This window comes from Pieris brassicae, chromosome 12, assembly GCF_905147105.1.
Source record: "Pieris brassicae chromosome 12, ilPieBrab1.1, whole genome shotgun sequence".
NCBI lineage: Eukaryota > Metazoa > Arthropoda > Insecta > Lepidoptera > Pieridae > Pieris > Pieris brassicae.
Window position 1 is genome coordinate 3,622,979 of NC_059676.1, and position 72,089 is coordinate 3,695,067.

Sequence of the window (72,089 nt, forward strand, 5' to 3'; positions counted from 1 at the left end):
TAGCTGTACGAATAATATAAAAACCCACATACATAGTTATCGTATATTATATATTCTCATTTATTCTCTTTTCTTTGGTAATCTAAGAAGCGACAGAGATGGTAGGTATGATTTTGTAACGAAATATTGCCCTCAGCGAGATACCATTAGAAGAAAAAAATATGTAACGACATATTTTCTTACTTATCATAATCCATGACGTGGAAGCCCTAGAAGTAGATTACCATCGTAATAAAAGTTAATTTCATAAAATTTTCAATATCATTTCGCTGGAGTGTATAATATTAACACTCAAAGTATTCAATCTGAAAACCCTTTTAATGAGGCTGTTAATATTTATAACTTTAAAAGTAGGAATTCGGATTATTATTATATTATTCTGTCTGTTAAAATTGTATCTTATATGGAAGCTCAGTGCCAAGATTTTTCGACAAAAGAATATTTCGAAATATGCAGTTATTATATGGGTATATATTATTATATAAACATATTTAAAAAAAAAACAATTGTAGTTTCTTGATTACATGTGGACTTCTTATCCTGGAAATTTCAATTTTCCAATTCACTCACTATCTTACCAAACGCAGCGTTTGGTCTGATGCCGTGTCTAACCACCACATTGACAAGGCTGACAACTTCGTTCTTCACTCACTCCAGTGAGCTTCCGTTCTGCCCTTTAGGCGACTGACCACCCAGAATGGCTCAAGCAGATGTCCGAATCTCACAGAAGCCCATTTCAGACAGTCTAGTTTTAAAGCTTATTAATAATATATATTCCTTCGTCGTAACGTTTATATATTTGATAATCTATGCCCAAATGCGGGACGGGACAAACAATCCAAAGAATTCCAAAAATGTTAGCATCGCAAATAATCCTTGTAATTTTACGTAACATGTATATGTCGTTTAAGAACAAAACAGCTAGTTTAAAGGTATTTTTAAACGCACTTTTAGATCAAAATATTATTATAATTTTCTTTAATATTAGCATTAGCGATTTTCTGTCTACTCTAAATTTTTATGCACATAGTGATATGATAAAAATCCCTTTAAATTATCCCTATAATACGAGTATATATTGTCTTTCATAATTAGAATCTGCAATTACATATATTTCAAAAGACCTCACTGTTTATTACTTTAATATTAAATATACTAGCTCTATTTGCTATATAGAAACGCAAGCCTATTAAAATATAAATAAAAGGAATAATTTATCGTGCACGTTGATTGTAAAAAACGATAAGAATTTAGAAAGATAATCTTAGATATTCAATTTAGATTCAACCTACAATGCGCTTTTAATCCATCCACACTTAAGTGATTTTTAAGTGGCATCCGTAGTATCTCCTTCGAACTAAAATTGGTTCTTAAGTTACATTTTTAGATAGGTTGGCGAATTCACTTTGTTATTTGAAGTAGAGAAATTTTACAATTCAAGCTACAAAAGATTCTTCCATTCATCACAATGACAATAAAATTTGTAGTTCATTTAAATTCATATTAATAAATGTATTTCATAATATTCTTTATAATCAAGATCGGCCTAGAGACCCTTCCCTCTTCCCTCGATAATATTCCATTTTCAGGTTAAATCTAAAGACATAATAAAGAACAAACTTAATGATGAAATATGAATATAAAAAAAATACTTAAAAATTACCGTATATGTTTTAGTATAACAAAATCCGGAACAAGTATGTTTTACTAAAAGTATCAGCTTTACCGTGATAGTATGAACCTTAAAGGATTACATTACGATTCAAATACTATAAAAAAAATGAAGCTAAACGCTTTGAACATCACATTGTTGCATATTATTACTTCAATTTTACACGTCGTGCCCAGGACGGGTCTTTTGGCCGTATTACATTACTTTATATACTTTATATATTTATATTTTTATGTCTATTACCTTTTCATTCGTTCGACCAAAATGCAGAAACAGAGACAAGCAATGAAATCGTATGTAAAATGTTCTTATGAAAACCAAAACTGTTAGTTTTAGCTACGCGCACACTAGTTTATTTATTGACAGGTTTGGGGGACTTCAATGGAATTTATTAAAGGAATCGAAGCACACCACTAAGATTTTAATCCAGTTAAATAATAATCCTGCCCTAAATACCCTCAGCGTTAAATATCGATCATTACTGAAAGGTTTCACTCAATGCGGTTCGTTAGTCTGCGACTGTGACGTGTTATTTTTAGTTTAAGAGCTGTTGATTTACCATTTTGAATTAAAAGTACGAATTATTTAAGTAATTATTCCTCGATTAAATGTTCAAATACGTTAATTTGGAAGTATGATTATATGATCTTGCTGAACAATTCAATTGACAATGATAGTTAAGTTAAAAGAGTGGCGAAATGTTTCTTGCCAGTTCTTCGTTGTACTTGTAACATATATCAATAAAGTTATTTTGAGTTTGAGTTTGAGTTTGTTAACGCATTCGTTTCATAAGTCTGCTCTTGACATGTGTCATAACAAATTCGATCTAAGATATATCATACATACGAGCTACTACTCACCTAATAAAACGTAATTCCTAAGTAAAAGTATTTCATAATTAACATTAATATTAAATTATGTAGAGTTCGTTGAGAAATAGTTATGAAAACAAGTGTGTATAAATTATATATAAAATGTAAAACATAAAACAAAAACCTTACTGCCTCCAAGTACGAGTTATTCAGTTCGCTTTTTAAACATTAAATAAAACTTGTATTTTTGTACTACTTGCCTATCTTATGTAATTTAATACATTTTTTTTCTTTACTCACAGTGGTTGCCTGGAAGAGATCGATTAATTATGTTCAATTTTTTTTATTTTCTGTAGTGTAACGAAGTGTTAATAAATAAATAAAAAGAGGCTTAATGTAAGTAATATAATAAAATTAATATGTCAAATTTGATTAGTGGCTCTTAGACTTATATGCTCTCGTCGTATATTGGATCAGACAATATTTGATTAGCAGTTGGAGTGCAAACTGGTAAGGAACGTGTTTTCTGCTAACATTCGTGGCTTATTTTATCTGTAACAGGTAAAGCTAGACTTTATTTTTTATATTTATTATTTGTTAAATTTTAACCAAGACGTTTGTTATAAATTGTCTTAGTATGTATTATTTTTACATATAAATTGTAATGCATCATCATCATCATGCATGTCTCTGTATATACATAGTTAGGCGTTGTTTAGTGTACTAACTTTTTGCACTTTCCCCTTAGTATTTCTTTTTGGTTTGTTAGGGTTAAGGCCGCCCGTTGCCTACTTAATTTATGTTATCTATGGATATATACCAAATATGTTATGCAATAAAGTGTTAATAACAAACTTAGGCGACATAAGGTAATGAAGTGCCACTCTATTCTCAGTGAATTAAATATTCTGATGAAAAAGCTTAGATGCAAAACATTTTTAAGAATTGCTAAATTATTAATCGCTCATTTTAAATTTTTTGGGAGGTAAGAATGTGATATGAAATGCAAAATTGTGGCATGTCTCCTTTTAAAATAATTGGTCAACAGCTTCTCTAGTCCAATATGCGTACACGCGACGAGAAATAATTGCGACCAATCTCAATCAATTGCATCGTTCCGTCTTTCGTTTTACAATCTTTTGATTTTTCATACAATTTATCTCAGTGTTTTTCGTTTGTTACTTTCTTGAGAAAGTTGAACTCATGGTTCAACTGACACTTACTACCTTGGCTCTGAGACCCTAAATGTGAGGCTTTCGAAACCGTGCGACTGTAGAAATTAATACGTGGTCAATAAGTATTCTAACAATTTAAGCCATATTCGAAATGTGTAGTCTCGCAAAATCTGACTTACGACTGGAATAATTCTAGGAAAATAATATTATTCAGTCGATTGAACATATAAACTCGATAAATTATTATTTTTATTAATTAAAGTAATTAATACTAATTTCGTATTAAAATGGCACAGTTATGAAGAAAACAAAGAATTTTCCCGTGAAGAAAACATCCAAACCTCAAACTACAACCACCAAAGTTGACGAAAAGGTGCACCCAAAACAAGATTCCCTTGATGATGAAAACCAAGGATTTGGCGGATGGCTAAGGTAACTCTAAATAATATATAGAAAGTCTAATTTCGAAGCAATAACATATTTTTGTTGGTAATCATTTTTCTCCGTTGATAACGCTTCCTTTTACCGATTAAGGCTGACAGTACTAGATATGTTTTATAGTAAAAACACTAGAATAGAGCATTTTATGTATAACATCTAATAATAGAACACACTTTAAAACACCACATCTTCTAACATATATCGTTACCTTAATTCAAAATAACTTCAATTCAATTTAACTGTTAGCAAAGTTTAAAGCAATTTAGTAAAAATAGGGTAATTTGTGTTGCCAAATTTACCCCCTACACAAGCAAGGGATGTTTAACAGGCGCAAAGAGTAAACAGCAAAACAATTTTCGTATCAACAAAAAGGAGAACTGGCTACAGTCCAAAACAAGCCTGAAATCGAGTCGGAACTGACAAGACGCCTTAAGACTCCCTGCGATTCGGAAAGTTCTCACTTTGAACTAACTTAATTGCATTTAGCTTGGCGCTGGGTTTGTTATGCTTCCATTTCTATTTGGTTTTTTAAACACAATTGAGCAATAAACTGCGCAAATTTTGTATTACACAAATACAATTCGCACATTGAATCATGAATTTTCATCCTTAAGCAATCTTTCTAGCATAAAAGAATGTTCAGTGACTTGCCAACTGATAAAGACTGTTTCATGAAATAGATACATAAATGTATTTAGACTATGACCCGGTTACAGAGTGATATTAAGTAAATAAGGAATTAACAGTATAATGAATTCGTGATTATAATTTGTAATGCTTATCAGTAGATATAAATATAGATTGTAATAAAAAACATATAAATTATTAATTTCAGATCAGCTGATGGCTTGGAAAATATGAAATTGTTCGTTATTGCGAACAGTATAGTGATACTAACAACACTGGTATACCCACAATTGCGAGTTATTTTTGATATGATATCAGAAACAATATACGGTACGGATTCTGAGTATTAAACCAGGCTCTATTATACGACTAGAGGAATCCATTTGAAAATCATTAAATACTTAGAAGGAATTTTTCCGATAGAGAACTTTCTTCTTAGATATTTTAGAAGTATATTTCTAAGAACTTTTATTTTCGTTTGTTGTTTATGTTTTATTCAAAGATTGTACATCATGAAGCGGATGTGTTTATATTTCAACATAATTTACTGAATCAATGTATTTGAAAAACCTCGTATGTTATACGTAAATATTACGTATAAGTTCCGATCTAACAAATTGTAGCACTTGAGTTATATCACTAGTATAATAACTACTAACAGTAACAGTAACAATATATAATATCCATAATTTAATTGTTAATCATATTAGGAGGAAATAATCGATAAATCACGTATCCTCTACTATTAATTAAAAAAATTACTATCAATTATTGTACTTATGGTTAATCTATATTTAATAAATATAAACAAAATATCTATGTAATATCACCAAACTTTACCGCAATACTGAAGGCAACTGTTCCGAATGTCAGTTAAATTATAAACATAGTCCAAGCGAGCTAATTCAATAGATTCAATCCATTTTAACCGAGATCTGGCAATTATACTCGGCTAAGCCAAATTTGATTATTGGTAATATTTTACTAAAATTAACACTGGAACGATAAGATTTACTTTATTGATTTGATATCATTGTATACTCGCTAGATTAGTCGTAAGAATATAAGGGTAAGTTTATTTCTTAGACGAATACAATATAATACATAAACTCAATACAGTTTATTAACAGGCTTAATATAAGTTATATGCATTTCATATATACAATAGTAATAAAAATTTAAACAAGTAGTCGAACCACTTGACGTGATTGTTATTTACGCGAAGTAATATTTTACAATGTATTTTTAGTACTTTATCAGAATTATCAAAAGTAATAGTAACAATTATTCCGTTTTGGTTTGTAAGACTTTTATCTAAGGATTTTCGCTTTTTCTTTTAGCTTTGGCTGTGCTATCGTTTTTCATTGCCTAAGAAAATGTCCCCATTTCTAAGTAGGTAACCTATTTGCTAAACCTTAAAAGCCACTTTACAGAATCTAGCCTTAGTAATGTTTACTACAATAGTTTTGTAAACTTTACCTATATTCTTGCTAATTAGAGACGATGTTGGGGTTTTTGTTTCGTTTAATATTTTCTTTAATCGTTTTAGTTTGGTATTCATTTAGTGTATGGAATGTTATATCAGATTATTTTAATAAGGAATTTCGAAAATTACTAACAAATGAATCTGAAGATGTTGAAATTATGTTACACGACGAGTTATAACTGATATACTATATAGATATTTTTTTTCTATTTTGTCACTTTGTAAATAATGAAATTTTATAATAACCTAATATAAACCACCATCACTTAAATAACATTTTATTCATACATAACAGTTTATTTTAGGTCTATTATTGGGCTAAAGATATATAATGATTATAAATAAATTTTTAAAAGATTTGTAATTTTACTTCCTCGTCTTACTTTTTGAACATTTAATAAATGAACAAAATAATTGAATCAACGGTACTAACCTTTTTAGGTCTGGGTCTTTTTCTGTATCTGTTTCATAATCGTTTGTTAAACTAATAGGCAAGTAGGTGATAGGCCTCCTGTGCCTGACGCACGCTGTCGCCTTTTTGGGTCTAAGGCAAGCCGGTTTCCTCACGATGTTTTCCTTCACCGTTCGAGCGAATGTTAAATGCGCACATAGAAAGTCCATTGGTGCACAGCCTACGACCTCAGGGACGAGAGTCGCACGCTAAAGCCACTAGGCCAATACTGCTCTAGATGGTAAGACAGCCGGTGTATATATTGCAATGGTCACATCTTTACTATTTTGATTATAACTTCGACGTTATATTTTATAACTATAAATACTAGATATTCGTAAGTTATTCAGATCGATTTTGCCATAGACAGTCAATGTGTTATATAGGTATTGAACATGACCTGATGATGAAATAAGCGTCGATAGATTTATTTGGGAGTATTTCTTTTTACATCGGAAAAATTATGAACGTGGGACCTTAAGATCTGTGTATGAAAATGCTAACTTAAAGATATAAAGACTTACTGACAGTATGAAGTACACAATAAATAGGGTCGATGTTTTGGTAGAAAGTTGGAGGAAGTTTCAAGTGACGGTAAAATGGCGCAACAAATACTTACCAGCTTAAAAGGTCTTAGTGGTGAAAACTTTCCAATTTATAGTTTTTGTCACGATTTTACCAAAGAGCAAGTAAAACCGTTTAAGCCTTCGCATTTAAACTTACTTGAGATATTGCAGTCGCAAGTTGTGACTGTTAAGTTCTAAGGATCATAAATTTCACATTTATTAGAATTGTTCAAATAATGCCGATAAATTACCAGTAATGTTTAATTAATTAATATATCGTCGTATATAAAATAATATCTAAAATCTTTACTAACAACTAACATGAATGCACCATATTTATAAGTATGTAAAATTGAAGCATATGAGACAGAAAACTGTCGAATCGCCCCGGAAGGTCCTAGATGAGTTCGCTCAACGCTGGGAGCTTCACCCGGACGTGCGGCGTTAAATTTTCGAAACCAATGCTGGGACGCCATCTCCAAGAAGGTTTTCCGATGCCTCCCGCCCCATCTGATATAGCCCTTACTAATGCCCATATTCAATTTTCTCCTTAAAAACTGCACCTCCCCGGCGCAGTGGAAAGAGCCCATTTTAACTGGTATCCAGATACAGGGACAGGCCCAAACCCATAAGTTGCCGTATCAGCCTTCTCAATACGCTGAGCAAGCTGTACGAGAAGGTAGCCATAAAGCATCTTCTACACTTTGCCACCACGTCGTTAGGGGAATGTTTTCGGAAATGGGGCTTCCAAATAAATCCTGAGAAGAGCATCGTAGTTTTCTCAATCTCAGGAAAAATTCTGACTCACAAAAAAAGGTAAATCCTACACGAGCAATCCTGTGGCAAAAGACCGTTAAATATTAAATATTTCGGTAAGCACATAGCCACCGATCGCAAGAAGTCCTCTTTTGTCCTCTCTCGCCTCTACTTCCTCCTGAATAAAAGGAGTCACATGTCCCTTACACGGTAACATTATACAAGACCTATTGTACCGACCGTTCATGACCTACGCTAGCTTAGTCTTCGCGCATTGTGCCCCATCCCAGCTTAGTAACATTTACTGTAATTCCATCATCCATTATTTTAAAATTATATTTAAAGGATGTAGATATACTTTATGAATTTATTTACATAACTGGAATTTTCGTATGTATCGTGATCAGCGAGAGACTGGAGTGAAAGGTCTTACGTGAATAGTGTAATAAATGAACGCTAAATATGTTTTTTTTTTTCATTAGTTCTTGTGATTAAGTTCACATTTGTCTATTAATTTTGATTGTGTTTAATTCGACAGATTATACATGATGCTATATCAATAAGGTTTATCTTAACTTCTAGATGAAGCTACTAAAACATGTTGTGATGTGTATATGAGGTACGAGACCCTTCCAAAGAAGTCTACCTTCTGGGTAGGGTAGCAGTATGATTTTCACAAAATTGTAATACGCGATGACTTAGCGAAACCACAAACGCTCTTACATATCTTAATCGCAAATAAACCATTGACACTAATCGACTCACTGTACAGAGCATTTTGACATCTAGAAACCTGCCGAGAACCGATTGGAATCGATACTAAAGGTCCTATTTAGCTGGCGAAGAGCCAATGCACACAGCTTAGCTAACCTTTAATTATTTTACTATTTTCCACTCAGTAACGATGACTAATTGTTGTACGTTTAGCTTTCTTTTTTATTAGTGACGTAATACGTGCTTTTTTTGTTTGAAGCAGTCAAAATCCTCTGGGTTGTACATTTTGTATTGTTGATTATTTGACAGTTATAGAAAAATCTATTACTTTCATCAATTACGACTTGTGTTTTGATTGTTAACCTGGTCGTTATACGTTATACGTTAATAACGTACTTCAGTACAGATAAATTATAATTCGTATATGAATATCATGGCATTATATCATCATTATTTTTTTTTTAATTGAAAGTACACATACAAAAGTATTTCCCATGTTTCATTATTATTGTATTTTATCACCATAACATCAAGGCTAAAAAATAATAAGCCCGATTTAAGAGCTATAAAATACTGTATTTTCAATCATAACCGTTTCATACAAGCTTTAGGCACATTTGTAACAATGCAAGCAAACAATAGCGTTTCCAACAATCCGGACCGCCGAATATTAACATTCTCCACACCCAAACAGGCCAATCACTGCACTGCACAATATCTGTGATCTACAATACAGAGAGTACAATATACCATACATTATACTAAATGTAAACATTATTTTAATATCCTGTGAAAAGCTGTTTTTAATATCAGTACTGGTCATGAGGTTTCGGGTTGGAATTTCGATTGGAACGTAAACGTCTTTTTGTTAACAATTTATATCAAAGCAAGGCGTTAGTGACGGACACTACTATAGGTACGTAAGATTTATTGTTCTACGCATTATAACGTACTATTCTGGTCGTATCGCATATATAGAACGAATTGGGTGCAAAAAAATATAAAATGCTATAATATCTACTGCGTAAATAAAACCTTGAAAAGGTTTGTAATGTTTAAATTTTTTCCCGATTAATCTACCTTAATCACTCATTTTAAATCATGATAATTGCGATACAATGTTGTGTTTGCTTTTTTACAGGCGTTGAAACTTGAAAGATTTTGTTCTGAGCAATGAATATATATTATAAATAAATTTAATGTACGCATTGCATCATTCTGATTGTATTTAGGAAATTGAAGTTTAATTTAAGCAGCTTATCTAATGCAGAGTAAAGTTTTACTATTATTTATTACATAAAAATAAAAGTTAGATGTGGATGTATAAATTCAATCAACTTATCGGAACTAATTAAAACAATTATCAAAATAGTAAAACGTCAATACAATATACAATTACCTATGAAATGTTAAATGAACGTAGAACGGACCAGAGGAACCTACCCTTGACGCTTAGGAGTATTAAAAATATTCCACCTCTGTGAATTATCAGCCTAAGCGGTCAACCGAACTGTCAAGCATCGCTAGTGTTAATATGCAAATATGACCCCATTGTCTGCTCTAAATAATGGCTACTTTACTGTATGGCATCCTCAGTGATTGAGTTCAACGCAATCAAGTCTGCTTCCAAGATTGGATCGACTCAATTTGGTCAATATAGCCCATTGGCTATGCAATAGTCATTACATTATCCTGAGATTTTTATATTGATATTTATTACCACAGAGGTTTATGCCACCTATTGAAATCTCAATGTCAACACTATAAGGTTACATCGTTAGGGTGGGTTATGATGTTCAGTCCGTTTTTATTTTCAAAGCATATGGCTAATTATATACATCTGCAATTGCTAATTTTAAGGGCAAGTTGGCAAGCAGCCTGGGCTTTTAAATGTCATAGGAATCTATCCAGGACTGGACAAATGCTACGTAGATTACCGTGTCTGATAGGCAGTAAAAAATAACGATAAACACGATGTTCTAGTATCATCATTGTAGTTCTAGTTTTATAAGTATAAGAAAGTTAGAGGAACCAGGTGGTACGGTACAAACTTTGTTGTGACCATGTCTGTAATACAGTTAACTATTACTTAAAAGTAATTTTAAGATTAAAGATAAACAGTAGGGTGGGACAAACACTAACAATTTCAATGTTTTCATTGTGTTTTACCTTAAAAATTATGCTTTGCCAACTATACGAACTATATAGGATTCATAGATCATACTTAACGTTAGTTCTGCATAGTTTTATTATACACTCAAATATTTTATAGAAAGAATAGAAAGTAATATACAATTTATTCCCTCGTGTACCAAATAATACATGTTTCTAAAACAAAGCATTTAAGTGAAAAGTACCTAACTTTTCTATCAAGTACACACAAGACAGGTAATGTCAAGGACAATTCGAAACTTTAGCTTTACAAAGGAATTCTTGAATATCTGCCTAAATTACACGAGACATTTCTCACAGCAGTCACCATTTTGAAAATAACGAGAAAATTAAATTTATATTAAAATAAAATTCCTTTTAAAATGAATAATAGTTTTCTTAACAATATATTTAGAATTGATGATAAATACTTGAATGTCCCGTAGATACATAAAAAACATAAGGTGTTTATATTGTTTGCAAGTCAATTAAAAAACTGTAAGTTTTCGGGAAACTTATTAACAAACAGTGCCTTAGTTGTTGTGATTATGATATGATATGATTGATGATATGATATGATTTAAGATCAAGCTTCCCATACGTACATTAACAGGGCCGATACTCCCTGATCACGATCTCAATAATGCATTTTTACCGCGCGATTCTAAAGTTGCGACAACAGCGTTACGGATATAGAGAGAACTGCATCGAACTTGCATACAAAAACGATTGAATTGGTGTAGTTGTCGCTATTGAACAGAGAGACGATCAGATATACATAGTAACGATCAATATATTTTAATACCTACGTCAAACTAGAGATTCGTCTTTAGGTCTTTTATTTATTATATATCAATTATTAAATTAGTATTGGTTTTAGAAAAGAGCGATCAAGTACCTACCCTACCTACCATAATGGAATGATTGGTATGATTTTGTTTTTACCTCAGGTAATATTATAACTGTCAAATTCAAATAGTCCGGATGCCTAATAACCATTTTAAAGCCATATCTTAAGCCTGCCTGGTTACAAAGGCAGATTGGAAAAGTTTTTTCCTTCTGAGAGTCCAATTAAACTTGTTAGAAGCAATTTCCTTTGGTGTATGCTTGCGCCTTGCCGAGTGCATATACCTTGCGGTTTTCATCGCGTAATCATTTCGGTTAACACTAACAACACAGCAAAATACTTGCATAACAAGACAAAACAGTAATTTAACTTGTACAGCAGTCTTTTGTTTTTAGAAATTGGAAAAGTGGAACTGCGATTTTCGTTTTTTGAATTCTATCCAATCAAAAGAATATTTATTTTAGTCATTTGACTTCTAGTATCTTAACAATGGAGTAAGCTTGGAAGAATACTGTTATTTACAATCTTAAGTATTTAATCAAAATAACACGCACACATTTTTATTATATTCATTAATACGTTTTAAAACTTGTGTTAAGCTCTCAAGGAAAAATATTACTTGCTATAGTTTTTATTGGTGAAATTATTTGAAAATGAAAAGTGGCTTTAGCGTACGACCCTCATCCCTGAGGTTCCGCGTTCGAATCACGGTGCAGTAAGTTTCCTATGCGCGCATTAAGAAACCGGCATGTCTCAAAACAAAATACAGCACATAATCAAATGTGTCAGCCAAGTCCCATTTAGGGTTGTAGCGCCACTGGAATATTATTAGTTTTTAAAATATATTCTGTGTTTTCCCTGTAAATAAGTAAAAATACAACTCAAAAGAAACCATGTAAACATAATAATCAAAACTAAATGAAACTTCATGGTAACATTTTATGAGTTTTACAGCGCAGAAAAAGGTAAAGATTAAATTTCTCTATATAAAATATGAACCCTCATTTTTATGCACAGTTACCTCAACGGTCAAGTTATTGCTTGATTAAGTGCGTCTTTTTACCAAACATTGAGCATCTAAAAGGTTATGCATAAAATTGACATTTGAAATTCCGACGAGGCAAAATTATAGATCTAATATTTTGAAGGGAAACTTTTTAGTAGCCGTCGCTTGGAATTTCGGTGAGTTGCTAGCTTTCAATTCGGGTAGTACTTTTATTTCTCAGAAAACCGTTTAGAAGTATTCAATTGAAATAAATATGAAATGACTTACTTTCATCTTTGTATTCGTTTAGTACATTTATAAGATCTCGTTTCCCAAAACGTAATTGGAAAATGCGCTTGGAAATATTCAGCTGTAATATAAAGTGTTACTATTTGTTAATACAAGATTAGTTTTCAATAGCCAATAAGTAAGTTAGTTAAGGAATATATAGACGCTCGACATGCCTTTTCTTTCATCGTATAAGTTAATACACATAGATAAAAACAACACTAGGCTGCTATTTCGCTTTTCCGCACTCTTGCATTCTCTTTCCCAGCTGTCAAAATAATGTTTATTAAAAAGAAAAAACCAACCATGAAGTTTCTATTTAAAAAAAATCATAGAAGATATCATGAATCATAGAATCATGCAAATATTTCTAAAAAGAAGTACTAATTTGTTTCAATATCAGATTTAATGATTTGATTCAATGAGTTAGGTTAGGTTTCATTGCATTTCATCTCATTCAATTTCATTTCATATCAATTAAAAAATTCTACTGATGACTTGGCTTTATGTATGCCTACCTAGAATGGGTGAAGAAAAAAAATCTGCTTATATTATTTTACGGTTGGCGCCTTTGTTCAAAAAAGTTCTTGCGAGTTCAGTTGTTTGTTGCACAAAATGAGAAATTTCGACGATCTTTTATTTGAATTAACACCACCGAAAGTAAGTAGCACACATCGTCGGAGAACATTTTACTGGAAAAGTCAAAAAGTCGCTACATATCTACGCATGACGAATTGATTGCGTGGAGAGAAAATAATAAAGCAAATAGTTTTATTAAATTGGTTAATTTTTGTATTAAAAATAGTGCTGTATTAAAAATAGTTGTTCAGTACACGTGCGGAACCGTCTTCACTTGTGATGTAATATACTATATCTCTCTACACATCGTCGCATTTGATGGAACCATTCTTTGGACGCATTTTTTAGTTCTTGGGAATAAATTAAAGTCACAGGACGTCAGGTCAGGACTGTATGGCGGATGATTCATTATATATTCTCGACACCTGCCATAGTCAAATATTCACCAGTTCATGCGAAGGTGTTTCTGGTCGTCGGTTTAAGATTGGCAATCCATCTGGTACAAAGCTTCCTGACGACTAAATGTTCGTGTAATATTTTTTGAACTTGACTCATACCAATGCCTAGGCTTGCCCGTATCTGCTCATAGCTCACTCTCTTATCTTTCTCTATCATGGGTTGCACAGCACTGATGTTATCTACAGTAGTCGCTGTTAAAGGATGTCCCTCAAAAAATTAAAAATCATCATTAAAATTTCTACGTCCACGCTTAACCTCGTTAAACCAATTGTAAATAGTGGTACGAGATGGGGCTTCATTAAGATCGCAGCCTATCATAGCTTTGTTGTTGAGTAAGCCTACAACAAAATTTATAATAAATTCACCGAAAATTTTCACGCGTTACGTTAATTTGCCGACAATTCACAAAAACAAATGAATGCAGTATACTTATCTTACTATACATTAGGTTACCAAAGAGTTCCTAAAATTCAAAAAAGTTTTCATTAGCAAAGTTTCTAACTGGCCAGTTCTAAATATTTTCAGTGTTACAAACGTATCACAAAACCCGCAATTCAGTCACTGCCTCTTTGTCCATAGGAAAGAAATCATTACCATCAACTATCCTGGATGGCGTAAAAACATTGCCCGTGTTAAATTATCGTGTTAAAGTAGAACAGTAGACACAAACACGCACTGTGTACACGTCAAACGCAACGTAAGCCGAGGTTTTAATCACCCAGTGTTGAACGGTTTGCTTTTGGTTTACATCGCTTTATACACTAGATTGAAATACCGATCTGCCTTCAAGTAACAAAGCGATATGAGATAGATAGACAGATTTTTGTTAGATATTTTATTAAACATATTAATAGAATTTTTTATTCTGTCATTACGGCATATAAACAGCTTTATATGATAAAATTTATTTTTAAGATGCTGTTGAAATAAAAATGTTATAGTGGTACAATATTTTTAGTGGCACGTTAATATAAGATAAATCGTTGTGTAATAAATACAAAAGTTATAGAATAAATATATTAGCAACAAATACGTAACGAAAAAGTGATTGTTTTAAAACAATGTTTTTAAATAATAGGGTGATTTTTTCAGTTACAATAGCACACAGAAACAGCGTACTTGAACATGTAAAATGTAAATGTCAAGGCGCAAAGCGTGAGCAGCCACACATAGAAATTGGGCGCTTCTAAAGAGTAGAAACGTTTTTTTCTGTATGAAAAAAACGTTGAGAATTGTATAAACACAACGTCAAGAATATTAGAGTATGTGTATTCAATGCGTCAATATTATATTAAATTAATTAAACGTTATGGTTAATTATTTTTTTAATACAAATTAACTGCGAGCTCTGGAACTATTGTAAATTTTCTAGTGAACTATTTATATGTTTACGTCAAACAATAAAAATACGGTACTCGAATATAGCTAATATATTCATCAATTAATTAAGCTGTCACAGTCAGACGTCTCGGATTAATGAGGTTTCGACATGACGTTTAACGCTGAAATTACTTCAGTATAAAGTAATGTATTAATCAAGGTTTGATTAGTATTCAGAACTAAGTTTATATGCATAACCATGACTCAGGTGTCTAACCGCAATTGGCTCTGCTACCAATAGTGATTCCTGTTTAAATTTATTCGTCATTTGTTTTTAATGTTCTCTTAAGTGAACTAACAGAAAAATTAAGTATGATAATTTTTTGTAGTCATAAATATTTATATAATATTCTAAGATATATACATAAATTTATTATTATTGAGTGTTATTGTCTGTCTAAATATTAATCTGTAATTAGTGTAGGTATAACTATGGGGACACACGTGTATATTGTCTACGTTTAAGCGGTTCTAAACAGTTTTGTTAAGGCCTGTGTTTCAAGCAAAATTTTTTGGGTATAGTTATGTCGTAAATTTTGCATAATTGTTGTGTTTCGGTCATTGAAATAAAAATATTAAGAACCAAAAATGTCTAAAACTGAACATAATATATTCATATTTCCCAATATACAATTCCGATCATAAGAATGTATAAGAAAGTTAAATTTATGATACGTTACATTTGTTTCGAACATGACTTGGATATAATATTTCAGCGCATATTTCCTTGAACGATAATCGTTTTCTCGTCAGTTTTCCCGTTTATTTTTTTAGCGTGCTCTCCCTTGGCTAATCGGTACAAAAATACTTTGCTACAATGTTAATATTACGTTTTTTTAAAGATTTTGAACATCGTACATATAACGTCTACTATACGACGTACGATAGTATCTATCCTTGTATGTTTGATTATTTTATTTGGTAGATCGAAAAGATGGGTTTGAGATAATATTGACCATTTCTTTGAGTTATAGTACAGCACGTTTGATGTACGATAGTATCTTGTACGTAAGTTGTATGTTTGATTATAATAATTTGTCGAACGAAAAGACTTGCGAGTCTTTGGTAAGACTTGGGTTTGGTGCTAATATTGAGCATTTGCAAACAAACAAAACGCACCATCGTGATGCATTTCATTTTGCTGTTTATAAAAGAATTCATATTTTATATACTGCCGATATCGTTATTTTTTAGAATATAGCGTTTCTTCTATCAAAATATTTATCCGAATTTGGTTCTAATAATTCATTCTGTAAATTAATTTACACTTAGTTAAATCTTTGAATTAAACAAAAGCGAAATTACTTGTATATTCTAGTACACTATCCTAGACTATAATGTTCTCAGACCGGTAAAGAAAATCAATATTCGAGCCGTACAATAGGCTACTATGTCCATAACAAGAAGTTTGAAGGAATTTCACGTCCCGGGATTTCTATGAAGAAAACTTTTATTGACTGTTAGGTCCCGTGGGAACAGAGCGGTAAATATTTAGTGTGGTGTACAAGAGGGATGATATGTGACAAGGAAGACTTTTTCACGTGATTAGGAAATTGATTGATTTCGCTTCGTCTAATTTATGCGAGTATTATCCATTTAAATATTCAGTTAACGGACGTAAATACCTACGAAGTTAGACATATTAATTAAATATTAAACTTTGGCGTTTTTAATAAATGTCTATCTTGGGGCAAGGGCATAACCTTTTCAGGTGTTAGGTTTGTTGATTCTTGGTAAAACAGTGATTGATTCTATTTGTTTAAAAAACTGAAATCGCCTAAACGAATAAAACAGTCCGTAACACAAAACTTTTTAAATCACTAAGGACAAAGCTAATAACGTAATGGCGAAAATAATCCAATTTCATGAGAGAAAAAATGCTTTAAAGTAATGAACGTATTTTCGTAATAGCATTCTGTTAATGCGGTTCTTACAATTCTAAATTATTTTTGATTTATTGACGACAGTGTTTATGGTTTGTGGGAGATCCATTTACAAGTTCATTAGAAAAGTTGCAACCTTTAAATAGGCTTAGTGGCAAATAAAAATTCAAATTAAATATATAATAATATCAATTCTAAATCTATCTTAAATAAATGGGCGTAAAATAGACAAAAAGACAGGGACTTTTTTGTTTTACAAAATCCTTGTAAGCTTCAATGATTACACCATGCTCCAGAAATTGGAGCCATATTATCAAATAAAATAAAATTTTAAATAATTAACCATTAAGAAGTGCATTCGTCGTGCGTGAGTACAAAGCGTAAGTTTTACTTTAATATATTGAATGTGTGTTTTGTTTGAAAAATCAATCAATGTTTGTGAAATCTTTTGTTTTTTCATTATAAATTCAAACCACGAGATTAATATATCTACAATCCTATGCATAAATTACTTATTATCTGATTAAGCAATTAATTTATGCGCCACTAATAATGATGTGTGGGTCACATTAGCATTAAACAACAAATGACATGTTCCATTCAAACGATAACTGTTTGTAATTAATCATGAATACGTTGTACATGCCAATGTTATCAATCATTTGATATTTTTCATACATAAATTTTTGAAAAACTTATAATTTGGCCGAGAATTTAATAAATAATATACCGTTACGAATAAAATATTTTTTGTAGTTCATAGAAAGTTACGATGTGTCAAACGATACGATGAAAACATAATTGTATGTGCTTACATAATAACATTATTATGACGACAGAGCGCAGGGAACTGGTCGTACTGGAAATTTAGTGCCGAGGGTTCCAGTAGTTCCAGTTCGTAGTTGACGTTGACAGGCTGAAATTACGATATATAACATCAATATAGTGGTACAAGTTTGTAAAATATTAAACACCGAATGGAATATATGTTTATCGTACAGAAATATATCAGATTAAGAAATAAATATATTATTTTTAACATTACCATACATACTTTGACTATTCCTATTTTTCTAGTTACTACGAACTATTTCAATCAGTCTGCCAAGAAGTAATAAAAACTGTTAAGTTATTCAAAAAACACAAAGAGGATTACAATTGAAAAACGTATAAAAATGATATCCCCACAGATCGGACCTTTCAAGAGCAGCAAACTAAAGCTTAAACATAGAAAGTCATTATCTTCGGTCTCAAGCACTATAAACTCCGATGAGCTTCGATTCTTTATAATATAAAGGGAAAAAAGATTTCAGAATAACGAGAAAGACCAAACGGAACGGAAATCCCCGTTCGATCCGATCGACCATGATTTTAAGGTTCTACCGATCGTATTAATCTTTATTGTTGGTCCATCTCAAAAAATAAGGGATTAGAGCATTTTAATAAGCGCGAAAGCTTTTGTGAACGCTTTAAGTGTATTCGAAACGGTTGTTTAATTTTTCCACTTATAATAATCCCGTACATTCAAATGCATTTTAAAATTCTAAAAAGATCGTAATGTTCTGAAGCATGAAGAAGTTTAGAAGTCATACAACATAGAATTTACATTATGTGTTTCATAATTAAACTTTGTATTAAAGTTAGATAGGAACTTCTGGTTGGATTACAAATTATGAAATTAAAATGAAACATTATAATTACCCATACAATACTCAGAGGTGTAATTGAGAAGAGAACAGGGATTAGTTGAAGCAGGAATGTATCATGAGTGCAGACGAACGTTGGTGCAAAGCTACGCAGGCGCGCCTTCTACCCAAATCGCAGTGACGGCTCTCCCATCACTACGGACGCTCGTAACGCATCCCTCAAGGCGGCGTCTCACTAGCTGGTTACGATGAAATATAAAACCTATTTGATCTTTACGCGTTAATTCGTTTCAAATTCAAAAATCTTTCCAAAAAAGTGTATCGCGCATAATTGTTAAGTTTTAGAATTATTGTGTGTGTTCAAACTAGTGCTTAGTGATAAAACTTTGTGATTCATTTGAACATTGCAAAAGTTGAGTGTCAAAACAATTGAGATTGTTTTCGGAGCAGGTTTTTTAAATGGTAAGTTAGTTAACAATTTGCAGCTTTTGTTTGTTTTTTTAGAAGTTTATGGGATAATAAACGACGCGAAAAAGAGTTTTACGACTACCGTTTACAACGTTTTCAGTGACATGCAATCGTAAAACGTTTTCATCTCGCAAAATAGCACTACGCCGAGCCCGTTATGCTTAATAGCTATAAACCTCCCTTAATAAAGAATTTAATTAGTTAAAGTATGTGATCATCATACTTTACGTGCAAATAACCTTTCTGTTTAATGACCTTAGACTGTAGGTCTAAACACCTCTATATAACAAGTAGCTACAATACTTTTATAAAGCATCCTTCTTCAAAAATAAAAATTAGCGAGTTACAAAAATATACCCATATGACAGCTCCACAGAACATTTAAATTAAGAACAATAGATTTAGTAGGCTCTGGTAAATACCACTTGTGTTTTAAAATTTATATTAGTTATTGAGTGATAAAACTGAAAAAAACACAGATTTTTTCACTTTAAGGCCTGGCTTTGTGGTAGGTGTGGCCTTTTATTCCAAAAACAACTAATTATTACAGAGCAACGCGATGACGGTATAATTAAAACAAAGGTTAACCTATTTTCAAGGATTAAATACTATCACTTTTTGTTCTTATTAATCCCTCTGCCAAATAATTTAAATCATAAGTATGGACAAAGGCGAAATGACTTTTGATCTCAAGATCATTTGTGGTCGGTCGGTCGGCATTTACGTGCAAACGTGTCGTCATAAATGTTCTAAAATATGAGTACGGATAAACCGTTGTTTAAAGATACTGCATATTTACATCGCTTTTCTTCTTTAAAGACTAATCAATAGGTTTGAATTTCTGGTCTGTTTCATTAAAGCAAGTAATATGTTTAAATAACTTAAATAGAAAATATTTCATTGCAACTTTGATGGTCCTTTGGAATAGAACGTAGGGAAAAATTACAAATTATCTTAGTCCCTGGTCTATCTACCAGGTCAGCCCAGAGCTGTTGCTTCTTTCTCCCAACGTATAGGTATCGCAATACAGAGAGAAAATGCTGCTACTTTTAGTTTTACTTTCTTTCTTTTTAAATTTAGTTTTATAAGTTATTAATAAATAATATGTGTAAGAATAAACAATAATTTGGAAGGCAACGGTCTTGTTATTAATAGCTAATTAGCCGTCCATTCCTGTACCAACCAACCAACGTGTGAAATTAATTATAAACTAGAATTTGTAATATATTATAAATTACTAGATGATCCGGAAAATTTGTTTTGCCTTGTAAATAATTTCTAAAGAATTTCTAGGGTAGAAAAAAAAATATGATAGAAGGTGAAAATTTAGGGTTGTATGTATTCTTTTATGCCACATAAAAACAAATATTTTCTTGGGGTGGACACCCCTTATGTGGACATCACTTAGGGGTTTGAAAGATTCCGATTCTCATACTTACCTACTGAACATGCATAAAAAATTTCATAAGAATCGGTCCAGCCGTTTCGGAGAAGTATGGGAGCGAACATTGTGACACGAGAATTTAAAAACGCATATTAGATAAATAACGTAACCATAAAAGAACTTTTAAAACGTGGTACAAATAATATAACATAACTAAAAAAAAACCAAGTATAGATAGTACAACAGGCCCATTTTAAATTGCTTATGGCTAAACGCATAACGGAACTATTATTTTTTATCAACAAAAAAAATTGAGTGTATGTATTTTAATAAATTATTACGACATTATGGGACATTTACAATAATACCTCTTTATTTATAATGTACCAAAAATAGACATTAAGTGCTATTGATGATTTCCTTGTCAGTGTCTTTGATATAAGTAACCGGGACTAATAATTCTTTAGATCTTTTGAGAGTGTGGTCTAATCAACTTAGATTTTTATTTCGTAATCCAGCTAAGAAAAATTTATAGCATAACAAACCATAATACTAAAAATATAGCCACATAAGGAAAACAGAATATTTACATATAAAGAGGTTGAAAAATTTAGAAAAGGGAACGAAGATTAAAAATCATTCAATTAATTTAACTAAGAGATACCTAATTTGGCTGTTGTGTGATGGAGTAAAAGAGTACGTGAAGGTGTATACGTGGAGTTTGCTCATGATGCAGGTGATTTATGTATTTTATTATATTTGTTTCGGTTGAGGTATAAATTAAATTATACAGAACTTTACTTACAATACTTTCTATTATCTTCATGAACAAGAAAAACATTGCTATAACAGGGACACCTTAATAATATTGTTTGCTTTGTAATTAGGTTAAGTACGAACTAATTGAGGGGCCGACCAACACAAACGGTTGGTTACAAGATTGATGTGTTAAATATATTAGTTGAGAATAGTCAACAGTCGGGGTTATGTGGCGGTCGGGTGTAGGTAAAGATAACGTACGTATATAACATAAAACAACTTCTTAGTCAACATAATTTATTTAAACAGAATGGGAATTACAAAAGATTGAATTAATTTAATAACTTGCTCGTATGCCTAGTTATATATTTTTTACTTTTGAAGTGAAACTTCTTAATCGGCGTTGTAAAAAAAATTACCGTCACATTTTACGGTTACGCGGCACGTTTTTCCGTTACGCGCCATCTTTTCACTGTCCCTGTCACGGTTGATTCGAAGAGATTCGAAGCTACAAATGCGAACAAATATATAATAACAATAACAATCATAGTAATTCTATTACAGTAAATAAATTCTGTAATAATATTAGTAGTAATAAGGTAAAACGAAGTAATTGTATTCATGTTTATCATAATAAAAACCTTTTGTTAAATATTAAAAGCCATTAATAAGAAAAATACATAATAACGATATCAATGATAGTAATAATTCAGTTAATGAAATAATTGTGTTATTTTTTGTACTTGTGTATCGCACACACTGTCCGTAATTGAAAGAAAAAGAGCCGCAGTGTTTTATGTTTCAACATTCACTTAATATTTATAAATTCTTTCATTCAATGCAATATAAAAGTTTAACTCACGCATAACATTCTAATATCGCCAGATATTCACAAAATGACAAAAATATGTAAACCGATACAGAAAATCAGAAATACCTGCAATGAATATGAAATTCCAGGCAGAACCCGAGTGACAATGAAGGTGGATCAATATTTATGAGATGAAACTTGCACTTCAATACGAAATTCGTGAATTGTTAGAACATCGAATGAAATTGAAGTTATGTTGACGACGTAATGTGGAAGTGAGAATTACGAACTATTTTTCGTTGTCATGTTAATACTACAAGTTTGAAAGTGTATACTTTACTGAATTAAATTAAAAGAGTTTTTATGTTATATAAGGCGGCATCCATATGTAAAATCATGCTTAGTTTCGCGTTCCTCAGACCAACACGAACTATGAAAAAAACCCAGTTTTGTATCGCGCAGACAAATAATGACCACTATTTAAGGGTTGACTTGATTAAGCTGTCGCGGAATATGCTTAATAGGAGTATTAATAATATTTATAGCGCTAAATCACCTGCATCACTCTCACGTACACATCACACACATGACGACCGAATTTCTTATAACATATTTAATAATTTAACGTAAATATTTGAAATTGTAAGTATATAATATGTATTCAATCTTTGGCTATGTATTTAGTTTATTTGTTTTTTGTTATATATAATGTTAGCTATAGGATACTGAGTAACTAAATAAAAGCCGTTATCCCTTGACAGTAATTTACAAAATAAGAGCAATTACAAAGAATTGGAAAAAAATAATTAATATTATTTTACGTTTAGTAACCAGTTTTATGGCTAGGTCAGCATATCATTCAAGTTAATCCATACTTTTGCCATTTTAAATGCTTTTGGTCTCACCATCGTAGACAGCGTCTATTAAAAAAATAACAAAACAAATACACTTTTCTTTCATTTTCATGTGAAATATTATTATAATACAATCTTTCATTGATTGTTGAGTGTTGAGAGATGAGTGAATTGAGTGATTTTTTACTTCTATTTATTTTAAATTACATTTTGATCAAGAAAATGGAAGCAACCCATTCAAGGCAAGACATTCACTTGATAAAGACAATTTTACTTGCCATCATGTTAAGCTTCAGCTCACTCCAACATAGATCTAAAAACAAAAGTCAATTAACGGTTCAAAAAAATCCGTTATCACCTTTTGATGATAGTCCAATTTTACTGAAATAATAAATCAGCGTTGAGTGAAACTAAACTTTTTGTTTTGTTAACTCGTTTGTGAAATTTGCCTGAAACAGACGAACAAATTGCCAGAGTTCACACAAACATTAATACTGTTTTTATTAAAGTTTAAGCGTTTGTTTAATTATGAGATTTATTATACTTTTGTGGCAACGAAATAGTTCTGCTTGGCTGATGTTCTCGATACTGGGTTTTTACATTTAACGTGATTTTTGAATTTACCGTGAATAACATTTTTTATGCCTCTAAATACTAAATAAATTGATACTTTTTTGTTGAAATACGGGTTGGAGGCTCACCCGATGCGATAAGTTATACTCCCACTTACAAGGACCAAGGACACTCACATTGTAAGAGGGCTCGGAAGTGCGTTGCCGGCTATTTAAGAATTTGAACATCCTGAAAGACCTTAATTTGAATTGGTGAATTGGTTCGAAAATACTTCTGTGGGTACATAGTTGTGGGGTGCGGCAATAACTGCCCAAAAAATGCTCAAATGTGGAATAACAGTGGATGGAAGGTGATACGGGTGGAATTTTATATTCTGTCTCATATTAATCCAAACAAATCCCCTGAAGATGCTTTTTGGTAAATGCGGTCGAAGATGCAGAGAGCAACGAAAAGGTATTAAGCCGCTCGAAAAGTGACTGTTTGTCGAAGATTCCAATCGCTCTTCGTTTAATACGGTCAAGTGGAAGGTTAGTACTGGGGAGCTCCCATTCAGAGGTGGGAATAGTACTCCATATGTGGCCGACTTTGTGTTTTATAGAGTTGCAAGCGGTGGACCCGAGTGAAGTAATGTCGCGTCTTACTGAGCACAACAACAAAATTCATTATTCATTCAACAACTTCATTTAAGCCTAATTCCAAATGACTGTGAAACTGAACGTCATTCGATATGTCTACGCCTAATATTCTGATGCCAAAGCTATATTCTTACGACAAAGGGTGTTTTTTTAGCAGCGCAAAAGTGAGTCTTCTTAGGGTTAAATTGGACGATTTAACCCTAAGAAGACGATGAAGTCGACGACGATTGGTAGTGATGTTTTTTTTCTCTTTTTATTTAATTATTAATATTACTTGACACATTTTTTTTATATCTAAACGTCAAACGTCAACCTGGGACAATTGTCATGCTGGGCGGGAAATTCAAATTGTTTGGAATATCACTAAGATAGAAATTTTTCATCTAAGGATTTCGTTATTATTACTTATTATATACTTATATGAAGTGTAAGATGTATTCTTATGATTAACGACCATTAATCGACCTTAACTTCACAATAATAACTCATTTACATACTTTTAAATTTAATTAAAATTTAACTATCGATACTTATATGTATTTCATAATAATATTAGCGTTATAAGTTCAAATACTAGAAATGATCAAAAGACGGAAAAGTCGCTAATGTAAGTTGTATCTAGGACAAGAGAGGTCTTTTGAGAATTCAGCCAATCTTTTGTTCAATTTTTGGCAGCTCGTTGAGAGAAATGGTGATGCCAGATTATAGGCATTGTTTGTTGTACATATTTATATGTAATTGCTTACAATTCCTTTACGACACAAATACATTTTAAAACCGGAAATATGCAGTAAAATATACATTTAAAATGGAAAAACTCTTCAAAACCGCCTTTATTATAATTTGTGTACATAAATTATTCAGTTTTGTAATGTTGTTATGCCAAAAGTACTAAAAGTTGCACTTTATATTTATTTTACCACTCAATTTTATTAACGCGAGTTACACATCACTCAAAAAAATATTTAAATTCATAAATTTTCTAATGCCGATTTTTTTACTTAAATCCTTGGCCTATGCCCATAGGAGCTTGCTGAATTTTCTTCGTCATTAGAGGTTGAGTTACGCAAAAAGTTAAAATTATTAACTAACACTGAGATAACAGTTTATATATTAGACTATAGGAAAATAACCGAAAAATATTTATAAATTCCTTTTGAAAATAAAGAGTTTTATCGCATATTTCGCATTTAAATCAGCCATAAATATTAAACAAAAGCGCGATTCATTTTATATTCTGCAGACGTGAGAGGCTTTATAAGTGTCTGTAGTTTAACGGATTCTGGATATCCAGTAAATAGATCGTATAAATCCTGTCAATTGGGCAATATTTTATATGCAGTTAATGCGTCTTGAAAAAGTGCTGCGAACATTTCTACGGGAATATTTCGTTCTTTATATCTTTCGCGACTTATTGTATTTTATTATATTTGTGAACATCACTACTGGTTGGGAGATTAAACTCTTGAGCTGTAGTTTGAAATGAGAGTTTTGGGCTTAGTAGCTAGGCCGCACTTCTCTCTTTCGGTCTTTTCGAATCCTGGCTGTGCCAACAAATTGTTCGTCTATAGTTCTCATACCGCATACGGTGAGGTAAAACTCGCGAAACTAGCACGTTTAAGGGAAAGATTTATGTATATCAAAAAGGTTATTATTATGACGTATCAGTGTTGACTTGAATACCAATACTAAGATCAAATTTTTGGAAAAAAAATATTAAAAAAAGAGGGCACTACTATGTTTTTTCCTTTAATAGTATAAAACAATCAAACAATACATTAACTAATTTACGACTAACATAATATTAAAGGGCGGCCATCCCTAAACAAAAATGATGTTCATATATTTTGGCAACGAAAACTACAAGCAAATGATGACCCTATAAATAATAACGTGGTTGTAGCACCCAATATACTGAGGCACGTAAAACGAATCGATACAAGGCTGATTTTATCGCCCCTTTTCTTTTATAACATACATACATAAACGCAAATGTAGTTCTATCTTCATATCTAAACATAGAGGAAATTTATTTCATCTTATCCCATTGATATTCTACATACTTTTGAATCCCGTTTTTCAAAATAATTGTTCAATTTTGTAAAAACAAACAAATTCGATGAACTGTATATTGTGCTTCGAAACAGGTTTAATTCTTATGAAAAGAAAACATATGCGCATCTTTGCTTCTTTGAATTTATTTAAAAATAATTAATATCATCAGTATTATTATTTGTAAAGGAATAAGAAAATAGGTTTTTATGACATTCAGTCGGAATAGTCTAAATTTTTAAATAAGGATACAACGGTAGTTCAGTCACCTTGTGCCGTACATAATTAATATATGGCGTGGTTATAATAAAAAGTGTTTTTGACTGTAACTAAATTCTATATATTCAATCTATTTAGTCGTTGTCATAATGTTGTTCATATTAAGAACTCAAGGTAATTGGAGATTTATAAAAAGAATACATGAAAGAACGATAAATACAGACAACAAAGCCGGGATATATGGCAGCCTAAAACCCTTATTAGTCTAAGGCCTAGACCCGCATTTACCAAACAAATACCGTAAGGTCTAGCAAAAAGTCATATGACCCACAATAAGTATCAAAATATAACACTTTATAAAAATACCGTAACGTAATATATGACCGCGTTCTTGTATCATAGGGTTATATTCTTGAACGAATCATATTATCAATAGATATAACATTAAACAGATACAATAAAATATTCAAAAGGTGTGTGACTTCATTAAGAAATCTCTTCTTAAATTCAGTAATTGCTAACAGCGAAAATCTACGAAATACTGCTTTTCAATACGCATGTATATTTAGGCTTATGATTTGAATTTTTTATTTTATTAAAAGTACGATACGACCATAGTGCTAAACTTTTGCACAGCGTACATCAGTATTGTTTGTTTTGGTCCACACACTCAAGCGAACAATAACAAATTATCCGCGACTATTTTAGCACTGAGCACTTGTGTGCGCACACACGGTACAAGTAGTGGACTCCTGTCGACGCATACACACTTATCCATCGCGAACTCAGTCTTGTTACCGCTACAAAACCGAACACATTTAATTGTGTGCGCCAAGTAGTTTTTTATTGATCAAGACATATTACCAATTGTCGGTAGAAAATCTTCTTAGAACTGTGCAACACTGTGCGCGAACAAAAGTTACACACAAAATTGCCGGTGGAGACAGAAGCCAAACGCGATACGCACTTTGTACGTGTTCTGTTATTGTTTTGTATAAAATAATTGTAAACAAATGTGTCGCACGCTATTTTGCTGGAATCGTACCTTTAGAGTTACTGTCGGTTACATATTATATTATTGTAATATTATTTTACCTTACCCATGGATGTGTAATTATATTCATTTACATAACTTAAAATACTGTCTATTCACTTATTCGTATGTCACGTCGACTCCAGAAAAGTATGACGGGTACTTAGAAACAAAAGCAAGTTTAGTTAAATTCCACAGATTTAAACGAGACGAACTTTGAATAACAAGGACCCACGACCGTTTCAAGAACTTAAAGTATGAAATTGTAGAGTACTTATTATATTAAATTGCACTCACAAGTATACACTTAGGGCGTAAGTGAAATGCGGTACCCTTTAGCTCAGCAATTACAAAGTTTCACTTCACAGCTGCTGGATCAAAGTGAAATCCTTGAATAAAATAGGAAGTATTCAGTAATTTATACTAAAGACCCAGCCCAGGCTTCATTAAACTGTTAATGTAGAATTTAATTCATATCAAAGCTACTCACCATCGCTGTCAGTTTCCCCATGAAAACATTACAGTTTTGGTTATGAGAATTAACAATAGCGTTGTGTATTTGATTATATTACAGTATCTTGTTAATTATGAACGCGTTTGTCTACGTTATTATAATATAGACAACTATAAATATTTTCATCAAGAAAAACGACTGTTCTTATTATAAATAAAGTTGCTAAGCTAAAATATGGGTTAACGATTTTATAAAACCCGTATCGTGAACATGAAGCATGTAATTTCATAAATAATTAATATAATTGTAGGCAAGACGACAGTTATTTCTAACATACGAAATGGATTTTGTGGGTTTAAGACATATAGCAGTTTTCTCACGATATTTACCATCACAGTATGTGTTAAATCTAAGGTTTACTCAGTTTAGATTGAGAGTTGCTTTCACGAAAGGAAAAAGTTATAAATTTAATAATATCTTTTCTTATCTTTATAATTTAATATCTTTTTATTAGTTATTATTACAAACCTTTTATTGGAATGTTGTGTTGTGTGAACATTTTTATATTATTACATTATTTTTGTTCTAACGAGCCGAGTTGGCCCAGTGGTTTTAGCGTGCCCCTCATCCGTGGGTCGTAGTGTGAAGTTCTGAGTGCATGCGCACAGCATTAAACACTCGTACTCTGAAGGAAAATAAAGTGAATAGGAACCCGGCATGCCTTAGACCCAATAAAGTCTACGCGTGTCAGCCACATAAATCTGAGACCCATACTTAAAAGTTTTTCTAGCGCCACCATTTCTTATTTTACTATAAGACTAATTATTCTAAGATTCATGAGTAAAAAGAAACAATTATTTGAAATGAAATAAACCTAGCCCACGAGAGCTTTCAAATAGGGCTGTCAGCTTTATCTGAAAAAAACATTATGACACTTGTTAGGGAGGAACGTTCATCGCTCCTTGACCTAAAGTAGATCTCTCAGCCGCCATTCGCTACATTTTCTTCATTTTTCCTCCTGTCGACAAACAATAAAAGATTCAATAGCGAAGCCTGCCAAAAAATCCTTGTTCACGTAAAATATACTAATAAAGCCTTTTAAGAACGTAACATAATGTACGTTTTTGATATTCGTATTGATTTTTTAAATTTAACGTACTATCAATGTTTTTAAAATTATATTTTGATAATATAATTATTATTAAATAATTTCTTAAATTTAATCTCTTTCTTTTGAGGGAGTTACAAATATTTGCGTCTGCTAAAGAAATATGTTAAATATGAAAGTGTAAGGAAGAAATGTTTATTTTTTATTAGAAAAAGTAATTTACATTCATGGTGTAAGTTTAACAATCATAAATCTTATGTTAAAATTAAGCCAAAATTTTGAACAAAATTTTTATTAAACATAAAAACTTAAGGTTTAATTGCCAACGATACTAAATGTTTGCTGTGGGCTTAAAACCTCTCTGAATATATAACCCTAACATCCAGAATAAAATACATTTAGGTAAACATACTGAGCGCTAAGTATCTAAATGTATTTTTGTATTTGTTTGTCTTAATTCTGGACTCTGAATCTTAGATTAAGTGCACCTCAATAAGAATAAATTGCTCGAAAAACGGTTGAATCTTAACGAAAAATTAAAGTGCAATGTAGCAAAAACACTCAGTAGTCTTGCAAGTTGAAACTGTTAAGTGGAACAACAAGATGACTGCTTTAAAAGTTTCAAGGGGAACTTCGGATCCATTGTGAACGGTTCGGAACCAAAACAATGGGGAAGCCGGGCTAAAGTAGAAATTACTGTTCAGCTTGAACAAGTAAGTTTAATTTTATTTTAAAGCTCGGCTGTGGCAGTTTATCAATACTTTGGTAAACACATATATTAATTTAATAAAGATTAATGAGATTACGCTCATTAATTCAAGTGCGTACCTTTGCAAAAAAAATATTGATTTAATTAAATTAAATTCCGGATTTAAAGAGGTTTGCGTGAGCCGTAACCATTGGCAAATTGTATACCTAAACTTTCCTCATGAATCATTGTATCTATTGAGGAAACCGCATGAAAGTTTTTGAAGTAGTTTTAGTGACACGCGAATAGGCTTTTATATTATATTTTAAAGGATTAACTTTGAAAGGCGTGATCCAAGCGATGATATTCAAGTATTTTATTTTTTTATTTAAGTCCATTAAAGTACGTTAATCGTAATGTCTGTCTGTAACGAAGCGTATTGTATTTGACAGCAGATGTAAGGATTACGTCATTGTAGCTTGTCAAAAACAGGCATTGTAGTGACACGGTCCGTGTATATTGTTTTCGTGGACCTTTGTCCTCTATTTTAAGTTAATTCTTTATTTGACCGTAGCATAATGACATATTTAATATTTCTCTTTGACGTAAAATTTTAAGTGAGTGATGTTATTATACTAGTTATTATTTAAAAGTTTTAGCCCGTTATGATAAATAACAGTGTTGTAATTTTCATAAGGTTTTTTTTTGTGTAATTGGAGGCAAACTGGAAAGAGGCTCATCTGATGTCAGGTGATACCGCCCGCCCATGGACACTCACATTGCCGGTACGCTCCTTTTTTGAAAGACCCTAAGTCAAATTGGTTCGGAAATACTTCAGGCTGGTTCCTCGCTTTGAATCGCTCTTTATTGAATACGGTCAAGCGGAACGACCTGGTATATGTAAACATAAATATACAGATGCCGTTAATATAATATTTTCGACAATCACGAGGCTTGCTTAAATTATAAAAATTTAACTTTAGGAATTAGTCAAAAACCATGACTTTTTAATTTTTGTTATCTTTACAGGAAATGCCTCCTCGAAGGTTGTGAGGCTGAGGAATGGCACGTGTGGCATCGGCATGCCTCTTTACGGTGAATTTTCTGTCATACATAATCGGTAAGAACTATTTTATTAATAGTAGGTACATTTAGATATAAACATATATAGACATTACACATAAAAACATAGGACACATTAGTAATCTTACAAACATCTTTCGCTGGAATTGTCTTTGTTAGTGCTTTCGCAAGCCTTTGGACACTATAATTTAATGTACGGTAATAGTCCTGCCTATTTGCCTCCTATTATAGCAAAAAATGATTTATTTGGAACAGTTCTATCATTATAAAATAAACAGTATATGTAATACAACACACATATCTATACTATATCAAAACACATCTTGCATGAAGAAAAAGTCCAGTTTGTATATATTTCAAAAGAGAAATTGTTAAAATAACAGAGATGTTGACTTACTTCGAATAGTCTACGAAATTCACTTCCTCTGACATAAATCCCAAACTCTTTTTCAGCATTTCTAAGTAAGCTAACATTAATCTTGCGCTCATTACTTATTTGCGAGGTCAGAAGCCGAATGTGTTACAAGTCTCAAAGGAAAACTATTTTACGGCTAGGGGCGGTGCTCATTGATTTTTTCTTTAAATATGTATATATCAATTTACGGTAGCCTTTTAGGAAACTATTTGAAGCATTACAATACGCCATTTTTAATCACACCTTAAAAATATTCTTGTAATTATTTTAATTTAAAATAATTAAAAAGTTAATAAAATAAACAAGTATTTAGGGCCAGACGAGGTATATATTATTTTACAATTCCATATATAATTAAAATTAATAAAAGATAAATAACACTTGATATTAATTCAGATTATTTTCAATATTAATTCAATACATAATACCATTATCCAATGTATACAAAACTTAAAAGCAGATTAAATGGACAGATATCACTTTGAACCCAACACAAATTAATGGAAATCCCAAAATGCCACGTCAAAAGTAGATAATTTAAAATTTAACACTTAATCAACCTTCGACAGTCGAGAGAGATTAACAGCTTTCTAGGGATTGGACATTTTACACGCAATTTCTTACCAAATTTATAAAGGGGATGATCTGGACGTGATTAATAAATTTTACATTACTTTTTATTGACATTCCAATTTTAAGTTTTCAGTTTGGATCTATGTTCCTGTGGCAGCATATTTGTAAAACAAATGTAGTTGCTTTTTTATGAACCTTGTTTAATTTAGTTCGATTTTTAATGGATTTAAACGGAAATAAATATATTTATTTTCTTATAAAATGAAACACGAAAATTTAAGTTTTCTCTTTACATGCGTGAACAAAACAGAAACAAACAAATATGATCATTAGGCGTATCTATACATATATACATATATATACTCGTATACAACTTTTATGTTTATATTATATAATGAACAACTCATTTCATATCTAGACTTAATTTCAAACTTTAAACATTATAATATGATAGTTTCCTCAGCTTACAAAGTAACATTGCGGTAAAAAGTTATATGAAGTAAATTATTGAAATTAATATGCTAAAGAACGACAGCAAGTAGAACTATGGTTCTACATGCTGAATGTTGCAACCTAAATTTTTTTATAAGCAAATGAGTTATATGGAAAGATCAACCAATCCTAATTGTAATTCTTCTATAAATATTGACCAAATATTTTAATTTTTAAGCCAATTCATGCTCTTCAGTATGTGTTATTATATTATAATGTCAACAATGATCTTTGAGTACCAAGTGAACATTAATACCCGGTACATATAGTAAAAGTGCTAAGAAAATATTCTCACAGCACCTATGATATTCTACTGTTTTCAGTGTGCCACCAAGATAGCAGTAGCAACCGATCACGCGAACAAAATTCCGTATCGGAGTCTTCCCGAAGATTCAGAACGGAGTTCTTAGAAGACTGGCCACAAACACCGGGATCTCCATACTTTGACCCCAGCACTCCAGACAATGTGACCGGTCTAGTTGGACACCCGGTTACACTTCTATGCAAAGTGAAGAACCTTCAAAATCGTACTGTGAGTATTCTGAGTAACTATGTCAAGTTGTAATTTTAAAGAACTAAGCGTATGGCCCCGTAAAACTTCACGACCAAAAACGTGTATAGTAAAGCGGAAATTAGCTTAACTAGGTAAAATTAAATGTTACATTTTAATTTTACTTATATATTTCCTAGGAACTGTTAAGTTCTGGCTTCTCTTCACATATTCTTTTCGACATTCCTCCTTCCAAACATTGATAGAATATATATATATAAGTAGATTTTTAATTTGATTAATAGTCAAGATAATGTTGTTAATGACGACACAACCATATAAATTATTGTAAGCAAACGTGATAACGGTTTAAAAATTGAAGCTGTTCGTTTAAGATTAAGATTCATATAGAATTCATTTAGCGTTAATTAGACCCAGATCGTTTAAATAACATATGCAAACATGTAGTTTTCTCTCTATTAGTACATTTGAGTCTAGTTCGTATGGTAAAGGAGAATCTTCGTCAGGAAGCCGGCATGTCCTAGACTTATAAATCGATAGCGTGTGTATGAAGTATGAAGCCTGCCATCAACTTGCCTATTAAGAAAAAAAAATATACAAAACAGACGAGATCTAGAGATTATAGCACCACTGGTTTTTGAACTCCAGCTTGCATGAAAAAACATATTATTAAATAATATGTTATAGGAGATGCGGAAAATCACCGTAAAGAAAAAAATCTAATCATATTTATGTACAACTTAATATTTATTGAAAAATAAATAAGTCATTCCTAGAATAAGTTTTCTTACGATAGACTATCTAGGCAAATTTCTAAGTCATGTTATTCACATACTAATCAGAGATGTAAGGAATAAATTTCGAGTGACTTGGCAATGAAGGCTGTGAATTTGGCAGTTGTTCTCTCTTATCTAAATTTTCATTGCTTACCCATTGGGGTATATCGGGAAAGAAATCGAAACGACTTCTAATATTTAATAACAATATTTTAGAAAGTCTCTAAGCTTTATGTAGAATATGTCATTTGTTATATAAATTAGATATTATATTGTAAATATAGTTAATTATGTATTATTTTAGCGCTTGAGATGAGTATATTATAAAGATTTTATATAAGCTGACCTCGGTTTTTTCGCTTCTTATACCTTTAATTGGCCGTTAAAAGAATTAAATTTCATAGCTGAGTAGTAACGTTTTTGGATACATACTTATAATTTTTAAGTACTCTCCCAGTACGGCTGTCAGTGCAAGTACATCTGTAGGAAACAAGAGTAATTGGAAAATAAATAGGTACATGATAGTTTCTTTACAGAACACAGTAAAAACTAATTGAACCTTAGCGAACAATTACTAAAAGCTACTCAGTATCTACTGCGACAAATTTCTTATCTTAATTTTCATTGCTTATCTATTGGGACATAAAGACGGTGATTATTATCCATTGGGAAATAGGGACGCACGTCACGCCTCCTCAAGCCAATCGACTTACGTGACATTTTCTTTTGTTCAGTTTCATTATGTGTGAATTTTGGGCGTACTTCCTATTTTTAACAGTGAGTTTAGTTAGTTACAAGTAGAATTCTTAATTTAAACAACACAACGGAAAGTCGTTGATATGTTTCATTGTTGTTTAATTAAAATAACCGGAAATCTCTGAAAATAATCGGAGCACGCACGGCAGCGGAGCACAGCGGAATACAGCTGACCGTATTAGTTAAATTACAAAAGATGTTAAATGTGTTTTATGGCCAAATAACCAGCTGGTGAAGACAAAAAAATAGCGCAGGCACTTCAATAATGCAACAACGAATAGAATGATTAAATAATCATACATAATAGATTCAGCAAATATATAAGTAGTGATAAACAATGCGCATTTAAAATGCGAACTTAAGGCCCTATCCCAGTAGAAATTTCTGTCTCGGGGTGGACTGCGGAACGCAATGGAGAGCACTGAGGCACGCCGGTCCGTAATAACAATTGGTTATGAAACATTGATATAAAAAATTCAATTAATATGATTTTATAGTTTTTTTCTGAAATGGATTACTCGACTTGCGATAAAACATGTCGTGTAAATTTAAAATCATATTCTATAAACATTTTCGTAATAAAATGAATTCCAAGTGTCAAAATTTGGCTATGTCTGGACTTTTTTTCTATCATGCGAAGTCCTTTAAATCGTGTATCACTTTCAAAATGGATATATAAACTACTCAACTCCACCATATACTTTTTCCAATTGCCATACTTCAAGAAACGATGAAAAAAATGGAAAGAAACAATGTGCTCTTTTGGAGATTGGCGACCATATAGGCCCTTAAGATTTTTATAAAATATATAAAAAATCGATATTTTATTTGCTATTCTAACTTGTCCATAACTAATTTTAAATTTTAAACAATATCCTTGGGATAAACGCGAGTTTCTCTTAAATAAAATAATTAATTTTATACTATAAAAATAAATCAGTGGCGCTAGAACCTTTTTAGGTCTGGGCTTCAGATTTATGTATCTGTTTCATGATTATTTGTTAATCTAATAGGCAAGTAGGTGATCAGCCTTCTGTGCCTAACACAAGCCGTCGAATTTTTGGGTCTGAGGCAAGCCGATTTCCTCGCGATGTTTTCCTTCACCGTTCGAGCGAATGTTAAATGCACATAGAAAGAAAGTCCACTGGTGCACAGCCGGGGATTAAACCTACGACCTCAGGAACGAGAGTCACACGCTGTAGCCACTAGGACAACACTGCTGAATTATTATACTATATTATCTCCTAAAATCCGTCATTTTAACATTTCACGAATCGTTCGCTAACATCAATAAAACCTTGTTGCCAGCAATTAATATATTAAATTAAAAAGTATCGGTAAGACGAGACTATCTTCAAAAGAAACCTTGTTAATATAAGACTAAACTTGTAATTGCACTTCTTAAGCAATTTAATCCCGCTAAAGTTGATTAAAGTTTAGTGAAATCAAGCACTTAAGTCGATTAAAGCCGGATAAAGTAATATTTTATTTCACGTAAGTTTGCCTATGAAACCGTACGAAGTTTGTCAAACACGTAAACGAATGTTTGTTCGATCTTCAAATATCGGCAGTTCTATGTCAGCAATATTGGATAACCGTATTTGCTGCCGCGGACAGAAAAACTTGAACATCGGTATTTTGGAAGACTTTTTCTTATTATTTTACAATGTAGTTTTATTATAAATTGATGTCCTCTTTGTTTCACGAGATGTGACCCAAAAGACTTTTATATAAGAGCATACAATATTCGTTCGAAGGAATACATCGTGAAGAAACCGGCATGCCTTAGACCCAGAAAGTTGGTGTGTCAAGCCTAACCACCAACTTGCCTATTAGTAACAATATATAACGAAATCTGGGGAAAAACTAGGCGTTGTAGCGCCACTATTTTTTTCTGTTTTATAAGTTTTGTCAAGTAAAACTGCTATTGCGGATAAAAATCAGAATTTATATTTTACTTAAAAAAATTAAAGCAACTAAATTTACAACAAGTATTTATAAATTGCAGTGGCTGCATAACCTCCGATGGGAGTACATTAAGGGATTTCCATTTTGCCAAATCTGTTTCAGTCAAAACTTTTCACCATAGTTCCATAGATGTTGAAACCTTTCTACACAGTATTACTGATATGTCTGTAAGCAAACCTAGAATCTCAGAGTTATTAGTAATTAAACTGTTTGGTAATTTCCATACACAGTTCGTTATTTATAATTCACGCTACTTAGCGTGATATAGCAGTGTTTGGTTTGGGCTCCAATACAGTGGACTCTCTGTCATGCGTCTTTTTGACACTTGCTCACATAGTGAAGGAAAACATCACAGGGGCCTCACAACCTACTTGTCTATTACAAAAAAAATGATCACAAAACAGATGTAAAAACGTGAGAACCGGAGCTTTGGGCCGACAACGCACTCTGTCAATGACAGTCTCCATGTGCGGTGGTATCACTTCAGTGATGTTAACTTGATGTTAACATTATGACCCCTAGCCTCGTATGATATAAAAAAAGCTCTTAAAGCGCGACTGATTTCTTGTCGGTTTTATTAATATATCAAAACGAAAATTGAAATTATTAATATAATTGAATTTAAATTGTAACAAAAGATAAATGCGTTTATCAATCAAGCGTTTAAGTTTTGACTAACATATGTAAGAATAACACAATATAAGACTTTTGAGTTAATAACAAAATAATAGCACAGAATATACTCAGATAAATCGTGAAGATCTATTTAATTTCAAGCGTTAATGTTCTATCTACCCTTGTAGCAATTGAGATAAAAAATGTTGCCGACGTTTCGCAAACCTGGCAACTACTTTATCAGTCAGCTGCACTCCGCGACTTGAAGGATTTTTTAAACTTTTTACTTTAGCTCTCACAATTGCTCTATTTCACTGAAATATCTTACTTTGTACTTTTTGAGTCTTAAATATTTGTGTTATCAGTTGGAATTGTTTTTAAAAACCCTATCTATTGAATATGTATACAGCCTTTGAAAATAATATCTTTAGTTCTCAATATTAAATATATGTGCATAAGTGTGTGTAGTTATTTCATTATGCTATAAAATAAGTGTTTTAATAACTTAAGTTTTCAACATGACGTTTTTAAGATACTTTCAGCCGTGCACCACCTCTTTTTGGAACCAGGTGCCAGTAATGGGTTTTCTGAACCATTATTACTTAAGAAAATGATACCATTCATACATCTAAAAAATCGGTAACTCTTGTTAGCCCTCCTTACAGATGTCCATAACCGGCCATTAGCAGTTTAATCAAAGCCTGCTCGATTGCCTCTGGTACATAAAAAAATATGCTGTGACTCTTAGCAATCTTACTAAACGGATATCAATACTAAATTTAATAAATTTTTCACATAACTCAATCTCGAAGTTAATCAAAGACAATTTATTTTCATATATTTGCCGTAGACGCCAAGAAGTCAACTTACTGCACCACACAAGCATTCATAATAATAATTTATTGCAAGAATATGGTACAATATAGGTTCGCATATTCTGCCACACACATTGACGCGCAAATTTGTCTTTAAAGGACTATTACATTTTACATTATTAGTCATATGAATTGGTCAATTCTTATATTATTTGTATCGTACATATCATATCATACATTATTAAATTTATATCAACTACACTGTCTCACGCATATAATCATTTATTGAATAATACATATTTTTTAAAGTAATACACCCAGTCGGTTTTTAAGACTCTAGTCGGAAGATCTTTTAATTCTTTTGGTAAATTAATGTAAACCTTAATTGCCATACAAAAGGAGTTTTTCTAAACAGATCCAGATTGATTTTTGGCACAGCCAATTTCTCCCCATGTCTACTTCTTACTTCGACTTAAAAATATGTATGTTTCTGTGCACGTAACCTCTATATAAATCGATATAGCATCTATGCTGATAGCTTGAAAAGCGAATGTTGTAAAGCGTTAAGTTCTTGGCGATGAATTAATCTCTTCCACATCTTCGATCTCTTTGAGTCATTAGACGGCACGTTCAGCGTAACAGGAGTGTCACTGCTAATTCAATGCGGTTGGTAATCCATTGCCTTGTGATCCATCCATCCAATCAATGATCTGATTCACAATAGTCCACTTTATCTCATATTATATTGTCCTAATTGAAGCTAATCCTCATGTAACAGACAAACTAAGCAGTCAAAATATGTTTAGGTAATTTATTTCCAATACGCATTTATTTATTTTTAATATTTTTCAATTTTTTTAACCTACATAATAATAGTAAACATTAATAAAAATAAAATTAAAACAAATTTATAAATTTGTTCCCTGTGGCAGAGTACCTTTAACGCTGGCAGCATTTGTTTAGGCTAATGTTTTACTGTGTGATGTATTTAAAAATTGAATCGTTGTAACTTGTAAATATAGCAGCTGAGCAAAGTTAATTAGTACATCTACTTAAATATCCCTTATATTTGTTGATATAAGAAATTTATAAATCTAGTAGTATGTTATTAGATACGGAACTAAGCAAACTAAACTTATAACAGTCGAGTTTCTAAAAATGAATTTCATATAAAAACTCATATCCAATTAGAAAATTATTCACTACTTAAATAGAATTAAACACATCAAACAGCGTGTTACATAATCGAAAAGCAACACAATTCGCTCGTAATCCCGTTTCGATATAATGTTAACAGACTATAAAATATAACAAAATGTAATATGTATTATGATAGGATGTGAGCCATAACGATAGATTGCCTCCATTGTGCAGCTATTGAGTAGCTTCTGACGATGAGTGTGATAGACTGGCTATAAATTGCCATCTTATTTATTTCACAATAAGCTACGTAAAAATTTGTGAAGTAAAAATAGAATTAATTTGAGCTTATTCGGAAAGTAAAACTACTCATTATGTTTAACGTTAAATATAATTTTATTCATTACTAGCTGACCCGACAAACGTCGTTTTGTCATGTATATTATTTCCAGGAAACATTTTTTTACTTATTTAATAATTAAATATTACCTATCTACTACTATAATAAAGAATAGCGGTTGATTGTAGCGGGGTGACAATCAAGGGTTGCATGTATTTTTGTTTGCTGAATCATAAAAAAATAAAAACAAAAAAAAATGGTCTAAAAAATTAAAATTTGGGGTGGACACCCCTTATCACTTAGGGGTTTGAAATATAGATAGTAGCCGATTTTCAGACATACTAAATATGAATAAAAAGTTTCACGATTCTTATGAACGAGCCGTTTGGAGGAGTACATTGACAAGAGAATTTTATATAATATATATATATATAAGATGATACAAAATAATTATTATGAAAGATAATTTGTATTTATTACTCTGAAAGCATTTTCATACGAACATTTTATCATGCTTATAAATGATAGCCAGATAGTTTATTACTATCGTCGTCCAAAATTTTATTTTAAAATAAATTAATGGGCAAGACCGGCGTAGGCGCCGATCAGAGTGCAACTGAACTAAGCGATAGATTCAACGGGTTATTAATAAATTGACTTTGAAACATTAACAATTTACAACCTATAAGATATCTATGATATTTCGTGGTGTTGCTATTCTAATAAAATAAATGACATTATATTCCCTACTACTAGACTAGATTGTCTCTGATATGTAATTAGTATTCATTACGCTTCACATCAGGTGAGCCTCTTGCCCGTTTGCCTGCTATTACATAAAAAAAAGTATAAAAAACTGTCGAGTAATTTATATACTTTTTCAATATTAAGCATCTCTTCGTTAGTTAGTTCAACTAGCAGAACCACATAAATTTTGTAAAATACACCTTTGATCCTGCCATTAATAAAGGCATAATGCTTTAAAATCAGCCGCAATAATTTCAATTATTTCGAATCATTAGTCAAACCCTCCTCAATCTAAGCTGTAGGAAGGAGATCGTTAAGTTCTCAGTGATGTAATTTAAGTTAGTGACCCTTTGACCCGGTACCTCGATCATTTAGTTCGGGTTGTCACCCTGTTATTGCCAATCTTCGAACTGGCCGGCTAATGGCTACGGCTTTGTGGTAAGAACTCAGCAAACTACGTGCTTATAACATTGTTAGTTATAATTGTTATAGAGATCATTTATCATTTATGATGTGATTAGGGCCTTCAAATTATGTTCTTGTAGTGTAGTCAATGAATTATATTATAGAACAACAAAGAATATATTTTAATTAATATAATTGTTTAATTTTACTAACTTTTTTATTTTTTGTAATTGAGTCTACTGTTAATTCGATAAAGATTTAAAGTAAAGTAGATTACGTACTAAATGATTAGAAATCCTAGGTATCATGGGTGCGTCACCGCGATATCCACCTGCTAACGGTGGGCCGCTACACGTACACATCGGACCAGCGCTTTGAGGCGCAGCACAAACAGCGCTCCGAGGAATGGGCGCTTCGTATCCGCAGCCCACAACGTCGCGACTCCGGCCAGTACGAGTGTCAAATTTCTACCACCCCACCTATTGGGCACGCCGTCTACCTCAGTATTGTTGGTCAGTACGTTTAAGTTTTTAATAAAGCTTTCGAGCCTTTTTCGATAACGTCAGGACGTAAACAATGATGGTCTTATTATTATTTGATATTAATTGAGTTGGATTAAAGTTGTTGTCGATATTATTAAGTTAAGATTGGTTACCATAGTAACAAATTGATGACGTAACACTTAGTATTGGTTTTTAAACAATATATATATATATATATATATATATATATATATATTAAACAATTATATAATGTATTATAATATATATATATATATATATATATATGTGTGTATGTGTCCTTCATATGTAATTCAGTATTTTCGTCAAAACACTTAATTATAATTTTCACACTATATTTAATGTTTGTCGCAGCGATTAAAATTATGAAATGAGTTTTCTGCGGTCAACGGTTAGAAAATACGTTATTAGACTTTATAATAAATTTTAGAATATATGAATGCTTTTAAAGCTTTCTATTAGAGGTTTGAAATGTGGAAAATTACTTGGGAAAGCAAATATTAATGGTGTCGCGATATATTTATATAAAGAGTATAAAACATACCAAGTTTTATAAAAACTTTCGCAGATTATTTACATAAACATTGAACATGAAAATACAACCTAATGAAAGTACGACTACAATGAAGACTTTATATTAAAATGGAACTCTGTAAGTAACATTACCAGGTATTATATAAATAATCATTGTTACAGAACCAGAAACCGAAATAATGGGCGGTTCTGACTTATTCATCTACGCGGGATCAACTATAAACCTCACGTGTATCGTAAGGCATACTCCCGAACCGCCTAACGCCATTAACTGGAGCCATAGAGGAAAGGTATAAAAAGAACCGGTACACACAACAGTGACGTGAATTAAAACCCTCTTTTATAACCCGATGTTTTTTGCGTTCAGATTTCTTTGTCGAATTTTTATTTACAGAATAAAACAAAACACAATACCATGTATGTATTTTCATAGTCTGTAAATTGTTTATGTAAAAATGTTAAATATTAACAGTTAATATAATATGCAAGTTCATAATCGCACATAATTATGCATGTCTTAAAGCATTTTAATTTTCAAAAACTTCAATTATCAGAACGTTAATCTAAAACAAACTTCTCAAAGCAATAAAAATAACACAAGAGTTATCACGCTGAAAGATCAAAGTTCACAGCTTCTGTCAAATTGATAACTAATGAGATTTCGTAAACTTTGACCTCGGAACGAAACAACGCGCAAAAAGGAACTTTCCGCAAATTCATATTACAGTAATATATCATTTGTTTGTGTGTAATGTGACAGTTCTTAGCCAGTTTAAAACTATGGTTTAGATTTATGGCTTTGCTTAAGCTATTCAACGTAACTGTACCTAATGAGGTAGACAACCGACACAGACATATAACTGCGTTTGTTATTGATACTTGTATAACAATTGTGATCCTGTATACCACCTAAAATAGTAATTTTGTTCACCAATAATGATATCATGTTACTAAAAAAGGCGTAAGAAACTGAACAATTGAGTTGTTTTCTAATAAATTAAATGAACGCCGGAAAATAAAATTATAAAGTTAAGAAAACAAATTTGCTCAAGACAAAAAGAAATGGAAAAATATGGAGGAGGCCCTAAAAGGGGCCATACAAAAATTAGACCACTAAAAAGAAAAAAAACTAATATTACTTAAAATACTTACTAATATTAAGGAATGTAAACTAACTACTGGTTGTATGGATTAATTAATAAAGCTTTAATAAAAACAATAAAAGAAAACAAATGCAAATGTATGAAGCTTATACGAATAAAAGTAACACTTATGTATCAAAAAAAATATTAGTTTGATAAAGCAATCATTAGATATCTTTACGAACAGCTGTAAAAACAGTATGGTGAGTATGCTATTAAACAATTACTACTGTTGATAGTATCTCCTGCTAAAGATTAATGAAGAGTCTAATGGACAAAGTTTGAATATTTAGAGACAAAATACTCCTAGATAGTTTTAAAACTCATTTGCGAATGCTGTGTTTATCTGCTTCATGAAGCAATCTACCACCCGCAAACAAATTAATCCTAGACGACATTGCGTCTATGTTGGATTTATTAGCTGAAAAATATATAAAGTAAACTTGGGCACTCTTTAACCAGCACAGGGACACTGCCAAAGAGCCATGGAAAGAAGCATGCTGAGAATAAGAAAATTAAACAAGCAAAGTAATTAAAGCTAGATCAGGGGTGACAGACATTCTCACTAACCTTAGTCGTAGACCAAATGAAATGGAGATGGATGGGTCAGATGCTCCCATGAACAATGGAGCAAAATATTGACGGAATGGTATCCTTGAGACAGAATATGAAAAAGAGGCAGACAACGCAAAAGAAGGGAGGAGGGGAGGGAGGAACTCAAAATAACAGCTATAACTGGAGAAGAGCAAGGAATATAGAACAGTACCACCAGGAAAGGGTTAGAGGAGGCCTTTGCCAAGAGGCACACCGCACTCCAATATATATTATAGATCACAGATTAGAGAGTTTCGGAACATAAAGGCTATATAAATATTATTTTCATTTATACAGAGTAATGTAGGCCTAGTGGCTAAAACGCGCAACTTTCAACGTGTGTACCTACTGCTTGTTTACAAATGGCTTAAATGGCTGGTCAAAAACCAAAATATAATTTATAAGTAGGTAACACAAAGTTAAAAACGTCACAAAGAAAATTAATTAAATGAAATGAAATGCTTCTAAATTTACATTTATTACCTCGCAAATCGAAATGAAGATCATTTCTTAAAATCGCCAAGTTTATTTATTTTACTACATTTTTGTATGGAGCTGAAGATCATTCTCCTTATGACGAACGCAATTAAAAATAATGAACATGTACGTGTACTTATGCACACGCGTTAGAAGTTATACTTCTTTGGCGTAACAAGTAAAAATCTTTAATTTTTTTTTATCTGTCGTCTTAGACGAAACGACACTAAGAATAGAAAAAAAGGTATTTAATACATTGAAAGTTTTATTATAACGCATTACCCAATTAAATAAAGTTTATTTAAATATTACAAAAAAGATTAATAATAATTAAAGAAATGGCCCTTTTTTTTAAAATGTTGACTATACTAATTTTAAAAACCTTTGAAATGAAGGGAAGTGAAAATCATATTCATCCCAAAACCAGGCAGGGAGGATTATACCTAGGCGAAATCCTTCAGGCCCATAAGCCTCACTTTATTCTTCTTAAAAATGATGGAGAGGCTGTGAGACCTGGAGATTCGTAGCCGGGTATCGCTATCCAAATTCCTGCATCCAAATCAACATGCCTACAGCTCAGGCAAATCAACGGATTCATCACTCCACAACGTCGCGTTTCTCATTGGCAACTCTCTGAAATTAAAGCAGTCACCCCTTGATGCATCAAGGCATTATTGACATCGAAGGCGCTTTTAGACAAAACAAATTTCACGAGCATAACCAGAGCACTAGAAACATGTGAAGTGTCATCAACTCTTATAGAATGAATAAGGAGGTGTCCTATCGTCGCTACTGTGGAGCCTCGTTATTAACGAGCTTATTATAGAACTCAACGCTGGCATATGCGGACGTCATAGCTATTATAATATCGGGGAGCTTTGAAAGCACCTTATGTGACCTCATGAGAAGGGCTTTTAAAGTGATTGAGAGATGGTGCAATGAGCACGAGCTATCTGTCAACCCATCAAAAACAGAATTAATACTCTTTACAAACAGAAGAGTTCTTGGACCGCACAGACTTCAAAAACTCTTCAACACTCTCAAACTTAAGAATGAAATCAAGTACTTAGGTGTGATTTTGGACAGTTAACTGCTTTGGAACAAACACCTAGAACACAAACTAAACAAAGCAACGATCGCCTTCTATGAATACAAAAAGATGCTCGGTGTGAAAATAACTATAAAGCTATATACTGCCATAATCAGGCCAATAGCTTCAAACGGCAATTACGAAACTTGAAAGCTTCCAAAAGCTTGCCTTGTAGCAGACAAGCTAGCGGTTGCATGAGAACAACACCAACTGCAACAATGGAGATAGCCCTGCAGATCGTACCTCTGGACCTACACGTACAGTAGGAGGCAGCCCTAGCTGCCATAAGGCTTATGGTACTAGATCTATGGAAAAAAATCACTATAGTGCACACACAGCGATTCTCAACAGGGCAATAGTGTATCAACCTTTTATAGCTGCGCCATGTGATAGAATTACTAACCAACTAATATGTAACAGGAAATATCATATAAAATTGAGAGAAGAGGAACATGATCAGTCGCCTCTGAATGAGCTACGTATATAGACAGATGGATCGAAAACAGGGTGTGGCTGGCATATTGTCTCTTAATCTGAACATCAACATACACCTACCCTTAGGTACACAGAGTACGATCTTTCAATGTGAATGCGTTGCTTTAACCGAAGCAGCCATGCAGCGATGCAGCAGTTAAGAATTAATGACTTGTGTATTAAGTTCATATCCGACAGTGCATCCGTGCATATGGCGCTCGGAAACAAAAAGACAAACAGCAAAATAATACTGGAGTGTCACGAAGCACTACACCAAAATCAAACCTACACTTCAAGACATGTGTATAGAATACTTATTCCCACTTCACCTTAAAAATATATAAATAATTACTAACTGCATTACCAGATACGTGAAATCAAATAGAAAAAACAGGCATAATAATGCGCTACACTTTTGCACGTGTCTGTCATCTAAAACTCAGTTCAAAGCTTTATATTGTTACGAGGGTTTATTTCTTGGTAATCAATGAGGAATTTATGAGCACAAATTAATTGCAGAGATGCACTTATAACACACAAAAACAATCACTTATTACTTAACTTATGCACACTTCACACAGTACTTTATCACTTGTAATCACTTTATTCGCACTTTATCGGTGTTCCTCTCGTGTTATCGCATTCATAACTAAAGGCGACTAGTCGCGTTTCGGCTCGCTTATATATCCCTGGGAATAATTCTAAACAATATTCGAGAACTTTCTAGGCGGGCTTGCTACTGAGTAGCGATTGCACAATTCTAGAACGTCCGCACTCTTTGTCTCTTTCGCACGTTGCTCCGTCCTTGTCGTACGGCGTTCTAGAGTGCTCAGTCTAGTTTCGAGAAAGATCTGATCTTCTCTCTCTCTCTCTCTCGTATCATTTCGTCCTTGTCTCACACCTAGAAAGTTCGGTCTAGAATATTCCTTCATCAAAGGGGTATACCTAGGCCTGAAAACGCCTGAAAACGGGTCTCCTGAAAACTGCACCAATCGACTATACATGTTCTGAAACTGACTGTAAAAAGGTTTCAGCTTCCTGAAAACTAGGGTAACATTATGGAAATTACAATTTTCTAATATGTGATTGTCCCTCTCCTGAAACGGTCAGAAATCATATTACAGCCTGCTGAAAAGTCCTCTAAGTAGTGGAAAAATCAAGAAACATTGCAGTCGACCCGTCTTCGTAACAATATTATTCTAATATAGGTATTGATTTTTTGACACCAGTGATTAGTACATTTTTCCTCTGTAGCAATTATGAATGGCATTTTGAATATAGAACATGGGCGTAATGAAAAATTAATTACTGAAATTATTAACTCAATTAAACCGTCCTAGAGAGTTTCAAATCAATTTTTGTATGGTATTCATGAAACCGTACAAAAATGCCCTAACCTGTATGATTCCAGTTATCACGATGGTTTGTGTAAATTGAGATGAATTGAATATTTCGCAAAAAATCTTGCGCAATACTTGAAATCCATGTGGGTAACGCTGCGGAAGCCAGTATATAAAAATCTTAATTTTAAAAGTGCATTTCTTCTTTCACATATTCTCCCATTTAGCTGCACTCTAGTCTGTGATGTTAAGTAATTTATTTCGAGGAAAACATATGGAGTCTTCCTCGTATTAACGTGACTGAAATAAACTTAAAGTACGACTTCAAATATGTACACGAAATTGAATATTCCAGCGAAAGGAAAACAAAAATTCCGAAATGTTTCATACATTGTGCTCCATTTTAAAACATTTAATAAATTGCTACTTTTAAAACTAGAGCAATAGAACTAAATCTATAAATCACTCGATAGAGTTTATTGCGTGGGAAAGTATAGAGTGGTCCTGGAGTGGTCATATAAAACTTTCTTTTACCTTATTTGTCAGTTTACGGAATCGAATAGTATCTGTTTATACGAGAATTGCATTATACCTACTCTAAAATGTTTGATAGGATATTAATTGTTCTCTTTAAAATAAGATACAACTTTTAGGAGTTTTTGTACTTTGTGTTCTCTTTACAAAAAATCTGATTAAATATTTAAAAAAATATTTTATCTTGTATTCAAAAATTCAATAAAAAGTCAATAAAATCGTAATTATACAGACAGTGATTAAATCTGTGCTTACACGCTGAATACAAAACACTCGGTTCTAGAATACATATCCTGTAAAAATCTTTTCTTTCCTTATTAACATATTATTGGCATAAAATGTAAAAAGTAACAAAAGTTAAAATAACATTGTTCCCTGGGAGTTCTTGTCTTAAGCCTTTCTTTCATCCGAACATTCATATCAGTGATAAACAACTTATTTTCCGTCTTTTTTAGAAATAAATAAAGCCTATATTTTTCAGGGATATTGTCTGGTTGCTGAAGAATTTTACATTTGACATAGTTTTTGAGTTCCATTCGTCACATACAACAAAAATACAAAATTTTAAATCTTTTCTGTTAATACTAAAATTGTAGGTGGTAATTGTATTTCTTTTTCAGACTATAAATTTCGATTCAACTCGTGGAGGAATATCATTGGTGACTGAAAAAGGGATCCATAGCAGCAGTAGGCTATTGGTGCAGGCTGCGCGCACTTCAGATGCAGGTGCATACGAATGTGTACCGGATAATGCGCAGTCAGCTTCCGTGAGGGTACATGTTCTAACTGGTATGTCCTTATTGTTTTATTCAATGGTAGATCCTGTTTAGGAACAAACTAGGAGAAGACAATTAACAAGTAACAACCTCGCCAATGAATGTAAAAAAATATATTAATAAGGTTGCATTTTCATGAGATTGACAAATTAAGTTATTTCTAAAAATAACATTATTTGTCAAAGCAAATCAATATCACTGAACAAATGCCGTTTCGTTAAATTGCATTTTACTTTAGTAATAGTTTACCTATTGTTGGTTGACACAAAACTAATCGAATTTGAAAATATAATGGTGAAAAAACCTATATTAAAGTTGGCAGCCGTTATTAAAGCATTTAAAATTGCGAAAGTATATAAGACCTGAATACCATCTATTCCTAACCGACGCTTAGCTATTCAATTATATCCCTCTGGAATATTAAATATACAGCACCGTGAATTATGATTGTAAAGGTTTTAATCAAACAATATATACATATAGCTTTTATAAAGCACTCGGAACCACAATAGGCCGTTACGGTATATATTTTGCAATCCCCCTGGCAATGCTTTGCCTCGTTCCAATCTCTTTGAAGAGCAGTCTGTTGACATGCCTCTTGCCTAGTTAGATGGGCTTTTAGTTTTAGTGACGTTTCTCACATAGCTTCTATTTTATAGTTATGTTGATTTCTTTGATAGGTTTTGTGAATTAATCTTTTTATATTTAGCTGTTATATATGTAAACCTTCACAATCATATTATAATAGAAAATCTATAAGAAATATTGTAAAAAAATGTAATATTAACGAAACACATACACAGAAACATACAAAATAATAATAATAATCAAAAAATAAAAATAACGTATATTTATGGATAATCAACAAAGGGAATAAGGTATATTTTAAGTGTGTAATGTAGTACATACAATATGTGCATTTATTTACAATTATATTGCATTGCAATTGCATCGGAATTAGAAGAAATAAATTAATAAATGAAAAAAAAAAACATTTACGCTATAACTACTCGACAATGTAATACAAGATTGCGAGATCTTTTTAACAATTTATCATTTTCTCAGATTTCTCAATTTATCAGATTCAGAATTCAGAATTTTCTTACCCTTTTTATCATAAATGTAGCATTTGCTGAAGTTTAAATACAAAAATAAAAGCAATAAAAGTTATAATTTTGACCAGTTAAGTAAATAACTCGGTTGGACGAACATTTGGCAAGACTGGAACAATTTCAGCCAATGTCCAATGATACGTGAAATACTTTGGAGCATTGCTTACCGATCAACGCTTTTAATATTAGTTTTATTACTTCAGTTTGTAGAGAAACGATATAGCAAGAATTCTAAGACGTTGTGCGGGATGTTTACGGGTAGCGGTATCACTTCATATCAGTTGAGCTTCCAACTCGTTGCCTCCTCTTCTATACACTCTATATTAAAAGTACAAAAAATAATTAGGAGAATCAAACAACTTATTAAGTTATTTTTAGTAAATGAAAGGTTTATCGATTTCGGATTATTTAATTAAGATCTTACAACTCTTTGAAATTGTTACCGCTATTTTGCATAATAGTGATGACGTATAAGTTCTTGTGGACTTGCGTTACTTCTAATTTTACTCGAAATTCATTTAATATGCCTTCAGAGATCATGATTGGATCCAAACATACACAAAGATTCAAAAGTACTATGGTAATAAATTTCATATGCATTTGTAACTAAACTAAAATGCATACTCAATTTCTAGTTTCGAACTAAGTTTCATTCTAAAGAGCAAACTTAAATGCTATTCCAAACATTTGATTCGTAAGCATAACATATGGACGCTCGATTTAAAAATGAAATGTTGTTTGCAGATATATCATAAAATTAAAGAATATGCATTTTGTTTGAATTTTAATGAAAATTTTTCAGTAAATTTAATTTTGATGAACGTTGATGCGTTTCTCGCAACATAAAGCTTTATCGCTCGTTCATTTTCATTTTGTGTGGAATGCTTAAGTGTTTCATGACTACCATTCATAAAGGTTAAAATATATTTAGTATTGAGATAAACCTCTATTTAGGTGTTCGAGGTCGGTGGGTATCTTTATTGCTGTTGATAATAATAAACGCCATATTTCCATTAGTGTTTTGTTTACTTGTTATTTTTAAAGTACCGTTTATGTTGACTTTTATAAGTTAACTTCCTTATTACAGCCTTTAAGGTTGTGAAATTATAAAATAAATCCAGGCTGCTAAAATTGTTTCAAAGTATATGTTAGCAATCGTAAGTCTATTTGGATCTGTATTATTTTCTTGAACTGCTAACGTCGATTCATAATTCAAATTTAACAGAAACAATTACACCCAGCGCTGCATAATGTAGTCTAAAAAAAGTAAATGTTATTTGGTACTATTTTTTTATTTACCATCGGTACATTGGTTATCAGTTATCAACGGTCATTATATACAAGTCTTGACCAGAGCCTGCAAACTTTCCAAGGTTGTATCCTTCTAGGATTTATTTAAGTGTATCTTCTATCAAGACCAATATCTCTAATTTAATTTGATATCCATTATTTGGCTTACAGATAAATTAATAAACGTCTTATAATCCTCTCAACATAGACATGCCCTCCAACTTTCAAATATAATAGATTAGAACATAGGGCACTCGCGAGCCCTCTGACATTGAGAGTGTCCATGTATATAACTTAACATCAGATGAGCCTCCTGTCCGTTCTATAGAAAACAAAAGATTGAAAATCATGTATACTAATATTTTTTCATTCTAGGTGAATCACCCGCAGCAATGCAAGGAAAAGCTCATTCATTCAGACTGTCATCAATCTTACATTTAATTGGTGCATTGCATTTTGTCAAATGGTGTATATCAGTATTAGTGATAAGTAATTAATTGTAAAAACGTTAATAAATTTTACATATTACGTCATATTGTAAAGTATGTTCTGTAAATAATTAAAACCCTGTACTTATGTGATATTGTGACTGTAATGTCTAAATATATAATACGTTAATGCGTTATTAGTTTATATAAAAATACAAAATAAATATTATCTAAAGAGTATATAAATGGAAAACACATTCTAGCGCAGATTAATAAAATAATATTAGTAATATATAACATTTTGTTAAAAATCATGCATTTTTTCGTTAGTAATGTATTTGGTGCTAATTCTGAAGAAACTATTTAAACTTATTCATGCAGGGGGAAGCATCTGGAAGCAATTGGCTAGAGGAAGTGTCCGCGCAGGTGTTAAGCAAGCCTGTGTGTGTTACATACAAATAGCATTACATTACATGAGATTGAAGACCAATTCCTTCAACTAATCATTTAAGTGGCAGGTAAAAGGCCGATCAACTTGACCCTAGCCCTACTCACATTTTGGATAAAGAATCTTTGACATTGGTTTGTTCAAAGCACTAAGTCATTGCTCAGAAGACACGGAATTGGCACCAAATTTCAAGATGTTTATTAACGAAATACGCAAAATTATTTTAACACCTTTTGTACCGATAATGCAGTCACAAATTTTGTATAATGATGTAAGACATCGAAATTAGTATCTGTGCTAATGCATGGATTATATCCTTCTCAGGGTATTATAATTTTATATAATTTGATTCCATTCCACTGTTGTAGCAACTCTATGTAGTATATCTATAGTCTAGTGATATTGTTTAAATCAATTCAAATTTGATTTCAATAAACGATACGTTTTTAAAAATATTTTTATTACTTACAAAACCATTTTATTTTTACGAATATTTATTTTGCTTATTTTCTACGTATCCTTAGAACGAGGTACAGAATATTATCTTAAATCTGAGTTGGACCACTGGTGAAGTGTAAACCACACCCATGGACTATGGGAAATAGGCAATTGAATTTTTTTTTTGTTAAATATGTTTAAGGCTGGCTAACTTAAAACTTCATTTATTAATGAATAACGGTTTTATTAATAAAGGTATATAATATAAGAGTTGCCGATGGTGAGGCCGCACTGTGTAATTAAATTTTCCTCTTCTACCATATAAGTAGTTGTAAGTTGTAAGTTGTTGATACAGACTAAATAAAATATTGGAAAATAATATGATGTTATATTTTCTAAGTGACTAGAAAGACAGAGTTCCATACAAACTTGGTTCAAAATCAAAACAAATTGCATCAGCAAACAAGTTTCTGGTAAGCAAAAGTTTGAGAAAAGTCTTCTTCCTAATTTAAATTACAAACTAGTTTTTTTTGTAAATTCTTCAATTATTTATATTTCTGACGATATTACATGATAATTACTAATTTTGTATTAAACTCCAAATTTGTAAACCTAAAAGTTTGTTTTTAATTTTAATTATATATATTGAATGAAAAGCCGTGCCATTTAATAAAGATACATCTTAAAACACTCTTTCTGTGAGATCTCCATAGAAATAACGATAAAATGTCTTTCAACTTTTAGGGACTCAAGGCGTGTTTATTTATGTATATTCTTTCACGTGACGTAAATACGCTACTCAAGCATTTTCACCTATTTATTTCAACTCTCTTGACACCTTTTTGCTAAATTGTATACTGAAATTCTCACACATTTTCCCTGACTATCACTTGCTATATGAAATTCAAATTTTATTCCCTTTTACTTGTTGCGGCAACAAGGCAAATTTAAAAATCGAACACTTGCACTTATCACTTTATCTATTACATACATTGCGCTGCTAAATATTACGTGACATAGGAGTTTTCTTTCAATGTTCATTGTAATATATTTTAGGTTATGTATTTGTAAATAATATTATATTATATAGTATACAATAGGTAGCTTAAACAGTGACGGGAAACCAATTAAGCTGTGACTCTATTCATAACAGTCGTTCTAAAAAAGCTATGCAAGTTTAAAAGCAGTGTTCTACACCGTTATTCACAGCTTTTCCTCACGTCTGAAGCGGGAGTTTTGCCGGCGGCGGAGCACGCTCGGTTGGACCCAATCGAAACCTACCCGATCGAAACTGGGTTTGCTATTTGTGTTCTTACTATTTTTATTCTATAAGTTAAATCAAACGTAAATCTAAAATCATTTTTTAAATTATCTTTTTATGTGACATGATCAAGTTAGACTAAATATGTATATGTATTTTTTGATGATTTTAATAAGCTAATAATAATCAAATGAATAAAACATTTGCATGTTAGGAGCATCTGACATTATACCGATTGATTTTTGACGTGATAACGTCTTATAAATCGATGTACGTCGGCTACAAGCACGAAAAAATATGACTCATTGTCACGTTCCGCCTGAGCTTTTTGGCTTGTGTCGCATTTATCTCTCTTCTACTCCATCGGCCGATACGTCCGAGAAAAAGCGAGACAGCGTCAGTGCACAACCTATACGTGAACTGCTTTGTCAAGTGTTTATAAAGTGAAGTGAAAAGTTAATATGAATTCCATTATGTTTTTACAACAAAAATTGCGCCAAAAAAGTTAAATAATCCTTGCATTCTGAGAACTTGATTATCTCAAATAGTTATTTAAAAACATATTTGAATTAACGAGTATATGTTAATTTATCAAAAAAAAATTTTTTTCAATTACTTGTTCTTTGTATAATACAAAATAATGATAATTTTGTGATAATAATTAAATCATAAATTGGCTTATTAAAATTAAATTAAATTAGCTAAAATAAAAATTGTAGTTCGTAAACCGAGTTTAAAGAGAACCAAGGTTTCTTCGATATATTTTTTGCCAAGACCTGACTTTTCGTATAGGTTTACAATATTAATAGGTTTTAATTGCGTACATAAAACTAAAATCCGTAGGTGCTCGAAGCAGGTGGTCAAACGCACTACCTTAAGTTCACGATCAACCACTAGACCAACATGGCTTATTCTAATTAGCTACAATAGCTTTTACATTAGTATTTTTGGTGTTATAATACTACTTATAATGGACTTTGGATGTTTAGTACTAAAGATGCTGTTGACAAAATACAATTAAACGGAACACACAATCGTTTAATCTTTTGTTTGTAAATTCCCAGCCCCCTGATCACCTCGACTATTTAACATAACGTTGGACATAACTTAGAAGCATCTCTACTAAAAGGCAGGCTATAACGTCTTATAAACAAAAAAATTAACCCTCTAAGGCAACCTTTTCGCTAAGAGTTCCTAAATATTCCCAAGAGGTGAAACCGTCAGCACATTAAGCCGGTCACAAGGTTTTAAATGTAATGCAATATTATCCAAGTATTAAATTGTTTGAGGGCTAAAAGCCGAAATTGGGATCACATCGTTAAATTTAATCTATATTCTAAAGCATTTAGGCCCTGGGGTACCCCATGGATTATCCCGGATTACGCGTGAATAGTGCTGATTTAGCTGAGAAGTCTTGCATTTGTGGTTACTGTGAGCTAGATAATTCATTACGTTTTCGGTGGTATTGATACCAAAGAATTACTTGTATTTTTTTTAAATAAAGAAAATGTTAAAGAGTGGAGAGACACTATTACTATTAACCCTTGTACGTTAATTTATAGATCTAGCAATATTGGCCAATCAATTAATCTACTAGTATTAAAAATTTTGAAGTATATAAAACGACTATGCCAGCTGACAATAACACTATTGATTCGATATTTATTTTTCAAGACCAATATATAATAAATTATACGCAATATACGAAAGTACGACCGACGTACGTACGAACGACTTTCGAATTGACTAAACTGTGATAATGACGTTTCCGTGAAGTTACGTGAGTGACAAGAGGTTTTATCTCTTTGTTTATTAGATGAAAAAAGTTTACGGAACTTTCTTCCTTAAGCTGTTGGAATAAGTATAATTTTACGTTAAGAATATCAATGTTTACTTCGTAGATCTGAAATAAAAAGTTTCTCAAGACGTATCAAAATAGGAATTTTATTATATTTACTTTAAAACCGTGGGCACTAATATCTAGTGCTACAATATTTATTACCTTTAACTTTATTTAATGTTCCCGTCGATGATATCATAATTAGCAAGATAGTTTCATTTTTACTTTAATTTCTCGTAATTGGTAATATGGATATATAAAAATAAAATAAATGATGACCGCATGTCAATCTAATAATATAGGTGATCAGCCTTCTATACCTGACACACGCCGTCGTTTTTTTTTGGTCAAGCCGGTTTTCTCACGACCTCAAGGATGAGAGTCGCACGATGAAGCCAACGCTGCAGCAGAACATTTATTTTTTATGACATAACGCGAGCTTTAATAATGCGTTGGACTTCGAAATACTAAGGTACGGCTAAATACAGCTATTAACAAAAAGTTTATAGACACACAGTCACAGGTATACAGTGTTCGCCGGCTGTAGAGACTAGAAACGACTTTAACTTCGTAGCGTACAATTCATCCAAAGATGTCTATACGAAATAAATATTTTTACTAAACATCTAAACGAGGGTTTATACTATATAAAATGTCAACTAAATATTGTTGTTTAAATAATTGGCCCACAAATACTATGAAAAAGGTCAAATAATTATAAAAAAATAAGTTAAATATAGTTCTCTTCTATCTTAACATCATATGATTACAAAATATTTACTTCGCGGTAATGAATATATATAAGATATTAAACGAAAGTTACAATTTGATCTTTACATTCTAAAGTCAACATTTAACGTGAATTTTCAGAAACTATGTTAATTTTCTGGCGCACAGAATACATTATCTACAAAAATAAATATTCCCTTGGCTACTCTATGTTATGTTAACATTAATTCTAGACTAAGCCACGAGCCGAGCTCATATTTTCTTTTAATTATCCTTATTTAGATGGACTTAGCTACGTCCGGTATAAAACGAACTGATTACTACTGTATCCCGCTTAACACTACAGCTTATACTCTATAATTTGGAAATTATCCCCCAAGGCGTCAGTAAATTAGCAGGTCATTCAAACACTTAACGTGCCAGGAAATTAGGTGTTATTCAGTTGGGCGAAAGATCACATTGGCTTGTTGTTATTTAATGTTGTTCTTTATTACGTTACGTGAGAATTGGGAAATTTTATCAGATCAGCTATAGCTCAAGGGTCTGGCCCTTTCCGTTTGGGTTTCGTTAATCTACGAGATCAGTAAACACTTTATAGACAAAGAAATTAAAAGTTGCCTGAATTACTTGTTTAATTAACAAGCCTAATTGCCTAATTAATTATAGAACATAATTTTACTCAAAAAATGTTATATGATGATTATTTTCGAACTAATGCAAAAACGGTATCTACGGTTTTTTTACACTGTTGCTACTACTGTAGCTTTAGCAAGTTGGCTAGAAAAATATAATACAAACTAGCTCGTGTATATTATCAGTTTATAAAGTGGACCTAGCTTTTAACTATGACATATATAAATATACCTATCGCGAGAGTCATAGTAAATATTTCAAGATTATAAAACATATTGCTAAAACTTATAGGTAATCCATTGGTAAAATTTATTCAAGTGATTGATAGACAAGTTAGTAATCTTTTGACATTTATTGTACAAACTTACGTAAAAAAGAAGAATATAATCGGCTTCGTTTCATCAAAATACCTTTAATGTCGTTAATAATCGGTGGTAGTTTTCAATCCAATGCCTCCAATGAAGGATTTAAAGCCATAATTTACCACGCTGACCAAGGGTTTGACAGATGTCAAAATATTTTTTTTAACACCAGTTCGTTTATGAGGATTTCCTTTGCACTATGAGCTAGTGTAAATTGGGCAGAAAAACGAAGATGTAAAATAAAACAAAACACAATCGTCTTTGCTATTATAATTCATTGAAATATTTTAAATTAACGTAATTTAAACACGGGAACTACATTACGTTATAAATTAGAACATTGGAAAAAATTGCATTAATTCATTATACTGAAATTAAAATCCTTTTACCTCTTTATCAAGCGCTATTTAAAAAACGCATCGCGTGTGTATTAATCAAAGCTAATTTGAAAACATATTATTTTCAAAAACAAAACGTGTTATAAGAAAAGCGAAAAACATTCTCTTCGCTAATTAAGTAGTGTTTACATGCTCCACTTTCGTGCTACTTTTTGTTTAATGCGTACGTAAATATCATAATTACTAAAGCTTGTTACTGAATGAAAAATTACCACACGTTGACACACTCTCTGAAACCGTGTCGAGATTTTTTGTGCTCATTTCAAAAAGGATGTGCAACTTTTTCCTAAATTTAAATTCGACACATAAACAAGATAATAAATGTGCATAGATAGAGTGGTTATTGACTGATTTGTTTTAAATAAGGTGAATTTTTTGCTTTTCCAAAACAGTTTTTTTTACTGTATACCGAACTCCGAGCTATTAGAGACAGTTTGCGTAATGTTGGTTAAATCAAATTGGTGGTATGAAGAAATATATAAAGAAAAAATATAAATGTGAGTGTAAAAATATAATGTCTTGACACAAAATTGTCACTGGGATTGGTTTTTTTTTCACACTCCAATCTAGCACTGTATTCTTAAAATCCCGAATTTAGATTTTAAAAATTAAAAGAGATGTTTTACATATGCTGCTCGTCGTACACAGGACGTTGCTAAATTTCCCTAAAATTGTGTACGTAGGTGAGGAATGTTAACAATGTGCTTTCACGCCGTTTTTTCTTCTAAAAATAATTTTCAAAAGCTTCAGTTTTCTGACATAACGAATTGTTGCATTAACATAACAACGAATCAAACATCATTTATTTATGTAGGTAAGTTAATAGTACACATGCGTATCAATATTAAAAATTTACTGCAAATTCTCAATGAAACGCCCAAACGCCCTTGGCGTAGAAAGGACGCCTGGACTGGAAGAACTGGTAGTAAATTTTCCGTCACTCGATATAAATCGTCCACGTTTTTTTTCCACAAAAGATTTGTAAGCATCTGTAGCCTCCAGCCCTTACAACACGCTCTTTGTCACATATTAAAGAACTTATTTACCGTACAATTGTACTATAAAAAATAATCAATAGATAAGCAAACCAAACGTTTCACCACTATCAGTAAGGCATGGTGAAATAGGAGCACTTACATTACTGTGGGTTGAAAACACAATTACACAGTATCAATGTGAACCATTATGTGTTTGGGATACCGGTGGGTATTATTTACTGATTGTTTAAGAGGAAGCAGGTTTCCATTTTGAAGCATAACTTATGCTATAGGCTAAACATACGTATAAACAGCGTGTTTAGCTTGACCAGTGAGACGGTGCACACAAATTTCTCACTTCAAAAAGCATACTGATAATTTCTTTCCACTCATCATGCTTCGGCAATTCTTAATACAAGATAAAATTTGTTCACTTTGGGTCGCTTCGTACGCAAGCGTAAGTAGTATGAAGTAAAAGTACTTCTTGGTTATCCCACGTATAATATGTTTTTTTGTATTGTAAATTATATAAAGATTATTTTGCATTTTGCATACTTTCATAATGATAAAATATATCTTCAATTTCTTGGAATTGACATGGCCATGGTTCAAAAATAGGTATGTCTTTAATAATGTCAAAATACATTCATATTATTTAAAATAGTATTTTGTGTAAAGCTCTCTTGAGCTAACGAGATGAATGCTCAGTGATTTTCATCAGAATACATTCATTGCAATTTTAATTATCTTTCTGAAAGCATTATTGAGAGCCTTCAAAAGTTTAATTGCCTGTATTAATGTCATTCTGTAATTAATTGTAATAAACAAAACTCAATTAAAATGTTTGTGTCATAGGCATACTTGTTTGGAACTAATATTCAGTATTTAATTCTTGGTACTTAAGCTGTATTGTAAACCGGGAGTGCTTGGCATGGTGCAAACAAGACGATATAAGAATATAAATCATTTTGATTTCAATAATGAATTTTATGATTTAAAACTATTAATATTCAGTATCCATAAAAAATACCAGTTGTATTTAAAGAAAATAACACGCTTTCATTAAATATATGTTGGAGTGAGAGCTCGAGAGCAGCACCAGAATAATGGTGGTCATATATTGATTACACTTGGAGAAAGGAAGGTAAAAAGTCAAAGGCAGAACTGATAATGATTGATATGAATATTTTTGTCTACAGGAAGGCAGTGATTGTTAACAAAGCTGCAAACGAAAACCTGAACAATGTTTAGAAAGCACGAGCTGAATATTAACAAAAACAGGATCTGCTGATTATAAAAAAATGGTAAAATCAGCATTGCTGACGTCATAAATCAGTTTTATATGGTTATATGGAGCCTCTTAATTTCTGATTGGTTCAAGCGCTCAATCAAACTAAGGGCCATATTTTTGTAAGGTAATTGGGGGGCTTGATAGCTCAGCTCGGGAAGTTTTAGCGATCTTAGCACTGCCGAAAAGGACCTTTTCGACGTCTAGTACAAGATCGTATCGTGCGCGTAAAAAAGTATAAATTAAGGGATCTGGTCTTCCAGATTTTACTGTAATCTGAATTAACTTCGATTGTATAATCCGGATCCGTCAATAGGTTGGGGTCTCATCGCAGGTCTTTGTTGTCGAGAAGGCGTAGTAGTTGATGCTTTTACTCAAGATTGGAGCACCTGCAGCCGGTAGATGTGGGTGGATATGGCCGTACCAACCAGTGCGGTTGGTACGGCCTGTATTTATAGTAATTTATATTAGTTTAGTTAATATTAATAATGACTATGGTATCATTATTACTAAGCCCCCTTAATAACTTCTAGACTAAATAAATAAATTCTAACGTATCTAACTTATAGATCTGTCGGGTGCAGAATACTGATTAGAAAAAACAAATCATCGCGAAAACAAGACTGAAATCTGACAAAAGGTTGTAGCGCCGCTGGTTTTTTAAAATCACCCCCTGACAACTTTGTCACCAAATAATATCTCACAATGTATTTTTATTACAATATTATCACAAAGTTACAAAATAATTTTCGTTAGTTTTGAAAACAACACGTTCTTTGATATAAAGGAAGTTATCTCTGTGGTTTAATTAACTTTGACGTGGCCTCAACGTTGTTTGCGTGGGTACAATGTTATTGTGAACTTTATAAGAGCCTTGAATATAAAATAGAATTCTGTGAACATCATGGATCTTAATATTGTATTTTATTTACGAGCATAATTTAAAACCATAGATCAAACGTTTTCATTTGTATTCTTTGTGTTACATATAAAATACATTAATATAATATTACAACTTGTAACTCTCACCCCTGAGGTTACAGGTTCGATCTCCGACTTTGCACCAATGGACTTCCTATGTGTGCTTTTAAAACTCGTTATTTCGGTGAAAGAAAAACATCGTGAGGTAACCGACATGCCATAGACCCAAAAAGTCGGCGGCTGTTAGAACAAAACAATTGATCACAAAATAGATTTAGAAATCTGAGGGCTGGGCACCGCTTATTTTTTATTTATATCACAGCGTCTGTTTATTTAATTGAAAACATAATAATTTACACAACTCTAAGTGCTTCAGTAAAACAGGAAAAAATTACCTTATATCATTGACATTCTCTAAAACGTAATAATAAATAAGTAATCAAATATCTGAATAGATTTTATTTAGACACATTCTATGTTTTTTCGAAAAAAAATCTATTCCACCCGTATCACCTCGAGAAACAGTACCTCCACAACTGAGTATTTTTAAGACAGGTTTTGCCTCGCACCACCACTTTGCGGAACTCCGAAGTATTTACAAAGCAATTCAACATTTAAAAGGCACTTGCGAGCCCTCTGAAAATGTAGATGTCTATATTACTTAACACCAAGTGAGCCTCCAGCCCGTTTGCCCTATGTTATATAAAAGTCCGTGAGACACGCCTTGGACTATTCGTATTCGTATAACTGACAACGACTGATCCGACTTACGCAATATCACATCTACTTATTCTAACTAGCCGTTCTCGTAACAAACCCTAAAGCGTTCTAATGCAGTGTAGCCAGCTGATTGTGGTTTCAGCCATGATACAATAATATACACTGTACAAAATACTTTTATATGTTAAAAACGAGATAAACAGAAGTTTTTATCTATGTTATAAAACCACTGTATGTCTATATTATTAATAGTTTCTCACAGTTTAATTTAAAGCAAAAATATATTTTAATATTCTCGTTCAAATAAAGCCTTTTATAAGCTCAAATATAAGGATGCATTACTTGTCTTTGATTAATAAAACATGCACAAATGTGACGTCAAGTGTTTTAAAGGGTTCTGCAACCACTAGATAACTATAATTACATCTTTGTTTATTGCGAAGACTCAATATTTAAGTCCAAATTAAATAAATCAATAGCCCTGATGACAATTTGGTAAGACAGCATACCGTTTATTATTGTGCCATTCACAATGCCCTGTGCTGTAACGTTTCCTATCTATTCAATGACCGGAATATTGTTCTGGGCTAATATTGCAAGCTTTTACGATAACGGTACTCGATAACGCCTGGCATACATTTAGTTACTAGGCAATGACTGTTAAGAGAATGATTAAGTTAATACGTAGAAATTATGTTCTATAACTCATTGGGAATAGGACTATATTTTTGCATCTGCTAATAATTTATATTTTAGTATAACTTTCTGTGTCTAGAATACTATTGGGTAGAACATTAAAATTTTTTTTCATCACCGCACGAGCCCAGTGTCAAACCTACAAACTAAGGATCGAGATCGCACGCCGAACGACAGACGACAAAACAGAAAACCTCCAAATAATTTTTGAATGATTTTATTCCTTTACAAAAACAATCCTGTCCTAACAGGTGAATCAATAATGCACAAACAATAAAAAAATAACACACGAAATAAAAACAAACATAAGAAATTAACTAGGAAAAACAAGCTTAATATATAACACAATAAAAAATTAATAAATATATAAGTACTGAGAAATTGTAGAATTGTCAGTTCACTCAACGCACAATAATATTATACAGCGAATCACGTTATGTGACTGTTTTCAAAACAAAATGTTCAGTTTATTCTTAATTGATAACATGACAAATGAGTAATAAACGTATATAAAAACGTTATTTAAACATTTATTATATGTAATAATGAAATAAATTACAGAGGTAAAGTTAATAAAAAGAAAATATCATTATTAGACTGTACGGGTTGACAAACAAGGCAATAAAAATATATTAACTTACCTCCTTTAGTTGATTAAACATTCTTTCAAGGTAGAATTAAATTTATTTTTCATAGATCTTTCTTCTGTCTCTTGGGGTGTACTTAATTATACAGTTTATTTCTTTTATTTGAAAAACTTGTCTGGGAATTCGTGTTTGCTTATCTACCTGAGGAGAAAACTTGAATTAACTTAATGTCGGACTGTTCAAAGACTGAAAACGAATTTAATTATTCTTCATAAACAATGTCGATAGTTTAACTGAAGATTATGCGTTGAAATCTTATACAACTTTGACAAATCGAAATATTTTAATTACGAATGTCAAATCTATAATGACATTTTAGCTGATAATATCAAAGTCACTGTTTTACAATTTCGTAAGTTTCCATTATTATTTCTTAGGCGGAAATTTCACTCATCTATGTTCTGCTTTGTGCGTTTAAATTTATATGCTACATTGACCTTTTATTTTTTACATTCAATCCTTATTTATGTAATTATAAAAACAAGGGTATCTAAGGAGGTTAAACGTTTATAATAAAGAATGTACGGTCGGATTGCTTTTGAAAACATATTTTTAACAATAAACCGCATTATACAGATATAACCAGTTATATCTAATATTATTATTAGAGTTATAGATTATATTAAGAGTATTAAGGTTTTTTTCTCAATGGTTTTTATGTATAGAGAGGCTTATAAGCTGAACAAAAAATTATTCACAAAAGCGTGAAAATACAAGGCAAGTTGCTATTTGATACCTTCACCGTTCCTTGCATCCTTGTAGTTTGTCACATAGACGAAAGTTCCTTATTTTCAAATTGATATAGTGCATAATTTTTCTAAGTGTTGAAAATAATACAAAGCAAGTGATATAGATCTAACAATTATTTGATGTCTAATATAACGTGAAGTCTCAGTACAGAGTAATATACTTAAAACGAACAGTATACAAAACATGTTTAAAGGATTTATATTACTTCTAATACTGTAAAAGGGCTAACATTAATAAAACTAATAAAACTTAAAAAATAATTAAACTACTTTTATAACAAAGTTAATGACAAACAGAAATATTAAGAAATACTAAGAAATACAAAAAATAAAATGTTAAAACCACATCTGAAGTATGTGTGTGAGTAAGTGAGTATTACCTGGTAAATTCCGCAAGGCAGTTGACGATGTGAGTCATCAACTGAATCAGTGAACTAATTGTTGTGATAAGTTTCTATTGGTATTTGTGATCGCAACACGTGTACTAATTGGTATCCTGTGCGCAGGGTGAAGGAGCTCCTAGAACGGTATAGCTGTTTCTACCGGGATGTTGGAGGGAATCCTATTATTCTTCTTCTTCTTCTTATCCGGTACACTCTTGACAGAGCGGTCGTGATCGCTATGTAGTAGTGGTATTAAAAGGGGCAGATGTGATGCGCTTCACGACGTTTCGCCATCATTGCCTATTAGAAATCATCCTGCTACACTCATTGAGTGTACCTCCTACGGCAGACTTGATCTGGTCAGTCCAACGCGTATGTGACCTTCCGCGCGGTCTAGTACCTTCCATCTTACCCTGGACGACAAGGCTTTCTATAGACTGAACACCACGCCGAGATACGTGTCCGAAGAATGTAAGGATGCGAGATTGTACTGTTGAAAACAAACGCTGCTTAATGCCGAGTTCTTGAAGTATCGACACATTTGTACGAAACTCGGTTTACGAAACACCAAGCATTCCTATTAATACAGGTATATCTCAGATCGGCGGTTTCTAGAACTTAGCTCAAGCAGGGTAATTTGAGCTAAAGGCGTGGCAGCGCAGGTTGAGATGGTGCGAAACACTCTAATTATTTTTATAGCGAAAAGCTTTTGTGTGTTATTAAGACGTTTTTTAATGTATTTCTTGGTAGCGATGTGGCCCCAGATATACGAGGCGTAATTAATGATAGGTTCGAAAACCCTTAGAGCCTTAATGTTGTCGGGTTGAAGTTGATCTAGGGTAGAGTGAGATTTTGTGACATATTTAAAATTGAGCTTGCTGTCTATGATTAAGCCAAAATATTTAATAAAATTACTTAAGTTAAGTGTTCTCTGACTCCGTTATTAAGGTTAGGAGATAACAGAAGTAGAGAGTAGAGCGGAGGCTCCTAAAAGTCTGGAAAAATACTCGTAAGCCGTCTGACAGTGTGATTGTCCATGAGCCAAAGTTGATTGTTAAGATAGCAGCTATAATAGTTGATTTTAACAATACTAATGAGGTATGGACCTAACATTATTTGTCTTAGGGATTTGGGGCACAATAAATTGGAAACCTGACGGGACGTACAGTTGGCCTACTATGTCTTGAAAGACTCGAGGGTAGTGTGTAACCCAAGTGTACTCCAAGAACTGGATTTCTTTGTACCTATGGTATATGTGCGACGGCGAAGGCCTAGGTTATTTGCCACACCAAGGGCCAGAACCAGTCTGTTGCACAGATTCCCGTTATCAAAAATGTTGCGCCTGCTGAATATTGTCTCCGACATTGTCGCAGAGTGAATTTACTGTAGCGATATTGAGTATATTATTGTTTTAATATAATATACTTTATTTTATTTTCTTTTTCTCGACATCATCGTATTGATATAGTCTAGTAAGTATAATGTATGCATTTCTGTAATAAATAAATCTTATTTAAGCAATAATACATTCATTGAATTTAATTAAAAAGTTTTAAAGTATTTAAGTAACTCACATCAATCATTACGCACTTTACAGCACTTTAAATATTAGTTAAAATGACTTTCAAATCCTTTGTACATTATAGTTTTACTTAGTTCATTTACGGCATGATTTACACTTTCATCGTTGTTCCAAACTTACATCATAATGTTAAAGCATTAAGCAATTTGTGTTTATTTTTGGTGACGTGCCTTGACATCTGCGTTGTCATTAAGACTACTGAATATTAGTCTTAATTTGCGTGCTACTTGTGGTGACTGGTCGTATTTGAATAAGTGTATGTGGTGATATTAGTTATTTCGACTTTGTATTTGCGGGCTGTTTCCACAAGAATATAAGTGCGTACTTCTCTTTCAATTTTTTTTATTGTTGATTTACTATTAATTACTTAAGATAAAATGTCCAACATAGTGTAATGGTTGCAGCACCTTAGAAATATTTTGTAAAACAAAAAGTCTTGTCGATTAAAAAAGTGGCGGAAAGTTTATTGCCAGTTGTTCTCGTCCGTTCTCTGCCCTTGATTTTAGAAATGGCAGTAAATGTAAAATTAGAAACATTTAGCATTTTCTATGTTCTCTGACGTTCATAAATGTGCATAGTGTTACCTAAATAAATAAATTATTTTTAATTTGAATTTATTTCAAGGAACACAACAAGTTAACAAATTTGTAATCAATATCTAAGAATACTTATTCATTCATCAGCTGCTACTGCATCTTTTTTTTGGTCTACCTCTATTTCGTTGATAATTTTGTTTGTAGAAAGATAGGTTATCAGACTTATAGATCTACAGATCTTAAGATCAAATATATCACTAGTATTTAAGACATGGATATTGTTAATTTATGAGTTCTATGGCAGCTGACAGTACCTATTGCATGACATATTACATATAGAATTGATCTAAATATTTTGTGAATATATCCATCATAGATGTATCATTCGTTACTTGGTCAACATACAATGTAAATCACTGCTAGTGCCACAATATTTCATCAATATATTCCCATAAAAATACACGTAGAGAAATCATCTAAATTTTTAACTGTGTGTTTTTATTGCATTCTATTTGTTTCTGATATTATTTATGGACCGAAATATAATATGTGCGTTACTATTGCGTGTTACGTTAATATTGTCATGTCGTTTGATTGTAATACCAATGTCAGGTCTTTTGACAGAACTTTTAACCTTCCGACCCCCAGAACCAACATTGGATTCCGCGAGTTTTTTCACAGGATGTGTTCTGTTTTAGATTCTGTCAATAACATTAAACCTTTTTCGCACTCCTCTACATTTAAAAATAATTTAAAACAACTGTTAATGTCACAATCTTTGTATCTTTCTTCTTTATTATAGCTACAGGCATGTTTGTCTTTGTGCGGTTTTATAAATTTTGCACTGTCATGTTTTGTTTTGCTTTGCTCTGTATCACATTTTTATTAGTGAAACTTTGTGGCAACATCCAATGTGTTTATTTTATGTTTTAATTTTACTTTTTTTTATTGTATAGATGTATCTGTTTTGTTTCCAAATAAATAAATATATTTAAATAATCAACTATATTTTTTCCACTTTCCTTTATTGAAATTATTCCAAAAGAAGAAAATAAACTTTATGACACTACTAGTTTAACGTATCTTTGAGGAGGTTTTTAAATATTTATAGGGGCAAGTTTTGAATATAATCAAACAGATGCATATCAATGTTGTAATACTCACTGTAATGGTAGTTTTTGCATATCCATTGGTTTATAAACCTAATATGCAATAATATATTATTGCTGACCATCTGATGTTGATACCTTTGTTCGTGGAAACTCAGATTTCGAAGTGGCTTGCGAGTGCGTTGCCGGCCTATTAAGATAAATATTTTTTTATGCTAGTCTGTATCCTTATAATGATTATAAATTGGCTAAGTGGGGTGAATTGAAGCGTGTCTCAACACTGAAATCAAACGTTCGGTGCATGTCACCAATGCATTTTGTTTGCGTTACCAACACTAGAACAGCCAACGAATCGTGAAGAATGCGTCTTAGACCCAAAACAAAGAGAATAGACATAATTGAATATAAATAAGAACCCATACGCGCTTTTATTCTAATATATGTAACGAAATAACTATAACCCTTTGTAATTTCGTTAAGTTGCAAAATATTTTCTCAAAGATTAACCCGCTAAAATGCTATTATTACCTGAAATTTAATTTACCTGAATTTTATACAGGGCTGCTGTATAAAATATAGGATATAATTATAATGTAGTATATCCATATCCGAGCTTTGTTAGTAGGCAAATTATTAATAACGCGCTTTTTATCTATCTACTATCTTTAAACTTTTTTATGCATAAAGTATATAGTATACTATGTACCGCACACCCATGAAGAATGGCATATGTATTTAATACGCTAATGATGAATGAAACAAACGCAGAAATGTGTGTCCGAAAATCCATTGAGGTGACGGGACTTCATACTAAAAAATTATTTATATAACTAATAAAACCATTTAACTTCTGCTGACAACGGCTACTCAATGACAAGACAATCGTCTTGAACGAGAAATAAACCTAACATATGGAGACATTATAAAAAAAATTCTTTGTTTAATAACGGACGTTAAAACAAGGAGAATATTACTTTTATATGCATGTATATGATATTGTTGGAATTAGATAATAAGCTGTGTGTGATAATCTACTTGGGCTCAAGTCAGTATAGTTCAGTTGAGATATGGGTGTCCAGCATTTAAAGGGGCCATATTTAATATAATTGATAGATTTTTGTCTTTTTCAGTTGTTATTGAACCTTGTAAAACAACGGAATCAATAGTAACCGTTTTTATTACATGAAACTAATCTGACACGTTTGGACATTTTCATTAAATTTTTTTGTGTATTTCTATATCAAAAATGTTTTAGGTTGTACCGGCCTCTGCGTGTAACTGTTGACATTGGATCACTACTGAGGAGTTATTATAGTACTCAAGTGCTGTCTATTAAATAACTGAACTGTGAATGCGTTATCAAGTGCAGGAGCAACAACTTCAGGTGCTTATCCGAAGGTCAGGCGTACATCAGACATCAGGTTAGTTGAGAGACTTACACTCGTCAATAAATAAAACTTTCCTATCCTATATACTTTTCAATTTTTACCGGGATTTGAAGCCAAATATTTATTTATTACAGTCTAAACAGCTAATGAAGTATTTCAAAAACATACAAAACATGACGGTATAAAGCAAAATAAAATAACAGTAAGAATAAATCCGAGTTTGTTGTATTTTGTATTTGAACATCTGATACGTTAGGATACATATATGGGTATGGACTTCTAAAGATATCTCATTCTAATTTCGAGTCACACCTCTGTAAGAGCGCGTGACTTTACAGTAACAAAGTGGGGCTGGTGCGACAGGGCAGGTACCGAATGGTTTTGGCACGAGACCAAAGTCTAGCTACCGTATAATTAAATGTGGCTTACGACCACAACTCACCAAATGTAACGAGATTTTAAAAACATTACTAAAGAAAATGGTTCGGCAAGCCGTTTACGAGATATAGTGCGGGTTTTCTTGCGTCTTGAGCCAATTTTATAGGTATAGATTTATGTTTTGCGAAAACGAATTATCGTTAATATACAACATATAGTTTGTTAGATAAGCTATTGATAACAGCAACTCCTACAAAAGAATCTTAAATATCTTACCATTTAATTATACTAGTTAAGTAGTACAAACAGAGATAATCTATAAAATATATCCCATACTTATTGAGGAATGAAATGATACGAGCGGCAACATTCTTCCAAAGAGGTAATATAGATATTTATATATCCCGTGCAAACAAAAGTGAAATAAAATAATGCACCAGATAATAAAATAAAAAAAATATATTCTACAAACTTTACGTTATTAAGTATAATTCCCTCAGTTGAACATGTTGGAAAAATTCAAAATAAAAGACGATGAATTTTACATTAAAATGTTTTCCTTAATAAATTCATACTCATAAGCTCAGGGAGCTTTTAGCGGTGTCGACTAAGTAAAATTTCTACATACAAAGTTGTTAGTACTAAATAGTGTTGACGTCTCTCCGGACGTTTTAAAAAGTGGGTCAAACCTGACTCCGAAGTCACTGCGACCTGACTGCAAAATTAACTTAACTTTACCACAAGCTTTTGTTAAATTTAATGGTTTAAGAAATTTATACATCATTTTGTGGTTTAAGGTAACATTCTTATTTTGTCTTTACCTGTAACTTGAATTAAAAATCGCACAAACATTTCAAACTCTATAACTATGTGATATATATTCTTTAAATATATTTGATATTATCAATGAAAATTTTTCTATGATAGTGTACCATTTTAGCGTAAAACTTCTTTCAAGATATGTTGATACTTACATCTGTTCTATTTTGCAACTATACTAATATAAATGTTTCAATAACTAATCGCTAAATGTGTATGTTCGAAGTTGTTCCACAGAATCTGTGGAATTTGTGTCTGATACATACACCCTTGCAGCTACGACATAGATGGCTACGCCGTAGGACAATAATTAACGTAGACATGTTAGTATGCATTGCTTTTCGTGCACAATCAGTCATTACGACAATTTTTCAAATAAATAATCCTTTATACCATAAATTAATTTTAATTTTTCAATAATTCTTAACATTTAATGAATCCTAACAATTTTACCTAAACATTTGTGAACCATAATGATGGAAAGATGGAAAAATGTGTGACATAGTCATTGCACAAAGTCATGTTTAACAAAAATTTATGTTCGAAATAACAAAATATAGCCCCTGTTCATTTTCAATTAAACCGTTGTAAAATTTGTGCAAAAGTTAATCGAAGTATGGTTCTATTGACTTACCTACAAAGCTAACATTTATTTTGTTCAGAATAATTTTATTGTTTTAAAAAAATAAATATAAGAATGATCTTCATATACCTAGCTTTTTAATAATTACATTTTATTATTATTGGAGTACATATTGAAAATGTTTAAAGACCCAATAAGACACCTTGCAATGGCATTACCTGGTAATGACACTGGCCCACTCACTTACTTACTCAAACGATTAGTCAATCACATTTATGTCACAGATGACCTCCCAACCGAGGAGTTGAGATCTACGTTTCAGTCAGTCAGTTAACGATCAGTCAGCCACGTGCCAGAATTATTTTTACTATATATTATTATTACAGAGTCCGAAATAAGTGTGACAAACAATTGGGAGATAACCAGTATGGCTGGTTCTTCTAGGTGTCGCTCTTATGTATATGGTACCTCACAGCAGAGGTTCTTTTAGCTCTGAATTTCCTTTTACATAGGTGTCAAGAGAAACAGAATGACGTCTTCCTATATAGACCATGAGAGAACTTTTCACAAGCTATAACGGTACCTCACACGATAGGCTCTTTTTGCTCTGAATTTCCTTTTACATAGGTGTCAAGATATACAGAATGACGTCTCCTTATATAGACCACGAGAGAGTTTTTACAAGCATAACATCCTCATAAATCGGTGTTATGAAAAGAATCTGTACAAAGACCAAAAAGCAAAATTGCATCACGAGGAAATGGACTTTGTTACATAATATGGCCAATTGTCTAATGGCTGTGACGCTTGGGCGTTTAAAGAAAAAACCCACCGCCGCTTAGAAATATTTAAGATGTTGTGCAATCATCGCATGCTTCGTATAAACTGAATCCCGAAAGTTACAAACGAAAAGGTTCTTAAGCGGGTTGGAATGTCGAATGAACTAATGCAGGACAACGGAAAGTTGCGTACCTTGGCCACGTGTTGCGCCATGTCCGCTACCACCTCCTCCTCCTCAATTAATTATAATGGGTTAAATCCAGGTTAAACGGCGTATTGGTAGAAGGATGAAGTGATGGCTTTGCAAGGTCAACGAGTGAATCTGACACGCTTCAAGAGACGATGGCCAACCTCCAGTTTAGGGGCACTAAAATAATAAGATTATTTTTTTATATTATTTAGGCCTCTAATTTTGCCCCACGTGTTAGAACGGTATGTAGTCAAAAAATTACAATAGGAAAACAAACTTTGGAAGACACATTCTCCTACTTACTTACTCCATCTTACCATGGATTAGGATCTTCTCAAATAAGTACAAAGATTAAAAATAAGACAAAACGATAAAATAACTATTCACTATATATTTTCATACAAAAGCCAAATGCTTTCTGAAAATATCCGGCTTTCTACAATCTTTTGCTCGGCAGCAATAATTCGTATTCTTTACCTTGGGACAAACTTGACATAAAATGAACAATGAGTGCAAAAATTGTTTTGTAAGCTGTCGCCAAGTTCGCAGCTTAACGCTTTATTAAGATTGTCACAAGACCGTTGTGTAACTCGGCTGTGAATTATATGAAGGAAAAATTAATATCATATCGCGTCACGATGTCAGGAGAGAAATGATATTGTTTTGTACGTTAAAGTTTCGAAGAAACGGAAACTTAAGATTGTACCGTGCAAGTAGTCATAGATACGTGTCAATATAAAAAATGGTAACCATGGTAACGAACAAGAAACTTTCTAACATTTTTAAGAAAATTTACTCTTGTAATCTGCGATTTAAATGACTTCTACTATTAATAAAGATCTCTTGTATAAAGTATTACTGTTTATGATTTGCTGGTATATCATACTAATACTCTTCGTACCGAAAATTAGCATAGAAATGGAGTAAGCCACGGAAGCCTAGGCATAAACTGAGACTATCATTTGTAATTAACCTGTTAACGCTTGTCACGGCATGCATAATTTTCACCTAGCTACGTACGATTCATTTCATTTTGATGCTCGTAAATTTCCTTCTAGTACAATATTGTCTTTGCTTTACGCCAATTTAAGGATTTTATTTTAGGCTTTAAGACCTATATTTACTACTGTATATTAGAAACTGTGGTATGAATTGTTAAAGAAAATCGCTGTTTACTATGTTTTGATTTAAATAAAATATACGTTTTGATGACATAGTATATTATGATGTGATTAAAATTATATTAGTGGGTATTAAAAGCAATATACCGTATATCGTACCTTCACTTATGCAAGTTGCATTTACTCAACAGTACTATTGTGTTTTTATT

The 72,089-nt window shown here is 32.0% G+C and overlaps 1 protein-coding gene across 1 annotated transcript; it reads left to right on the plus strand.

The window, feature by feature from the left end:
- The first annotated feature begins 19,128 nt into the window (after positions 1-19,128).
- On the plus strand, positions 19,129-51,704 carry LOC123717217 (zwei Ig domain protein zig-8-like). The gene is made up of 7 exons (XM_045673103.1): positions 19,129-19,380; positions 30,986-31,076; positions 32,843-33,051; positions 40,894-41,104; positions 41,810-41,937; positions 47,919-48,087; positions 50,852-51,704. Exons 2-7 carry the CDS (start codon positions 31,019-31,021, stop codon positions 50,971-50,973), a joined length of 897 nt encoding a protein of 298 aa, XP_045529059.1. The 5' UTR covers positions 19,129-19,380; positions 30,986-31,018; the 3' UTR covers positions 50,974-51,704.
- Positions 51,705-72,089: the final 20,385 nt, after the last annotated feature.

What these genes read in the sequence shown, in the direction of transcription:
- LOC123717217 (XM_045673103.1), top strand. Translation starts at nt 31,019, where the DNA reads ATGGCACGTGTGGCATCGGCATGCCTCTTTACGGTGAATTTTCTGTCA. An exon ending in CGTCTACCTCAGTATTGTTG is followed by an intron (nt 41,105 to 41,809) that starts GTCAGTACGTTT and finishes TCATTGTTACAG; the next exon opens with AACCAGAAACCGAAATAATG. An exon ending in GAGGGTACATGTTCTAACTG is followed by an intron (nt 48,088 to 50,851) that starts GTATGTCCTTAT and finishes TTTTCATTCTAG; the next exon opens with GTGAATCACCCGCAGCAATG.